Source organism: Poromitra crassiceps (assembly GCF_964638095.1).
Source record: "Poromitra crassiceps genome assembly, chromosome: 9".
Taxonomy (NCBI): Eukaryota; Metazoa; Chordata; class Actinopteri; order Beryciformes; family Melamphaidae; genus Poromitra; species Poromitra crassiceps.
The window spans coordinates 40,479,443-40,551,531 of NC_139630.1; the positions used below are offsets into that span (position 1 = coordinate 40,479,443).

Below are 72,089 nucleotides of genomic sequence, written 5' to 3' on the forward strand. Positions count from 1 at the left end.
ACACCTAAAGCCCGCCTGTAGCTGCCTCATTGGATGCTGATTGGTGTGAACCACTGGTGGTTCAGATTCAAACCAATAGATTGGCGCGATGGCAAGATGTGATCATGATCTCATGATCTCGCGTGAATCCAGCTGCCTCGCAAAGTTATGAAGTAGTATGAGGCTCACAAATCCATCTCTCACCTGTGAATAGTTACAACCTTCTATGTATTCTGTGTCCCTCTCTGAGCTTGTCTGCTGTCTATCTAGTGTACATACAGTATAGTGACAAAATGAGTAGCATTTATTATCTACAGTGTTATTCTTTATTGCATATTCTTTTCAATTTCTCTTAATTTATGACAACAATCAACAAACCTTCCAGCTAAAATTTGCTGCAGAACTTCTCCCCCCCCCCCCCCTCTCTCTCTCTCTGTCTCTCTCTGTCTCTCTCTCTCTCTCTCTCTCTCTCTCTCTCTCTCTCTCTCTCTCTCTCTCATCAACGGCAGTTCCATGGAAAGAAGCCCCCCATATATTCTCTCACTTGCTTATCTGCCCTCTCCTTCCTTCTATGCAGCAGTTATTCTAAAATGCCAGCCAGGATTACATAATCGAATGAGACAAAGAGAAGGCCATTACTCTCATTAAACCCACTCTGTTCCAGCAGCTCTATGGGTCTTACGGCCACCCACCCCATTCTGTCATGTGGCGGATATTTGTGTGGGTGGTTTGTATTGTTCTCCTTCCCTAGGATTAGCTGAAGTAGCCTAATTGGTTTAGCCATCAAGTGAAAATCAGTATGGACTGAAGTGCAGAAGAGAGCGGGGAGAGTGACACCCTTCTGCTTGTTATGCCAGGAAAACATATCCTCTCTTGGGCTGCAGAGAATATTGACAACTTGAGGATATTCTATTCATTCTGCTGTGGCATACTAAGCTTGTTCCTACACACCGCTTCAACTGTAACGCCTTCTGGATCCATTTAATGGTACATGTGTGTGTGTGTGTGTGTGTGTGTGTGTGTGTGTGTGTGTGTGTGTGTGTGTGTGTGTGTGTGTGTGTGTGTGTGTGTGTGTGTGTGTGTGTGTGTGTGTGTGTGTGTGTGTGTGTGTGTGTGTGTGTGTGTGTGTGTGTGTGTGTGTGTGTGTGAGGCCAGGGGCCAGTTAATAAACAAACAATATACATTTATCTGTAGCGGATTGTAGTTTTTTGGGGTGTCAGCCGGAGTTTAGTCTGACAATGTTGTGCACACCGGATAGTTAGTTAGGTTAAGTTAGTTGGGTTAAGTACATACATAAGTGCCTGGGTAGCGAGCAGATGGCGGTATTTGACAATTTAGCAGCTAAATCATAGATTATTGAAAGATTTTCCATATTCCAGACTGAAATGCTATAACAGAAGTGGAGTATTGGCCAGAATGACATGAACATTTGGACACTTATTCAGCAGGTATCTGCATGTTGCGTTCAGATGCACTGTAAAAAAAAAAAAAAAAAAAAAAAAAGCAATTCCATGCATGTGGCCCGCGGGCCACAAGTTGAGTATCACTGCTGTAACCCCTTAGTCTTGCAGTTACAGCTCTCTCCAGGAGGAGGTGCTGCAGCCCCCCACCCCCATTTCCAGCATCCCTGCACTGGAGGCTCCAAATAAATGGTTTTATTCTCTATGCAACGTTTTAATCACCTTTGCTTGATCACATTGCTTGAAAAAGATAGTGGTGATGGAAACATTACATAGAGAATAAAACCACTTACGTCATGCCACGGCCGCAGCCCAGTCACTGTCTATCACATTCTGTGTGAGACACGCAAAGACGTCCAGCAGCACAGTCAGACATGAGTCGACCACCTAGGATACATGACCACAGTAACCCAGAGAGAGAGAGAGAGAGAGAGAGAGAGAGAGAGAGAGAGAGAGAGAGAGAGAGAGAGAGAGAGAGAGAGAGAGAGAGAGAGAGAGAGAGAGAGAGAGAGAGAGAGAGAGAGAGAGAGAGAGAGAGAGAGAGAGAGAGAGAGAGAGAGAGAGAGAGAGAGAGAGAGAGAGCAGTGGAATTCCAGGCTTGGTCGCCCCTAGAAGCAGCGGAATGAAAAGAATGGGCCCCATTCACAAAGTTCCTCTCAAACAGCCCCTGCACTGAGAGAGACTGACATGAAGAAAGGTTCGCGTACACTGGGCCTTTGTACGGCGCACTGAGGGGCGTCATGCAGACAGTGCGCCGTAAAAAGAGACTGAATTTGATGTGCTTGTTTTTCATAAGTGGCTAACACGCTGCCTGGAATGGTGTGTGTGTGTGCGCAATTAGTGTTTGGTTGTGTGTTGTTATTGTGAGGCGAGGCTGAGGGATTGGCAGATGTGGAGAGAAAGGCAATCGCCATGTTGTGACTCCAACATTAATTAAGAATGCTCATATATGGCTCTATTCACAGCCCGAAATCCAATCCTGTCAAACACTATGGAAGCTCTGAGCAAAGTGGGCGTTTTACAATTATGTCCCATGCACCATGACTACAGGCATCAAAGGCTGTCAACACACTGCGCATGAAATATGCACACTATTTCCTCTGTATGATAGACAGGAAAATGCTGCCACTACTGCCTGAAGAAAATGTGAAATAAAACAAAACAGCAGAAATGTGCTTAATCCCACCCGCCCACAATACCCAAGTGAGAATATAAGCAATGAATAGAATTAGCATTTTAAGTATGATAAATAAGAAAAATAATAAGAGCTTTTGAAACTTGGGGCAAATCAAGAGACAAACACTAAACCAAAATCAAAATTTCCAACTGACCAGAACTTTGGAGCGGCATGTGCTGCATCTATTTAAAGCTGCAGTAAATCGTTTTAAACAACAACATCAATGGAATGTTAACCATAGCAGAGAGTAGAATGCACATGACCCCTGCTTGTGTGATGTGATTGGCTACCGGTAGTTATGTTCTAGCTGACCTGGTTGTTGGTTGTTTTTTCTCAGAACTACAACCAAAATTAGAATGAAATAATATTGCCTACTGCAGCTTTAATCATGATGTATTCCCAATTAGAGAATTTCCAGAAACTTTATGTAAATTCCCATGGAAGTTAAGCTCAGGAATTTGGTAAATGTTGACAATTTCAATTCCCAATATTTGAAGTTGGAAAATTTCCATGGGAATTGACGGGAATATATATGGGAATTAACTGGAAATTTTGGGGTGATTCATCCATCCATCCATCTTCAACCGCTTATCCGGGATTGGGTCGCGGCGGTAGTAGTTCCAGCAGGGGAGCAAATGCAATACCGCTCCTGCTGCTCTGATTCTCCCGTCTCCGATCTCCTGCTCCATTGTCCCGTCACTCGAGAACAAGACCCCGAGATACTTTAACTCCTTCACTCCAACCATTCCAACTATGTTGACATGGCAATACATTTATTGAATCTTGAATCTTGAACACTGTGGAGTCCTTTCGCTTCTTGGGTTCCATCATCAGCCAGGATCAAGAAGGCACAACAGAGGATGTACTTTCTTCAGCGGCTGAGGAAGTTCAAGGTGCCAAAAGCAGCATTGGCACTTTTCTACACCTCCACCGTCGAGTCCATCCTCCTCACCTCCTCCATCACTGTCTGGTATGCTGCTGCTGCCCTCCCCTGCTGAAAAGGTGGTCGGATGCAGCCTGCCATGATCCCTTCTGGACGTACACCGGGCCCGGCACCACGGGGGGCGTGGTAGGGCTTTGCCCCCTCAGTTAAATGTTCTGTCCACTCACTTTAAGTTTGATCAGCTCTACTGAGGAACGGTAAGATAATTTAGCTGTTGCTTTGGCTGGCATGTCAGTCAGACAGACAGACAGCATTTGGGCTGTTTGCATAGATAGGGCCTTGTGGCACTGTCCGCGGTGCTGAAATGGAGCGGAGGAGAGGTAGACACACATCACTTTGGTTCAAACAGTTTGCTTTTCGTGGTTGTGAATTGAACTTTCCCCTCTATTTCTAGACTATTTTTTTCTCCATTGTAGCAATCCACAGAATGGAAACCACAGAGAAGTGACATTTCCAGTGACGGTCAATGAGAGAGAGAGAGAGAGAGAGAGAGCTGCACCCACATATGAGCAGAAAGATAGACAACAGATAACTTATTTTTATTTATTTAATGACCCTTGCATGCCACTGTTGGCTATTATTTTGTTTAGTTTTTGTTGATTTTTGTAGTCAACTAATCGTTCATTCTATGATTTTGCATAGACCTATGTTCAGACTCACATTGCTCCAGACAGTTCCCGACATTTTGCATTGTGCAAGGACACTCAGGTTCAATACTGCCTTCATTTCAACACTGCTGTGAAATAAATCTTTTATTTGATTTTGCATGTTTCACTCTTCTCATCTCTCTCAAAAAAACGCGACTGTATATCTCATGTTTTTCTCATGTTCTATGAGTCGGTGGTGGCCAGTGCCTTCCTGTATGCTATCGTGTGCTGGGGTAGCAGGCTGAAGGCAGCGGATGCCAACAGACTCAACAAACTGATCCGTAAGGCCAGGGACACTGGGGCTGGAGCTGAGCTCTCTGACAGCAGTGTCAGAGAAGAGAACGCTGACCAGGCTACGCTCCATCATGAACAATGACTCTCACCCACTCCACGGCGTGCTGGTCAAACACAGGAGCACGTTCAGTGAGAGACTGATCCCACCCAGATGCACCACAGAGAGGCACAGGAAATCATTCCTGCCTGTGGCCATTGGACTCTTTAACGCCTCACTAAGAAGAGCACCTCGGAGACACTCAGGTTCTCTGAGACTGAGTCAGCCGATAGGTTAGCTGTGCCTTAGTTACGTCACACGTAATGTGCAATTTAATTTAATTTAATTCCAGTAAGCACCTATTTTTTTTATTCTATTTTTATTTTATTTTATTTTATTTTATTTTATTTTATTTACTGTTTTTTACGTTTAGGGAGATACTGTGTGATACTGTGTTATGCTATGTTGTGTTATATGGATATTTCATGCCTGAGTGCGAACTGCAACTTGTCCCAATTTCCCCCCGGGGTTAAAGTTTTTCTGATTCTGATTCTGATTCACAATAAAAATCCTCTGGTTAGTTTGTCACTGAAGGCCTGCCTGCCTCAGCACTCAGCAGAAATGTTTCAACCAGTTTCACCATGCTCCATACGAGTGAAAGTGATCAGCATGAAATAGCAAACATCAAACAGAAACGAAAATAAAAAAGAGAAATTAGACTAAAGCTACAAAATAGCCTACAGCCTTTTAAAAACATCTTTTCCTGGTTCACTCGCACACATGCTTGTTTTGAAGAGGAGAAGGCAGAAAGGGGGGGGGGGGGTGAAGTGAGATCCGCCCACCCCGATGTACTACAGCCGGAATACAATACGCATTCTTCTTCTTCTTCTTGGTGTTTTATGGCAGTTTGACATCCTTAATGTTGCATTACTGCCTTCTTCTGGATCCATCCATGCAGTGATGATGTCATCAGTGATGTCATCAGTGATGATGTCATGTGGTCACTCGAGTGATGTCATCAGTGAGTGATGTCATCAGTGATGTGAAGTTGAGCAAATGTGCGCTGCACAATGCCAATAGAGCAGGTGAGGCCATGCAGCACGCGAGCTGCGGGCAAGGCCACGCAGCGGGCGAGCCTAGGCATCGAGCGTGCCTAGTAATGCATAATCACCAACCCCCATTAACTGGAGTTCACACAGGCGAGGCAGCAACTGATAATTAGCCATGGAGAGAATTCATCCTCATCTATTCAGAAGATACTGCACCTCTAGAGATTGGTAGTGTGGTATTCTCTCTTTCTCTCCCTCTCTCTCACTTTTTATGTACAGTATATCTGTGTCTTTAACATGGGGTTATATGATCTTATAGTCTTATAGGAGCTTATGATCTTATAGGAAAAAGCGGGGGACCCACACTATGGTCCTTGCTATCCCTGCATGTCTTTGTAGAGTCCAGGAAGAACTTATACAACAATATTTCAAGATATGTTTGGAGAGGCAGAGGAATAGAGGGAATTCAAGCTCCGATTGCCTCCTGCGACGTTCCTGCTTGCACACACACACACACACACACACACACACACACACACAGCCGTGCAAAGAGGCGGAGCAGTGTGTGAGTCATGCTGGTGTGAAAAGGCAGTGGAGAGGTGGGAGGATGATATCACAGCACCCTGCAGAAAGAACAAGTGTCTCGGTGTTGGACACCGTTCAAACACACACCCCTCCACCCCATCACACACCGACCGCCCCCGCCACATGTGACCATGGCTCACCAAAGTCTTCCTCACCTGAAATAATGCTGGTTTGTCCTGAGGAGACACTGGAGTTGGTTTTGTTTGTGATTTTTAATGCTTGCCAGGGGAGGGAAGGGGTGGGGGGGAGGTTGGTCAAATGGTAAGTTATAATCTCGAAGATTTCAGTTTTGTTCTCTTTGGCGACACGACACCTATTGTAGATAAGATTAAAATTATCTTGAATCTTGAATCCAAACAGGGTTGCATCATCTCTGTCACCACTGCAACACTAAAAATGCAAAGCTTCCATCAGTCGGCTATATATAGTCATAGTAGGCTATATATATATATATATATATATATATATATATATATATATATATATATATATATATATATATACCGGTATATAATTTCACCTTTATTTCACCAGGCAAGTCATTAAGAACAAATTCCTATTTACAATGGCGGCCCGGAAAAACACCATTGTGCTAACTCAGTTGGCGATAGACACTTAACACACATTTGTTTACATGAAAATCTTCAGATGGGAAGTAACTAAGTACAAATACCTTGTTAATAAGTAGGATTTTCAGGTATCTGTACTTTACGGAGTATTTATTTTTCTGAACACTTTTTACTTTTACTCCCTACATTTTAACACAAATATCTGTACTTTCTCCTTACATTTTCGAACCAGGCTTTACTTTAGTTTGAATGCAAAAACGATGTAACGTTGTTTGTCTGTCTTTCTCATCTTGCGCTCTCCCTGCTTTCACACATTATTTTCACCTTTTTTGTGGAAAAACCATATCACACAAATTATTAATCAAAGTATATTCTTTATCCATCTTAAAACATGTTTGGAGGGGATCTTCTAAGTTGAATAGTCTTCAAATCCTACTACTATAATTGGAGGCATCTTTGTCTGTGTCTGTCTAGAGTTGCAAGATCACTCCGATCACCTGCTGCTCCGATCACCTTCAAAACATTTGCAAAAACACTTTAAAGGGGTGTGGCATGAATCTGGTGTGGGGGGGGGGGGACAGAAAAAAAACAGGAATACTTGGCATAATTTTGTACGCCTTCACACTCACACGCGCTAAGCATATGATCTAACACGCCTGGAATTCAAATAGGGTCGCCTGAAATTTCTTATTTTTTCTTTTTTACACCACAGACCACACATAATTTGTGATTTTCCCACCCCCAATAGTGTATAATAATAATAATAAAAGCAATTCTCTGGCGGACCACAGTTTGGGAACCAATGACCTACATTATACATCTCTCCTTGATTTGTAAGGTTAATGTTCTTTGTACATTGTCCCATTGTAAAAAATTAAGAAATTAATTCATGCATCATAAGGCCCAATGTGCTGTTTGTACTCATTACACATTCCCAACTGCTGTAACCATCCTGTGCAGCATGCATGAACAGACTGCTATATGGATATCCATATATTTTCTGTTGTGCGTTGCACTACCAGTTGATGTCATATTCTCCTTGTACCAGACATTAAGTAGGCTACTTATAATTTTTGTAAATTGTTCATAAAACAGTGTCACAAAGACACATTCCTGTAGATTTATTGTACAGGGCAAATAGTGATTTGTCTTCTTTTCCTGCCTGATAATACCTCTGTTTCTAACAAGAAGACTAATTGGCACAGTCTTATATTATGCAAGTATTTACTCATAAACATTTTGACATCTCTTTTCCAAGAAGAACATGTTGCATTTTACATGTCGCACATAATATATTTCCACAAATACAATTCAAGTAGTCTAAAAGAAAGAAAAAGTAGTTAATTAAACAACACAGATACATTGTGTATCTAGCGCATAGTCCAGAATATCATTCAGTACAACATACTGCCATTTCACTTGCACACATAAACATTGTTTGAAGTAGCATTTAGTAATAGTACGTTTCTAAATAAATAAATAAAACAGCCAAAGTTAGTCCTATGATGTTCAAACGTCTCCAACAGGCAACCCTGGTCAAAAATGCTATTCTTGTATTACAGTCAGTTGATTATTAACTTCATTGAAGTTGCAATAAAAGACAGGAAAGAAGATTGGGATCGCATGCAAATCTCTCCCTTGCTAAGTCTGACACAGAACTCTGTAAAAACAGTGAGAAAGAACAGAAATGACCAAGAGACGTTAGGATAGTCACAGAAGGAATATTTTAGACCATCTATATCACTGTGGACACTTTTTATACTGCCCTCTAATGGTAATACATTAAATCCATGTCCTATGCTCATGAGTCTATCAACCGATGATGCCTTGAAAAAACTAGTATGTACAATGCAGTTATCAGTAGGCCTACCAACGGTAAGTAGGCTAGAATATTTTCTGCTCTCAACGAAAAGTATTCTGAGTATAAAATGAAAAATAAATATCTTCAGTTCTGCTACAGGGCAGTGCAATAGTTTTGCTCGAGGTGTTTCTCTCCAACAACTAAGAATATACTTGAATATGCTAATTATCCGATATGGATGATTAAGAGATTAAAGCTGCATAAATGCTTGTGTTGCCAAACTTTGCATGAAAATAAAATGGCTGCATATGTTTAGGATTCTGTCATTTTATCAAATATGCAGCAACTGTAATCAAAGGGGGGAGGAAGAGGAATAAGAAAAACAACAATGTACTGGCATCATTGACCAGCTCACCGGTATGTCTGCTGTTTTAGCAATGCATGTAGCACCCTCTTGTGGCACATTTTAAGACACATCTAATGCATACAATGGTATAGATGAGAACTAATACCAACACAAAGGTAATTGCAGTTTTTCCCAAACATATACACACAAAGAATGGAACTATGAACACAATTCCCCAAAATTTGAAGCTCATGTATCAACAACATGATTCCAAACTGCTAAACTCTAAGCAAAATGCCATTGTTCTCACTCAAATATCATTCTAAATCACATGTTCCATTGTTCTCACTCAAATATCATTCTACAATGTTACAATTTCACGTTTCAACGTTTGGAGAAAACTGCAAAAAGTGTGGATGAAAACCAAATGAAATATGTCACATACTAATGTGACAGATTTCATTTGCAAGTCACCCACCCTTATGATCAAAATAGTCATGAATATCAGAGACAGCGCTTGGAAAATCAATGTTGAAATACAACATAGTTTGCAAGTCAGTGGTAAACAAATCCAAATCACAGCCTATCCTTTCCTTCAAGACTATTGTAGCTACAAATTTCAGAAAGCAATACATGCATTTAAAATAATAATTGCGCTTATATGGGGCACTACGGCAATGTTTTAGATTTTAGATTTTAAATGGCCATAGCTCGCACACCATTGCTCCAATCGCCTCCAAACTTGGGGAGTGCGCTTGGGGGGACCTAACAGAGTGCCACCTACTGGCAACACAAAAAGCTGTTTATCTCGAGAACCATTCATACGATGGACTTTAAACTGGGGAGTGCGCTGCCGGGAACCCGATGGAGTGCGGTGCCCAATTTAGGACACGCGGATAGGCATAGCGCCACCTACTGGCAACACAAAAAGCGGTTTATCTTGAGAACCATTCATCCGATTGACTTGAAACTTGGGAAGTTCGCTGCTGGGGACCCGACAGAGTGCAGTGCAGAATTTTGGCATGAGTTGGTCACACCCAGAGTCTCCACCCTAGAAATTAGTATTTCTAGTCTTTATCTATAGCTGTCCTATAACTAAGCTATAGCCTTGTATTGGTCTTTTCAGGTGTAAGTGCACTGCTGACTGCTAGTGAATAGAGATTGGATTTGTTCACACCACAGAGAGTTTGAATTGAGCAGGAGTTCGTGCTTTAGCCATTGAACATTTTGTCCCACAGGAAGAAACCTTGACAGTTTGACCTTCAGCTGGTTTCTTTTCTTCACCAGTCACTTCGCACTTTGTTGGGAAAAGGTTTCCTTCCTTTGTCCTTGAATTGCTTTAAATTAGCATTTTTTTTGGCATTGCTCTTTGGAACTGTGGAAAATGGCTAACTGCAAGGTTGCAGCTAGGTGTACCTGTTTATTTTAATTGAAGACAAATGGAGAAAGCTTTTTCTCAGAATGTGCAAAGTCTGGTGAAGAGAACATATTCAGCTCAATTCATAATGTGAAGGCATTCCTTTAACACCAGCAGCCCTTGCTTTGGTCGGCCCCGGCACCGTCGCAGATCCCCTCCTCTTCTTCCAGGGCGGCGAGATCAAGCTCATCATCCATGGACATCCGGAGAAGATCCAGGTCCTTCCTATTGGCTGCAAGCACCTGCTCAGCCAATCGCGTGAAACTCTGAGAGGGACACATGGCAGGCACAGTGGTATGGGAGGAAGAGGAGGACAAGGAGAGAGACAAGATGCACGCGGTCATTTCCTGCTGTGATATCATTATGACTGCATGCATTGCTTTGATCTTGTTACCACACATGGCCATTGTCATAAGACCCCTCCGAGTCAGGTCCCCTCACCTCTGTTATATTATGGTTGGTGAAGGCACTTGTCTCAAAGAAGTCCATTCCGTAAGCCTTGGCCAGCTGGAAGATATAATGATGACACCAACGGTTACTGAAAAACACTTAACACATTCACTGCCAGCCATTTTTTTTTTTACTGTAGGTAGGTTCTGCCAGAGGGTTTTTTTGAGGATTCTGGCTCATCTTTCAAGACCCGAGGATTCTTTTCTGCTAAGATTTTGTGAACACACAATATCTCAAAAGAACTAATAGAATGTGTGCTTTCTCTGTCTAAAAGAGTTAGTTTGTAGAGTTAGTAGTTAAGTAAGCATTAGCAGTTGAATACAGCATGGTTTCAGCGTTAGAAAATTTATTCTGAGATAAACGGCTTTTTGTGAAATTCGATAGAACAGTCACTTTAACCATTCATTTTTGGCATCAGTAAGACCTAAACAATAGTTTTGAACAGTAATTTCCTCCATAACAGCAGGAAACACCCCTCTGCTTCCAACTCCTCCCTCCGTGGGCGTTCTTCTTGGCTGCAGCGGCCGTGTCACAAGCTTGTCACCAGTCTCACTGCTTTGCTGCTGCTGTGCGGCTGTGCCTGTCTGCGCGGCCGCTCTTTGAGGAAGTCTGGATGGACTCGCTCGCATCTTGGAGTTTTGGTTGAGAGCTTTGATGAAGCTTTTGCGATTCTGGTCATATTTATGCTGCGTGTTTCAAAGTGTGTTCCACCCGTAATCTATTGTGCAAATTTGCAATCCCGCACTGCCAGCAATCAGCGCGAAAACGAAAGCGTTTTCGCCAATCCATTTTCACGAGAATGGCTTCGTCACACTGCTTTTTGCTTGCCTTCCTCTAGTCAGGAAAGAACTGTCGCCACTTAGTGGGTCGGTGGAATGGGTTGTACACGTTGTACACGTCCAATACTTATATAAGAGATGTAAAAGGGTTAGATGCACATCCCACGGTAAAAAAAAAAAATCATTTTTTTGGCGTAAAAACACGTCATTGGCAGTGAACGGTTGGATTTAGTTTGACGTAAAAACACGTCATTGGCAGTCAACGTGTTAAGAGCTCAGTTAAAGGAAGAGTTGACAGAAAAATGAAAACCATCATGCCAAATGAAACACGTGTGAAGTAAGTGTTAGTCCACATAGCCTAACACATCACAGGAGGTTGTGTTAGTCCACATAGCCTAACACATCACAGGAGGTTGCCAGCACCAGCAAACTTGTAGCAGCCTTCTCCAAAACAACTGAAGTCAATGGGGACCAGTTCTATGACGGCTAAGTATGTTGTTGTTTGATATCGTGTTTTCCAATCAAAAATACTTGTGGGAAAAAGGTCTGCCATTAATGTCAAGCTAGTGTGAAATAGTGACAACAGACAGACAGTCCCTGACCCACCTTGTTACCCTGCTCTGTGGCCACCTGCCTCTTGTCCACCTCATCTGACTTGTTCCCCACTAGGATCTTCTGCACCTTGTCAGGAGCATACTGCGGCAGGTTGTAATGGGAGAATGAGACAGACAGACAGCGAGAGAGAGAGAGAGAGAGAGACACACAGACAGAGAGAGAGAGAGAGAGAGAGAGAGAGAGAGAGAGAGACACAGACAGAGAGAGAGAGACACACAGACAGAGAGAGAGAGACACACACACACACAGGAGATTTACAAATGTCAAGAGAATGCAGAGAGGAGAGAAAACAGGAGAGGCACTGTTCAGGAAATGAGACAGAGATTAAAAATAAGTGGGAAGCATGCCGAGATAGCCGGTACAGTATACTCAGACAGACAGACAGACAGGCAGGCAGACAGACAGGTACAGTACACTCACACAGACAGGTACAGTACACTCACACAGACAGGCAGACAGACAGGTACAGTACACTCACACACAGGCAGACAGACAGACAGGTACAGTACACTCACACAGACAGGTACATTATACTCAGACAGACAGACAGACATACAGACAGGTACAGTATACTACTCACACAGACAGGTACAGTACACTCACACAGACAGGTACAGTACACTCACACAGACAGGTACAGTATACTCACACAGACAGACAGACAGGTACAGTATACTCACACAGACAGACAGACAGACAGGTACAGCACACTCACACAGACAGGTACAGTATACTCACACAGACAGGCAGACAGACAGGTACAGTACACTCACACAGACAGACAGACAGGTGCAGTACACTCACACAGACAGGCAGACAGACAGGTACAGTACACTCACAGACAGGCAGACAGACAGACAGGTACAGTACACTCACACAGACAGACAGACAGGTACAGTACACTCACACAGACGGGTACAGTACACTCACACAGACCCATCTAGGAAATTATGCCTATGCCATAATGACTCAATTACTAGAAGAGAATCATGTGGGAAATGACTAGGAGAAGCAGGGCAGCAGGCAGACGAGTGTTTTATGAAGACCCAGAAGGCCAGTAGGGGAAAAAAACATTGCCAGAGGAAAATGTGTTCTTCTAAATACTATACTAATAGATTTTTTTATATAATATGACCTGTATTGTGAAAATGAAGATGGAACGGTCATTCTTTCATAAGCACAGCAAGAGCGATAACCATCAGGTTTGACATCATTTGGTTTATATAATACCACATCGTCAACCTTGGGCCTTAGCACAATAAGTTGTTTTGACAGCTGTAAGGAGGGGGAGGCGGAATTGTAGGTGATCATTTATGACATCATCCAGCTCTTAAAGGCCTGATAAGTGAACTCACCTCGTCCACATCACTGGCCCACTTCATGATGTGCTGGAAGGAGCGCTCACTGGTGATGTCATAAACCAGGAAGATGCCCTAAGGAGGAGTGAACAATCAGCACATGTGTCACCAATAACTGACTTTTTGCTGCTTCTTTTTTTCTTTTTTAGCATTTTGAACAATCTAGTTTAAAAACGTTCTCCTATTTCTTTAAACTCTTAGAAGTAGCTCCATGTAGCATTTTAATATCAATCAGCCAGCGTCAATAAACAACCCAACTAAGCCGTGGTCAAGTGCGTAATAACAGCAATAGCAGCGCCCGCCAGACGAGATACGCCGTTATCGATCGATTATAAATCGATTAAAGGTAACGGCAGTCTGCTTTGACGGTATTTATTCAAAGGGGAGATTTTATTTTTATTTTTATTTATTTTTTGCATTCTCCCGACTGGATTAACAACATTCCACAATGTGCTATTCGGATTTCAAAGTAATTTGTACTTTTAATCAATTTAAAACAGCCTCAATAACAGGCAACGGCATTGTTGTTATTGACGTTACTCCTCCTCGTTACTCCTTTTTCCAATATTTTATTTTCAACTCCTCGGCACAGTCTTGACAGCAGTCTTGACAATGGCTTGGGCTGTTTATTGACGCTGATTGGCCAATCGTTAGTCGATAGGCTTGCATATGATGATGCCAAACTCAACTCTGTGGAGTGGGCGGAGTCAAAGGTCTGGACGCAAGCAGGGAAATGGAGAATAACGAGTTGACAATTCAGTCTGATATCAGGCTAGTAGCATGTAGCAAGGAAGAACCCATGACATTAAAAGTCCCACTAGTACAAGTTTTTTTTGTTACCCAGGAAAGCAGCAGGGGGTAGCAGCAGCAGCATCGCCTTTTAAACTTTTATATCGCGCACTCAACCCTGTAAGTTTCAGCACATCTGCGGGGCTGTCTGTTCCCCCGCCCTTATCCCTTCTCAGACGGCTGCATAGGGCCAGCGTCAGGCCAGCCAAAACAAAATGGAAACTTCCAGGTAAAAATTTAAAACTAATGTCATTTAAACAAGTAAATAGCCTCACTGATGCACGTTGGAGGAGAAAAAAGGTGTTTCAACAAACGAAGCAGCAAAGATTGTATCAAAATACTTGTGTGGGATTACATAATAGTGAAACTGGCTGTAAAGCACAATACTCAAAATTTTAATTAATTGTTAATGTTACAAGGGTTTTATTTTGAAAGAGATAAACATTCTCCAACAACTGCCAGCATTGTTGTTGGCAGTTGTTGGAGAATGTTTGATTGGTGTGCCATGAGCTAAACACAGGTTTGAACAGGTGGAATCTGACCAAACATCTCCAAACAAGGACAGACAGCCATGGCACCAAACAAACATATGTGTTTGTTAGAGAATGTTTGATTGGTGTGCCCTGCAGCTTTAGCCGTTGTAAAATCACTGTAAACCATGGCCTCTTGCGGCTTATTGCTATATAATTAATATAATTTTATAAAAAAAAATCCTGTTAGCTATTGTATTTGGAAACACTGTAACAGGAAGTTAAATAGGGGCAATTTAGAATGTTTATGTTGTCAAGTTGAAACCGTCTATAGTAATCAGATTACAATCATGTGTGCCAAACCACAGTTTAGCTCAACTACCTGTGCTCGTCTGTAGTACTGCTTAGTGATGGTCTGATACCTTTCCTGGCCTGCAGTATCCCTAGAGAGAACACACACACACGCGCACGCACACACACACACACACACACACACACACACACACACACACACACACACACACACACACACACACACACACACACACACACAGATTTAATTAATGAGATATCACAGCCATAAGATATGATGACAGTTGTCTTTGACAACCCTTCCCTGTCAGAACTAGTCTTGTGTAATATTTGAAGTCAGCGATGTAATCAGAACATTATGGATATAGTGTGTACAGTATCATATATCTGATTCTGATGCAACAAGCCTCCCAACATGGTGTTTTGTGTCGCCATCTTACCATATCTGTATCCGTACTTTGATACCATCTATTACTAGCGTCTTCATTTTGAAATCAACTCCTGTAAAGAGAGAAAAGATAGAAGCTTGAGAAATCCTACTATACATTACATTCACAGAAGAGCTCCACTTTTAGTTGATACATTTTCTCCAAACCTGTGAGAACTGTGGTCAAGCTATATGTTTTATGAAATTATTCTCAGCTTTGTGCACACTTGCCATGTAACTTAAAGCTGCATTCTTTCGAATGGCCAGCAGGGGCGACTCCACTGGCTGCAACAAGAAGTCCGGTTACATGGAAGTGAATGGGAAAATGACCCTACTTCTCACTTGATTTATGACCTCAGTAAACACTTTCATAATGAGTTCATGGTCTTGATCTGTCAGTATTGCAACAACAAGCATGAGGTAGAACCCAGACTCTGGGTTCTACCTCATGCTTGTTTTTGCTGGGCCAGAGACCAGAGGGTCGCTGTGGAGTGCTGTGACGGCTGGGCGCATCTGGCACAAATGCTACCCTTGGCATCGCGCACCACTCAAATTTGCCACCATGCGCTGCACTCAAAGTTCAAATTATTTAAACTTTGACCACTGGCCTTCCTCTGCTCTACCTCGCAGTGAGAGAAGAGAAGATCATCGCTTATCATGTGAAGGCAGCTTAACTCCAACTTCTATCTCTTTTGCATAATGGTCTCCGCCTGAGACGAATGCTGTGAAGTGGATCAAAAGCACACACACCGGGCGCTGTACACTGCCAGGTCATCCCAATGACCCTCACCCTCAACATCCAGCAGACACCGCCAGCGTAGGGGTTACCTGAGTCCAACCGATTCCCAGACCTGGAAGAACTGCTGGGAGAGGTTTTTATCGGTGCCTTGCATTTCTGCTGGGTCACTATTCCAAGACGAGGAAACAGATGACAGATGTGCTACAGCTAGGCTGGCTGATTTTAGGCTGTGTTTGACAGATGTGCTACAGCTAGGCCGGCTGATTTTAGACTGTTTGCGAAGAACAAGCAGGAGTTCGACTAGCACCGGGAAGTCAGCGGGAGCGGTGCAGTTCGCTCACTCGACAGCGGAGGCCTGGTTTATGCAGTGGAGCGGCTTCCGGGCCACTGCCTTTGACTGGGGAGCATTCAAAGGTTAGCAGAAGAATCACTGGCTTGCCTTGCTTGGGGCATGGGGAGAGAGAGGAGGGGCATGGGGAGAGAGAGGAGGGGCATGGGGAAAGAGAGGAGGGGCATGGGGAGAGAGAGGAGGGGCATGCGGAGAGAGAGGAGGGGCTTGGGGAGAGAGAGGAGGGGCATGGGGAGAGAGAGGAGGGGCATCGGGAGAGATAGGAGGGGGATGAAACTGTCCAGCAGTGGTAGTGGGCTTGCTTTGTAAAGCTGCAGTGAAAAGTCACCCATCCAAACAGCTGTGATTTAAATGTAAACTGCAGCTACAACTAAGGTAATGGATTTTCCAGCTCTAGAATGGGTGTCTATAGATAAAGTACAGGCACTTTGAAGTAGTTACATTTGAACTACAAAGGTGGCTACATGGGCAAGTCATATTAGGTTGAATGCAAATTAGCAGTATGAAGCTTGCATGCAAAATGAGACTGCTTATAGCCTACTGCCTGCTCATTGGACCTGCTGTTATTTGGTTTTCTTGTGCTGTTTAGAGGCTGCTGAGGAAATTATACATATGGATTTCATAATTGTACATTGAACAGGAGAAACCGTTTCTTGCCTTATGTGATCTCATCTTTTCTTACTGTATATTTCTTGTATTTCTACTTTATATTTTGTTTTTTGCTTTTTGTATTTCAATGATTGCTGGTCTGGGACACCTGTCAGACTATTATCCTGATCATGTGATTGACTCATTTTGCCTGCCTGTGATTATATAGGTGAGGCCACCTGTCTAGTCTGCATTTTTTTTAGCCCTGATGAAGACCTGATGGTCGAAACATGTTGCCATGTTTGTAATCTATGAGCCACTAGAATAAAGGCTTTTTAATTGATAGTCCTTCCTCGGTTTGATTAAAGGCTTTTCAATTGATAGTCCTTCCTTGATATGATTTTTCCTTTTGGAGTGCCAGGATTGTCCTCCTGCTTCCAGTTTGTGTTCCTGTTTTCCAGGAGCACCCAACACTTCTTTTGGACCTCCTTTTTAGAGCTACCAGTGGTTTTTCTCTTCTTCTGAATCTGACAGTTGTGTAATGGCCAGATGCATCCTCATGTGCAAACACTGTTCCTTCGTAATGTTCCCATATTCCAAGATGATGATGCCCTCTTACTGCTGACATAATGCCCTCTTACTGCTGACATAATGCCATCTTACTGCTGAACAAATCCAAAAGGGCTTTCAAACTCCTCCATGGCCCCACTCAGCAGATGTAGACATCATTGAAAGCAATGTCCAATCTCCCACTACACTAGCTTGGTATCCAGCCACCTGTGAATAGCAGGTTTCAGCACAATTATTTGAATTTGCAAGGCGATTCATAAAGCAATTAATTATCAATCGCCATGCAAATTCAAAGTGCTGACAACATAGAGGCTGGATACCAGGCTACCACTACACACACACACACACACACACACACACACACACACACACACACACACACACACACACACACACAGTTCAGGAAGCAATATGACAGCAAAGTGGATGAAGCGGCTCTGCAAGCAAGGAATACTGCAAACCAAACTCCATGTGCTGATTGATTTAACCAAACTCCATGTGCTGATTGATTTAACCAAACTCCATGTGCTGATTGATTTTGTAAGTTTCAAGAGGAACAATTCACCTTTTACAGCACGTACAAATAAATATGAGCGTTCACCTTTTACAGCACGTACAAATAAATATGAGCGTTCAAATCCTGGAGGCTAACTGAGAAGAAATCACCCACCAGCCTCCTCCTTCCCTTCACAGGGAGCCATGACAGTAGAGACCCACCAGCCTCCGTCCTTCCCTTCACAGGGAGCCATGACAGTAGAGACCCACCAGCCTCCGTCCTTCCCTTCACAGGGAGCCATGACAGTAGAGACCCACCAGCCTCTGTCCTTCCCTTCACAGGGAGCCATGACAGTAGAGACCCACCAGCCTCCTCCTTCCCTTCACAGGGAGCCATGACAGTAGAGACCCACCAGCCTCCGTCCTTCCCTTCACAGGGAGCCATGACAGTAGAGACCCACCAGCCTCCATCCTTCCCTTCACAGGGAGCCATGACAGTAGAGACCCACCAGCCTCCGTCCTTCCCTTCACAGGGAGCCATGACAGTAGAGACCGACCAGCCTCCGTCCTTCCCTTCACAGGGAGCCATGACAGTAGAGACCCACCAGCCTCCGTCCTTCCCTTCACAGGGAGCCATGACAGTAGAGACCCACCAGCCTCCGTCCTTCCCTTCACAGGGAGCCATGACAGTAGAGACGCGCACACACAACGTCCCAGAGAGATAGCAGTTCATTTGACATGGCAGCATTTCCCAATCAACAGTGACTGAAAGCCATGTAAAAAGTAATGGCGACACACAGCCCAAACTGAGCTGACTAAAGACTGTGCGAGGCGGACGTGGGACCAAGGCGTGACAGAGTGTGCTGTAGGTGATGGTGACAGGCTGTAACAAGAATGGATGGATGGCTGGCACAAAGTCACAGGGGAGTGAGCCTGTCATCCACAGCATTACTAACAGAGTACAGCTCTCGGCGTCAACAGCTGTTGTCTTTAGCGCGCATCAGGACAAACAACAAGATGTTTCCATTGGCAACGTGTCATCACAGTCTGTGTCCCGAACGATGAACCTATATTAGCCTAAATGAAACAACAGTATAGTACTGTAGCTCCCACCCAGTGCTTCTTGCTTTGACACAGCTTATTTGAAGTCAGACCGGTGTGATACAGCGTTCGTTCATATTTAGACCATTATTGGTATGAGAGCTGTAGGAGAACACCTTACCAGGGCTAAAGTGGAAAAATGTGGATCTAGCTGTCAAGAAGTAAGTTGGAGTGTTCATCTTCCGTATATACAATCTTTTTGTGCAACACGCAACCATGCACGTGACATAGGAGAACGCCAGGATTGGAGGGGGGGTTCTGTTTTCCCCCGTCTTGGGCGTGGCTTCTGAATGATGACGCGTTACGCAGTGTCTCTATGTCCTGCCAGTGAAACTCCTCGCTGTTATGTGAAAAGAAGTGGCTGGTGCCTGCACATGTTTGGGAGAAAGCATGTGCTACTCTACTCTCTCCCCAGAGGGGGTGGAACCCCCCCCCCGACGGGGGATCTGAAAAAAGAAATGATAAAAAGATGAACAGATGAACAGAGATGTGCTGAAGATGTATCTGCAGGAGCTCTGTACTATCAGCATCCAATTAATCAATGCATAGGATTAATTGACTACCCTCAATGCATAGGAGTTTAAGGACCATCACAGACACAGGTTTCTCCAGGTGCGACTGCTTCAATTGTTTGTAGTGCTCAGGAGAAAATAAAGCAAACATTTTTCACATTTGTAGATAGGCAAGAAAACACTGAGTCCACATCCAACAGTAGCCACCAAGACAAGTCCGAGACATCAAAAAGAAGAGACTGAAACAGCCCTAATTGCCGTACTTGGCTTTGATATGATCACATTGTACCTATGGGGGAATGCTGACTATCTCAGCTGGGTCGGCATCATTGATTTCCTGGATAAGTGCCTGGATAAGAGCTCGGAAGGAGGGGCGGCTGGTACCTCCTTTAGGCTAATGAGCTCCTCGAGCTGCGGCGGCGAGTCGGTGACCGGACCGTGCCCATAACATGTTGAGATCAGCACCGCGAGGCGAGGACAGCTGCTGAATTGAGCTGTGATCTAGGGCAGGCCTGCACCATGCTTCACAGGCCGCTGTGTCAGCCAGGAGCTCCCGAGCACTCCGGAGAGTGAGAGCCTGCACCATGCTTCACAGGCCGCTGTGACAGCCAGGGGCTCCCGAGCACTCCGGAGAGTGAGACTCACCATGCTTCACAGGCCGCTGTGGCAGCCAGGAGCTCCCGAGCACTCCGGAGAGTGAGAGCCTGCACCATGCTTCACAGGCCGCTGTGACAGCCAGGGGCTCCCGAGCACTCCGGAGAGTGAGACTCCTCGCTGAAGGGAAGATTAAACTCTCTGAATTCCATTACTAAATCATCTCTACTGCCCCCTGTCTGAGAAATGGCCACTATCAGGACCATGAAGGTCTTATTATGAGGAGAGTGACCTGCTGAAATATAAAAAGTAACAATATAATTCATCTTCCTGTTCCTATGACTTTGGAGTCGGCGGAGGACCGGGGTCAGGAGTCAAACCACAGTGTCCTGGACCTCTTTGCTCAACCTGCTCAGAGCACAAGAAGAGGGGGTGCAAGATGGGTGTGGCTGACTAGAGCTCGCAGTTGGAGCCCTTCTACAGGCGAAGATTGATCTTCGCAGCCCCACTCAGGCGAGGCGTACAGGCTGGGGGGCGAAACGCTGGTGACCCTGAGATACATTACATTACATTACATTACGTCATTTGGCAGACGCTTTTATCCAAAGCGACTTACAATAACACATTTTTGTCAGCAATAGAGCAATCAACTATGCAGCACAGTCTATGACAACAAATGAACTCGACCTTTAATATAGATACAGTAGAGACACCCCAACTTCCAGTCACTTCCTGTATCTGTGCCTCTATGCCATGTGTGTGTGTGTGTATGTATATGTATATATATATATATATATATATATATATACATATATGCTAAAAAGGGGTGATGACATATGGCTCAGTGGAATGCTATGTCATACGCCATGTCATGACTGATAATAATATATAATACTGATATAAATAGCTAGCATTAGCTTCTGGTGTTAGCTAGCCGTTAGCTGTTAGCTACTACTATATTCGCCAGGCTCAAAACGCCACTGAATGACGAATTCAATATAACTGTTAATCAGTTTGTGTCACCTCTTTCCATATTAAGCCCATCAGCTTGGTATCCGTTGGCTGGTTTGTTGATAATATAGCAATATTGTGGCTTCTAAATTAATTTTTTATGTAGGTACAGGGCGGCCATACTGTTTCCGGCCACTTCTGCTGTTAGCGCAGACAAAGAGTATATTGAAGGCAAGAGACTAAGCTGTTCTGCTTTTTTTGGTGCTGCCTGTAGCCATGGTGTTGCAGTGGAACAAACGATTAGCCTTCGGTTCTATCAATGTAAGTTCTTTGGCGCAAATCAGATGAGGTACAAATTTTACAAATAATATATATTATAATGTTTTCATAGAACACCCAACGGGGTTATACAGGTAGGAAAGCTGACTGGAGGGGTTTCTAACCTCCTTCAAAACCGACTGTTGTTTTCCTTGTGAGAACAGGCTGGGACTTCAATGAGACCTGATGAATAATGAAACCAGGGGGCCATGGGAGAGGAGTTATGTCTCTCTGAAGGTTGGGACATTATTAATAGCTTCTGTGTGGGAGTGCAGTGATGTTGATCTTTCTCTCTCTCTGGACCTTCTCTCTTGGGCTTGTTGAATTATCACTGGCTCATGAAAGGACACCCACCGTGGCTTATAGACACCTATGTTGTCGCAGGCCATCATTCACTCAGTCCAATAGAAACATCCTAGCTGAGGCTGCCTGCCTCTAAACAAGAGTCTGGTTTCTAATGCGTCCAGCTGTGGTCAGGAACATTCAGTCGAGAACGTTCGTCCAAGATCAAGATTCATTGAGTTTTCTTCCCCAAAGAGCACTGAAGGATCCCGCTTGTCATACATACATACGCTCTCCCATGAGATCGTGTTGGACTGGAATACTGATGCAACGTGTTTTCTTGTGGAAGAAGAAGCACACTTACAAATGACTTGCAGTGTAGGAATATGAGAATGCCTCTCCAGGAAGTAAGTCTCCTGCAGGGCGCTGTAGGTGTGTGACTTAAAATAGCACCGCTGTCTCCGTAAGCACGCGAGGGTGAATTATTACTGACTGGAGCAAAGTGATTAACATAACAAGGTTCAGTCAGTGTCATGATAAATAGAATGCGAGGGTGAATTATTACTGACTGGAGCAAAGTGTTTAAGGTTCAGTGTCATGATAAACAGGAGACTGGCAGGATGGTCACAAGGGATGGGACGATAAATTAAATATATCGCAATTAAAAAATATACCTATCGTGGGGCAGAAAAATTAATCCTGATATTAAAGCAGCTACGAGCAACTTTTTCGATTGTTATTAAACAGTATAAATTTAATATCAATGCATCACATCTTACCTCTAATAGTCGACAAGACCAACGCAGAGTAGTCTCGCTTGAACCCCGAGTGAATCGGCCAGTGTTAGTCTGTCTGTGGCCAGGGGAGATCAGGAAGTGAAATGAAACGGTTTGCAGCAGCCACTTCAGCCATAACCACAAAATAACTTCCAAAAAACCTGTTAGAATATAACGAGAGATGTTCCCGAGAGTATGCGTGGCGTTCACATTGTTTATGTTATGTTGCTAGGCAGCGCAAACGGCGTAGGCAGGCAGCTGCGTTTCACTTCCGGGTTTCACTTCCGCGTTTCACTTCCGGGTGTAGCCGGGCCGGCAGTAGGAGAGAGAGAGAGAGAGCCCCCTGTTGACGCGAGTTTAGACAGACACAGACTTAATAATCACCTAAGGGCCTGTGTCCACCTGGCGTCTTTTTCCGACGTTAAACGCTGGGAGTGCGCTGGGGAACGCTCATCCCAGCGCCTCCCAGCGTACAATTAAAAAAAACGCTGGGCGCAGTTTTTCAGGGTTGTAAAGCTGATAAAAAACCAGTAGATGGCGGTATGCAACATTATGGATGCAAACCGCCATAAACCCCAACAGAAGAAGACATTTTCAGGAGGCACATGCGCACAACGCACACAGGTCAGAGTTCATCTCTCTAACCATCAAAACTTCCGCTGTTGAAGCTAGTCTGCTAGCTAGTCTCACGTAGTCAGACCCACCGTTGACCTCCTTTGTTTATTACAGTACGTAGCCTATTTTTATCGTTTGTTTGTTTATTTTATTTTTATTTTGTTCGTCATGAGCACCAACCGGAGGAGGGTACTTGCCCTCCTTCTTTGTATGGACGAGCCTGCCGGACACAACGACCGGAGAACAAGGAGGATGTGGGTGCATGAAACAATCCGTCGGAGACAACAGTTCGGTGAATATCATCGCCTCGTCCAAGAGCTAATGTTGGATGGAGTCCGGTTCCAGGCCTATTTTCGGCTAACCAAGGGCCAATTTGAACAACTTCTCCAGATGATTGGCGGTACCATCTCCAGATCACAGACTGCCTTCAGAGAGACCATCAGCCCCGCAGAGCGTCTCTGTATCTGTCTACGGTGAGTTGTGTTGTCCTTCAGCTAACGGTGGGGTTAGTTTATTGCCACAAACGTTATTAATCTTTGACCAATACCACACCTCCAGGACAAATTTGATTCGATTTGAGCCTGAAGAATAATTAATTAAATGCATGTTGCTATAAAATGCCACATCCCTAGCCCCTTTCGGAACTGCTAACCTAGCTAACGCTACGCTGCGTAGCTAGGTTAGCAGTTCCGAAAGGGGCTACCACATCCCATATCCCAATCCATACCATGTCTGTTTAGAGAGAAAGAGATCCGCTGTCTACAGAGAAGTAAATGATGTGTCTGTCTGTCTGTCTGTCTGTTCCAACCTACAGAGAAGTAAATGATGTGTCTGTCTGTCTGTCTGTCTGTCTGTCTGTTCCAACCTACAGAGAAGTAAATGATGTGTCTGTCTGTCTGTTCCAACCTACAGAGAAGTAAATGATTTGTCTGTCTGTCTGTCTGTCTGTCTGTTCCAACCTACAGAGAAGTAAATGATGTGTCTGTCTGTCTGTCTGTTCCAACCTACAGAGAAGTAAATGATTTGTCTGTCTGTCTGTCTGTTCCAACCTACAGAGAAGTAAATGATGTGTCTGTCTGTCTGTCTGTCTGTCTGTTCCAACCTACAGAGAAGTAAATGATTTTTCCATCATGACAAAGTAAACGGCTAGAATTTGGTATTCTTGTGTGAATTCATCAACTGTTCTTTTTTGAAGGGGGGATAGGTGCTGAAACACATACTGATAACAATGATTAATTACAATAACATTTTGTCTCTCATATAGGTTCCTTGCAACCGGCGACTCCTACAGAACAATAGCGTTCAGCTATCGGGTGGGGAATTGCACAGTGGCACGTATTGTCAAAGATGTCTGCATGGCAATATGGAGCTGTCTTGTAGAGGACTACATGCCTGTGCCCAAGAAGGAAGACTGGAGGAAGATTGCACAAGATTTCCATACCCTCTGGGCCTTTCCAAATTGCTTAGGTGCAATAGATGGGAAGCATGTAGTGATCCAGGCCCCACCTTGCAGCGGTTCCCTGTTTTATAACTACAAGGGAGCCTTCTCCATTGTTCTCCTCGCCGTGGTCGATGCCCACTACCGCTTCCGAATGGTCGACGTGGGTGCATATGGGAGAAACAGTGACGGAGGAACGCTGTCTGCCTCAGCTTTCGGCAGTGCTCTACGCCAAGGTACACTGGACCTACCTGAAGACACCCCTCTTCCTGGCGCAGATGAACTGGGCCCCGTCCCCCATGTCTTTGTGGCAGATGAGGCCTTCCCTCTCAGAAGAGACATGATGAGGCCCTACGCTGGGAGAACAGAGGGAGAGAAGCGAGTGTTCAACTTCAGGCTTTCCCACGCCAGGAGAATGGTTGAGTGCTCCTTCGGCATCCTGACCGCTCAGTGGAGGCTGTATCGGAGGGCGCTTTCTGTGTCTCCAGAGAGTGCAGAGGAGATTGTGAAAGCCACTTGTATGCTGCATAATTTCATGAGGTGGGAAGATGGTGGGTCATCTGTGCCGGTGCCTGCAGTGCCAGCAGAGCCACTCCTTGGTGCCCAGGACATCAGACGGGTTGGAAGCAACAACGCCACCAGAGAGGCCATTGCTGTCAGAGAAACATTTGCTGGCTACTTCTCATCCACAGCAGGACAGGTGCCATGGCAGAACAGAGTCCTCTGAGGATCTCCCACCCCTCTAATCCATCAACAAACTCTAAACTGCCCAGAATCAGTCTCTCTCTTTTACACTCTTCTCTCTGTGTTAATGGTCTGACGGTCTCTCTGGAGATAGTCTCTGATCTGTATATGGTACTGCCTATCTTCTGGAGGAGTTTTTTTCCACCATTGGTTAGCACGAAAAGAGGCCTGGAACCAGGCTCTATCCTACATTTAGCCCTTGGACGAGGCGATGATAGTCACTGTATTGTTGTCTCTGAATGATTGTTTCATGCACCCACTGTGAATATTATTCTGAATAAATGTTTATTTTTCTTCATATCTTCATGTTTATGCATCTTATTTGTTTCAACTAACAACTCAGAACTTATGAGCTATTAACAGAAAAAGTTTCAACAAATGACTTGACCCAAGGAATGAATAATGTTTAACAAATGTAACCTTTTTTTAATTAACTCATTATGAATTTGATTTGTTACATATTCACAGAATATAACTGGTAGATTTTTAAGCACTTAAATGGATTCAACTGATTATTGAAACTGCTATATTGACAGAATACAACAGGTAAATTTTTAAGCAATTGAACCGAGTACTTAGCCTACAGAACACTACAGCAGGTTTTTAAACAATTGAACTGATCATTAATTTGATTTGTGTTATATAGTTACAGATCACAATATGGCACAGGTACATTTTAGGAATTTAACTGATTATTGAAACTGCTATTGACAGGATACAACAGGTGCATTTTTAAGCAATTGAACAGATTATAAAAAGGACTAATAATAATAAATATAATTAGCCTACAGTATACTACAGCAGGTTTTTAAACAATTGAACTGATCATTAAGTGTAAACAAAACTGAAAATTAATCGGAAAACTCTATATCATATAAAAGCTGTTGGATTTTGATACGGGCAAGGGCTTTCTTTCTAGCATCCATTCTTTTAAGGACTGGCACCAGACTCAACAAAAAAAGTTCCTCCTCGCCAGCTTCTTTGTTGAGGTGTTGCAGGACTTCTTGTTGGAACACAGAGGGAGCCGCTGGTTGTGGTGTAGCCCTCCCACGCTTTGCTCCCCGTACGACCTCCCTGGAGGGGCCAGGCCGACCAGTGACCTCCCTCTGTGGTGCAGAAGCAGAGCGGGGTGGGTCCCTCTGTGACGCAGCAGGTGGCGCAGAGCAGGGCGGGTCCCTCTGTGACGCAGCAGGTGGAGCAGAGCGGGGTAGGTCCCTCTGTGACATAGCAGGTGGAGTAGGTAGCAGTGCAGATGGGGATGTGACACGAACAAGGGGGGGGACACGAACAAGGGGGGGACTGTGGTTGACTTCTGCGCTGAAGTCAAGCAGTTCCTCCTCACTGCTCCAGCCTTGGTTTTCAGTCATCTGGTTGACAGAATATTTCAGTTGGGAGATAAATTAGCATAATAATAAATTACATTTCCACAAGTGCCACGCAGTTAGCTATATAACATTACTGTATATCATGACAGTTTGTCACTATGTAAAACAAAAAATTTCAGACAGTTTCTCATTAATGTAAACAAATCACATCACCAGTGGTATCTCACCGACATTTTTGAGAATGCTTGGCAATAAAAACCTGTCTCATCTCCTATAGCCTACTCCCTGCTTACACTGAAGTGATTGTAACCTATTATAAATCATTACCTGTGACACAGTAAATGATGGAGACATGGGGTTAAGCAGGGACTCTACAGTATGTAGCTGCTGTCTCTCCTCCCTGAAATTTGAACTGGTGTCCCTGTCCTGAATATGAGGCTCTAGAAAAGCCAGGATATGCATGAACTTCCATCTTTTCTTTCTCTCTCCGCCTTCTCCCCCACTCTTCTTCTCCTTCTCAGCCCTTCTGTCTCTCTTGTACTTGTCCCGCAAGTACTTCCATTTTTTGTAGCATTGGTCACCTATAATCAGAAAGTAACAATATGCAAGAAGCTAACGTTAACGTTAGCCCAGTAGCTAGCGAGAGCTAGCTTGATGCATGTTAACGTACAGAGCTGGCAGCTAGCACGCTAACAACAAAGGGAGGCTACGTTAATAAAAGCAGTAAGCGCAACACTCACCAGAAATATTAAGTGTCCGGCCAATCTGTTCCCACAATTGTGCCTTTCTGTCTTTGTTGTGATAGTTTCTGTTTGACATGTCATACAATTCCGGATATATTGACACGGAAAGGACAAGCTTCTCCTCCATTTTCAAGCCGTCCCGGGCGACCAGCACAACTCACTGTGATTGGTTGCCTGGAAAGGAGCGCTCGTGACGCTCGTGACGACACCAGCGTCTTTCTGCAAAGTTCAGATTTTTTAAGCTGGAAACGCTGGGAGCCAGCGCACAAAAACGCCAGAACGCTCTGAAAAAAGACGCTGGGCGCTGTGTACTTTCTCTAGACGTCCGTGTGCGCTCGCATACGCCCTCCCCCCATTGGAAACAATTGAAAATAGACGCCGGAGCTGATGAAAAGAAGCTAGGTGGACACAGGCCCTAAGGGAGCAATCTCCGATTGACACGGCTTTGGTCTCAGCTACTATTATAGGTAAGATGTGATGCATCAATATTGTAATTATACTGTTTAATAACAATCGAAAAAGTTGCTCGTAGCTGCTTTAACTCCATATTATTCTGCTTTAATCACAAATGAGACGCTTGACATCACAGCTTCACAAGCTCTGCATCCAAATCATATATTTGCACTTTTTAAATTGTTGTTTACAAACCAATGTCATTGCTAGAAAGATCTGTTATTCAGAAATAAACATAATTCTGAGAACTTGTATTTGTTAAATTGTATCGTGGGTGTATTGAATCGTATCATGAGATAAGCGGCATATCATCCCAATAAACATTCATCTTTCTTTAAGGCTCATAGTGCTCGTGTGCAACACCAATAGAAACAAACCACTGCTCCAAAATAGGTGAACATGCAATGTTATGGTGAATAAAAATATTAAAATTAGCAATTCACTCCGCAATGCTATTCTCACTCCCATGATAGACATTTTCGAGGATCATCTGTCTCCAAGCTTATCACAACCAATAGGAACATTTCCTGCCTTCCAATTCAGCCGGAGGGCCACAGACGCCCTGCATCTTGTCTTGGCCCTTAATACGGCCAATTACTGTGAATAATGTGGCATAATAGCTGCTTCCTCAACAATAGCAGCTTCCTGGGCACAGTGAGGGCTGAAATGACTCTTAAATGACTTAACGAGCAGAGGCACAGAGAAGACATGTCAGCACCACAGAGGAGATAAGAGACCCCGCAGCCTGCAAACACTTCTTAACATCCTTATTTCCCTTGGCCTCAATGTGAACGCAGGATTTGGCCTCCGTACTGTTTACGGTCAGATGTGGGCCCTGAACTCTGAATTTTTGAGATTTTCAAGTGGGCCATGAGTGGGAAAAGGTTGGGAACCGCTGGACTCTATAGGGTTTAGCTCTGCTGAGTTAACAGGGACGGGGATGGGGATAATCCATGACCAAGGGTGGGGAGCAGGTAGAACTACTTTATGGTGGGGACCTTCAGGTTCAAGGAAGAAGAGGCTGTAGCATTAATCAATCAACATTAACGCCACTTGCTGCCAAATAAAGAATGCTATAGTAATAATAATAATAATAATAATAATGCCATAGCTTTTTTAAATTCTAGATTGCATGATTCTGTCTGTGATTCTGTTTTGACAGAAACTATAGGGCCCCCGTCACAAAATACACTTGCCACTGGGCCCCACAACTTTTGGAAAAACCCTGTAGACAAGGTCAGGGTCCTCCATAAACTACCGGCCAACAGGGGGCATGGTCACAGGTGGGATGGCGAAGCCTACATAAACCAGCCATATGACACATCACAGCAACATCACGGTGACGTCTCTGAAGAAGATTGCAGGAAGCTCAGCAGTCGAAAAGGTATTGATAAAATATAACCCACTAGTTTTGCCATATGAACAATTAATTAGTTTACATAGGCTACACATTACAGTACAGATTTTGTCCTTAGTTGTTAGATATGACTTTATATGCAGCAGTTATTCCTTCAGAACCGTATACTATAAGTGGGGTGATAGATAGCCACAGTGGGGTACAGTGTATCAACTGATCCCGAACAGGCATCCTTACTCACTGTACTGACTTCAAATAATAATGAATAATGAAATAACAAAATAAAATCTTGCCCCATTTAAATTTCCAGGACCCTGCTGGAAACCCTCAAGGTCCCCTGGAGGTCCCGGGCCCCAGTTTGGGAACCTCTGAGTCTGCACTATACAGGCCTAATGCAAACGGTAGCCTATGCTTGCATATTATCCAAACAATGGCTATTGTGCTGTAGTTGTATTGCGTTAACACAGTCAGTCAGTGATCAGTGCCAAGGACCTGAAGTGATAGCGGTTGCACGGTTCACTCATCTGCACGGTTGCCAAGTGTTGGATCTTTCGCCTCAAGGGTTTCAAGATTCAAGATTAATTTAACAACCATTTTCAACCAATTCAATTCTCCTTTATTCCTCGTGAATTCACTGCGATAAATCCAATCAGAAAGATTTCACGGCCCTGATGAAATGTGTTTTGATGAATTCAGAGTGCAAATTCAATGGGTAGGCTTCGGTTTGATGAGCGTGTGTTTTGATGCGCATATGACATCAATAGGAGCTGACTGAGGAAAACGTCGAAATAGCATTCATACGGATGCATGGGGGGGTGAATGAATCATGAAAAGAAAACAGTGTAGTCACAGTGGATGCAGTCTTACCGATGGTGGAGATGTGAGACGGGTGGAATTCGTTGTCCGTGAATCTGCACAACAAACATGTTTTCCCAACCCCAGAATCTCCGAGGAGCAGGAGTCGGAAGAGCACATCGTACTGTTTAGCCATATCGTTAGTGTTCGATTTTAAAGAGATAAATTAAGCCCAGGCAGCTAAACCCTCCCCGGCCCGCACGCACCCATGTCTGCTCAGGTGATAGCTTTGTTTTGGTCACTGCTTAAAGCTGCCTGCCTGTATGGGTGGTGGGTAACAAAGCGAGGATGCTCTGCTTTCCCAGGCAGCCCATCAGCTTCCAATGGGTGCGGTGGACCAGTGTCAAATCAGACAGAATAAGAAATAATACTTCCGGTCGTCGTTTTCAAAATAAAGGAATTACTAACAGATTTCGCACTTGGTTCAGACAACGTCAGCTCAGCAGCTTATCAAGCAGGAGAGAAGCCACGATATGGAGACAGATAAACAATGTTACATCGTTTTTGTCTCTCGTGTAAATGTAGGGGTAAAAGTAAAATGTTGACAGAAAAATAAATACTCCGTAAAGTACAGATACCTGAAAATCCCATTTAGGTAGGCTATAGTCTCTTAGAACAGACGAGTTGGCTTCCGCAATTTTCAAATGCTTCCGCCATACCGTCTGTACTTCGTAGGGGAGAATCATGCACCAACCGGAATGGGAAGTAGAAAGGCGGGTCTTCCGCTCATTAGTCCAATCAGAATCCAATATGCCGCATTTTTCGTGGACCCACGTGTCGTGATTGGTCGGATTCCTGTCGAACTTCTTTCCTGTCTGAAGGCAAAGCCGTCTTACTTCCTTTCATATTCTGCTTATGTGTCGCAACTTGACGCAGCTGATAGCGAGGATGCGCGAGGTAGCGCGCACCCCCCCCCCCCCCCCCCCCCCCCACACACACACACACAGGTCCCTAAATGGTTGATGTTAATGGCGTTCTTTAAAAAGTGCGTTGCGTGTGTGTGTAGGTTTTTCCACTCGACCCCCCCCCCCTCAAAAGGACATTGTTAACATTTTTATTCTTTGAATATGTATATAGCCTACAGGTCCATCACAATAGGAAAGTTGACCTAGCCCTAGGCCTATAGACCAAATCAGCGGGATGTTTACATTTACTTCCGGGTACCCCTGAGGTCCACACATTATAATGGCGGTGGACGGCACAAACTGACGTGTTGAAGACAAAAACAGACAAAGAAGACAAAAATGGTTCGTCCGTGTTGTGTTGTTGTTTAATATCATTCATAACAACACTTTCACTAGTGGAGACCAGACTAGCTAATTTACCTGTTGGACCAGACCTAGTCTGGGCACCTTCCACCCCGCTTTTTGTCATGGGGGCGTAAACCCCGGACCCAGAATTAACACCGGATGGCAATGCGCCTAACAACGTCTTTGTTGCCGTTAGCTTGACGCGGTGATGTTACCTAAACTAGAGTCTGATCAAAACAAAGCTAGCGTTACATAAAACAAAACGTTTATGCAATATGGCATCTCCGCCACCACCGCCTGACACACCGGTCAAAACGGTGAAAGAGGATTCTGATACTTGGGTCAAATTGTCAAGTTAACGTGAAAGTTGACGAGCTAGAAACGCTGCCATCCGGTCTAGGGCGGGCTCTAGGCGGGAACCAGTAGGGTGACAAAATCAATTGTGGGCGGGAGCCAGGCTCTTTCTCGCCGAGAAGAGCCTGGTGACGCGAGGTAGACCAGACCAGAGTAGACTTGACGCTAAATTAAATTAACTGGCGTCAGTAGCTCTGTTTGTAACGTTAACGTAACCTCGCGTCACCAGGCTCTTCTATGTTAACGAGTCTGCAAAACAGCGAGTTTGACAGACAAACAAACGTTATTAGCTAGCTAACTACGGTGGCCCTGAAGTGCAAAACAACAACATTAACCAAAACACAACCACATTAACCAAAACACAACACATTAACCAAAGCACAACCACATTAACCACAACACAACACATTAACCACAACACAACACATTAACCACAACACAACACATTAACCACAACACAACACATTAACCACAACACAACACATTAACCACAACACAACACATTAACCAAAACACAACACATTAACCAAAGCACAACCACATTAACCACAACACAACACATTAACCACAACACAACACATTAACCACAACACAACACATTAACCACAACACAACACATTAACCACAACACAACACATTAACCAAAACACAACCACATTAACCAAAACACAACCACATTAACCAAACCACGACATTAACCAAACTTTTTTTTTTTTTTTTTAACCAAACTTTTTTTTTACCCAACTTTTTTTTTTTTTTTTTTTTTACCATTTTTCTTTTTTTTTTAACCAAACTTTTTTTTTTTTACTTTTTTTTTTACTTTTTTTTTTTTTTTTTTTACAATTTATTTAGACTGTTCATTTACAACTGTAAGGCAATCATCACAAGTGTATACAACTTCGACAAGCATGAACAGACACATGGCAGCACATTCACACATAATACAGGACAGACAGGGGGAAACACAAAAATAAAAAAATTAAAATACAATTTAAAATAAAAAAAACATAAGATGGCTAGAGACTTATTAAAGATAAATAGAGGTCTTTGGCAAAATTCGATTTAATTAATTTCAGGGACTTCATGTAGAGTTGGGTTTCATTAAAGTAGCAGGTAAAGATGGGTGGAGTTTTGATAAATTTGGCCTTATGAATAAAGAATTTAGCTAAGATTAGTAACACATTGATCATTAGGTCCAATTTTTTGTCTTCTAATATTACACCAAAAACAATACTATTGTAATAAACCTGGTTTGTTAAGTTTGTAAAGATAGCGTAATGCTGCCACCACCTTTTTTTTCCCGGTCTGGTCCGGTGTCAGATGAAGAGAATGCAACTGGAAACAGATAACGGTACAATCATATAGATTTTATTAAGACACTAATTCATTAAAACACCCCAGCAAAAGTCCCCACCCAGAGGTCAACTCCCAGTAAGCCCAGCGGCCCCCCTTCCTCCCAATAGCCAGTACTGCACGTGGATCAGGATGGCACAGCCTATCAGAACACTGCACACAGTAAAAAGCACGGCAACCCACTGCACACTATAGAACAGTATAAAAATGTAGGGCCATCAACAAGGAGCACAGCAAACCACTGCACACAATTTAAACAGGACCACTCCAAACTATGGGCCGGCACTAACCCACGTTCACTAATAATGGGAGCCAGAGAGCCCCTCTAGCTACCAGCGTTGCCTCTAAATGAGCTCCTGCTAGGACGACATGAGCAGTAGGAAACAAATAGGCAAATAAACAAGACAAAAAATTGGACCTAATGATCAATGTGTTACTACTCTTACTAAATTCTTTATTCATAAGGCCAAATTTATCAAAACTCCACCCATCTTTACCTGCTACTTTAATGAAACCCAACTCTACATGAAGTCCCTGAAATTAATTAAATTGAATTTTGCCAAAGACCTCTATTTATCTTTAATAAGTCTCTAGCCATCTTATGGTTTTTTTATTTTAAATTGTATTTTAATTTTTTTATTTTTGTGTTTCCCCCTGTCTGTCCTGTATTGTGTGAATGTGCTGCCATGTGTCTGTTCATGCTTGTCGAAGTTGTATACACTTGTGATGATTGCCTTACAGTTTTAAATGAAAAGTCTAAATCGATTGTAAAAAAAAAAAAAAAAAAGTAAAAAAAAAAAGTTAAAAAAAAAGTTTGGTTAAAAAAAAAAAAACAATTGGTAAAAAAAAAAAAAAAAAAAAAAGTTGGGTTAAAAAAAAAAAAGTTTGGTAAAAAAAAAAAAAAAAAAAATTGGTTTAAGAAAAAAATAAAAAGTTTGGTTAATGTCGTTGTGGTTTGGTTAATGTCGTTGTGTTTTGGTTAATGTGGTTGTGTTTTGGTTAATGTGGTTGTGTTTTGGTTAATGTGTTGTGTTGTGGTTAATGTGTTGTGTTGTGGTTAATGTGTTGTGTTGTGGTTAATGTGTTGTGTTGTGGTTAATGTGTTGTGTTGTGGTTAATGTGTTGTGTTGTGGTTAATGTGTTGTGTTGTGGTTAATGTGGTTGTGCTTTGGTTAATGTGTTGTGTTTTGGTTAATGTGTTGTGTTGTGGTTAATGTGTTGTGTTGTGTTGTGGTTAATGTGTTGTGTTGTGGTTAATGTGTTGTGTTGTGGTTAATGTGGTTGTGCTTTGGTTAATGTGTTGTGTTTTGGTTAATGTGGTTGTGTTTTGGTTAATGTCGTTGTTTTGCACTTCAGGGCCACCGTAGCTAACACTACATAAAACAAACACAGAAGAAAGGCTAGATACGTCGGACAAGCATGTTTACCAACCGTTTAACCATTTAAATTGAAAGTAGTCGGCCGAAAACAACGAGAGGGTTTGACAGCATTTATTTGACAACACGCACATTTAAACCTGCCGCCTTCCCCAAGTGGTACCCGGAAGTAAATTTGTTTACGTGACGTCACCATGTAAACAAATTTACTTCCGGGTACCACTTGGGGAAGGCGGCAGGTTTAAATCGGTTTAAATGTGCGTGTTGTCAAATAAATGCTGTCAAACCCTCTCGTTGTTTTCGGCCGACTACTTTCAATTTAAATGGTTAAACGGTTGGTAAACATGCTTGTCCGACGTATCTAGCCTTTCTTCTGTGTTTGTTTTATGTAGTGTTAGCTAGCTAATAACGTGTGTTTGTCTGTCAAACTCGCTGTTTTTTTGCAGACTCATTAACGTTACAGACAGAGCTACCGATGCCACGTTAATTTAATTTAGCGTCAAGTCTACTCTGGTCTGGTCCAACAGGTAAATTAGCTAGTCTGGTCTCCACTAACGTTAGTGAAAGTGTTGTTATGAATGATATTAAACAACAACACAACACGGACGAACCATTTTTGTCTTCTTTGTCTGTTTTTGTCTTCAACACGTCAGTTTGTGCCGTTCACCGCCATTATAATGTGTGGACCCAGGGGTACCCGGAAGTAAATGTAAACATCCCGCTGATTTGGAGATTCTTCAGAATCAGAATCAGAACAGCTTTATTGGCCAATGTGCACATACAAGGAAATTGGCTCCGGTTCGCATTAGCTCTCAATGTACTCGCACACAAAAGAACAGTGAATGGTCAGTCTGAGACAGTCTTTATAAGAGCCCTTAAAGTCATGCAAAATAAAACTGCAATGAAACTTTTAAGTAGCGTATAAGAGTGGGCTATGCTTTACAAAAAAGCCCTAGCCCAGGATTTTCAAAGCCATGCTGTTGTACCTGTACCACTGGTTTGTACACAATGGAAATTAAGCGGGGGATTCCTTCCCAGTCGCCGTAGTCTCCGCCCACTCTACCACCAGACAGCAGGAAGTGGGCAGAGTCAGGTGAAAGTGAGCTGAAATCTCAGCCACAGCATCACAACAAAGAGCAGGACCTGTCTGCATGATGGAGATTGTTCCGCCTCTTCGGTGCTTCAGGGAAAATCACTCCGCAGAACGCTTCACAGACGACGGCTTGGAAACGGTGACTTCAGTGGAGCAGGTGAGCCGAGGCAGAGATTAGCCGAGGCAGAGATGAGCTTCGTTAGCCAATGTGGCTAATGCTAATGTTGCTAATACTGTAGCTGCGATAGACTGGCAGCTCTGACGCGTCTGGACATGTGTGAAACAACAAACCCAACTGTCACAATGATATGAATTTAGCAAATACAATGTCAGCCAACCTGGATATTAGTAAGAAGAGCAATGAATTGGCGTTAGCTCGCAGTGCGTTAGCCAGCCTAGCAAGCTTGAGCTTTGGCTATGTACCGTAATAAGATTACGTTTGAATTGGCTAAGGAGCCTCCTTACGAGATCCATCATCAGCGATCCTGAGAGATCGTAAACAATAACGTTAGCCTCCAGGTTTTCACAATAGTGCTAACGTTAACAGTAATCGTCTAGTGAGATATGTATGATTCCATTCATTTTGCGAAATGTTGCCACCTGAAACTTCTTCATTTCATATATATATATGTACATACACACACACACACACACACACACACACACACACACACACACACACACACACACAATATATTATACTGTATATCATCTAAAAGAGCAAAGGTCTTAAAACATGACTAAACACAGCTAAAGTGAACCTTGTACGTTGATATCCATGATCTAAGCATAATAAAAACAAACAGGCTCGCTCAGATTCCATAAAGTGTGCACTCTGTCATAAATTAGCATGGCATTCTACTGATAATGACTAGTTCGTCAAAGGCTGTTGTTTGTAGTGTTTGCTGACATGTTATTAGCCCACCACTGTCCTGTCTTTGTCTGATATGGCCTTTCCGTTTACTCCTCTCTTTCCTGTCATTCTTTTCAACTAGAAAAAAGTTGAACGCACCATTAAAGAAGTCTGCAGTGTTTACAAGCAAATACACAGCGTTCCACAGTAAGTATCCGCTGTTCAGAATGCTCTAGATATGTTTGTGCTGCAGCTCATGAAGATTTTTTTAGGCCACACAAGTCCCAGAAAAAGCAAACGAGAAGATGACACAGACACTGGTTACCTTCAGCCTCAAGTCCACTGTGGTCAACTTTGGCTCTGGTTCCCCTACCTAGCATAGGCTAATGCTATGTGTAGTTAGGTTTTAAAATGGTAAAATGACAGCGTCCACAGAACCAGACAATCCTATAAGACTATATGCAGCGGAGCCTTCGATGAATAGAGATTTTCTTCTTTGTATAAAGGAGAAAGAAAATCAACTTGCTGTGTGTGTGTGTGTGTGTATATGTGTGTATATATATATATATATCACACAGCATACAAAATTTCAGTCCAGAAAATATGCACTTGCAAAGCCAAGGCGACAGATCGGTCGAGTATTCGGTTATTGTTCTATCTTAATAATGGCCATCTCTTCGTAGTATTCTCACAACGCTACACACATTTCCCACCATTATTGCCCATTTCCATGAACCCCACTCATTGTCAGCGGCTGTTATTTCATCATAAACGCCCGCTGTTTGCCCGTGGAGATGGCTGCAGCCAGCGGCCATGTGTGACGGGCTGTTAAACTGCGCGTGTCGGTACACACACTTTGCCCCTGCCATCAGTTGTCATCAGTCTTCCGTTAATGGGTTGACTTGACTCGTCCATTTCCACAGCAATGGCTCAGACCTGAACGTCAGTGGACATAACTTGTGGTGAATTTATGAAGCAATTGCGGAAATTGCATTCTCTCGAATGGCCAGGCAGGGGGGCGCCACGTGATGGTCCGGAAGTGACGTCATGCCCTTTGGTCTCTATGAAAAAATGAGCCGACTTCTCTCTCGGTCTGTGTCTTAAATAAACACTTTCCAAATGAGTTTATGGTCTGAATCAACAATTCAAATCTTTTTCATGCTCTCATGGGCTCTGTTTTCTAAATTATGGCACCATTTTGAGTAAAAGAGGTGATAAATAAGACTAACTTTTGGGGCGTGGCTTCCTTGATTGACACAAGCAGGAAACCAGGGAAACTGATCACAACAGCACACTACAGCCAGGGCAGGCTAGCCCTAGCCTAGCAACATAGCCGTAGATTAATAGTAAACTACCAGAAACAGCGTTATGAGATAGGTTTTGTTGTCTTGCACACTAGTCTGTAGTCTGTCCTCACCAAGTTGAATCCCTGCCTCATAAGCACAACAGAGGTGGATGGACCGTCCTGTCCTGCCCTCTGGTGGTTAACACTAGAAGGGCCAGAATAAGAGAAGAGAAAGAATGGGTGGTAATTTTGATCTAGATTCCAAACTCATGGAGCTCTCATGAATGATAAATACCCAATTGAGAGATTAATGCATTTATTGTGTTAAGACATCTTTTAAAAAGACAAAACAACAGCAAAATGTGAAAAGATAGACTAAAAATAGGTCTAGTAGACCAAAAAGTAGACAAAATGACCGCCTATTGCTATTCTAGGTTAAAAAAAAAAAGAAATAAAGAAGATCATATTCTCTTTGCCTTTTTGTAGTTAACATAAAAACGATTTTAAATTAAAATACAAACACAACACAAGTCAGGTACCACCAGCATTGTATTTTTTTAATTCAACAGTTATTGCACATATACATTTCAAAAAGATCAAAATGATCGCAGTGGCTGTTCTAGTCTTTTAACACATTCAGTGCCAGCGACGCCATATGGCGTCATTAGAAATTTACCGTACAGTGCCAGCGACGCCAAATGGCGTCATAACTCGATTTTTTTTTTTGACGGGGGGGTGTCGATCTATGCCTCTTACATCGCCTCTTACAATATTCAGAGGTATTGAATGTGTCTAACCTATTTTACAGAACCCTTAGGTGGCGACAGCGCTCTCCAGATGAGAGAACGTGGAGTGAAACACACAGAAGAAGTCATTGGGGGGAAGGAAATCGCATCGCATCCGTCCGTATGCAGCGGCTTCATTGAAGCAACGTTTAGCTGTGCCCCTGCAGCAGCCAATCTGCTATCACAATTGGGCACCTCGATGTCCGCTGCAACAGCCTCCGTGTCCGCTGCAACACATGATCAGCCGTGGATTTGTTATTATTCTCAACTCGAAGCATGGGAGCTGGTACACGCGGCTGTAAAAAAGCAGGATCTAGCTGACTTTTTCAGTGCTGAGCACAGGCAGAGAAAACGAGAAAACAGCAGAGCAGAGAGACACTCCGCCCACAACGGGGGGGGGGGGGGGGGGGGGGAGGAGGAGGGGGGGAGGTGGGCACGCAGAGCCAAGTACACAACACAGACCCAGACAGCAGGACAGGGTTGGCAAACGCAAGCCAGAATATCCGATGCCCACCAGCAGCAAAAGATCAGCAAGAAGCTGCAACCAGCAGCGCATGCAGGCGCCAGCGCTGCTGGTTTCAGCTAAAAATATTATTCTTCCAAACAAAATTCCCTTGCCTTCACTGTTTTATTGAAGGAAATTATTTTTGAGGTGTGACTACATCAGAAAATTAGCTTCAGAGTCAGTGATGTGCTTGAAATGTTTAATTTCACAAAAGGCTCATTATCTCAGCTCGTAGAAAAAAAGCTCTGTTTTTCGTTCGATCAAGCTATCTTCTCCGGCTCATAACTAAAGAACGGAAAATGGGATCAATAAACTTTTTTTTGCAGGTGATAGAAGAGAGTCTCATCGTTATTTGTGCGTGTTCAGTGTTTACATAGTAATTATTAAAGAAATTATATGACTGTTTTAAAATGCATTGCGGCCTATGTGGCACAGCAAGCAACCTTTTGCCCAAGGGCCGTGGCACTGAAAGTGTTAAAGGGATAGTTCACATTTTTTAAAGTCTAGCCCTATTTGCTACTTACCAATGATGATGTTGATTGGTAGAGTTCTTTCTCAGCACAATCCATGCTGTTCCTCATAGTAGCTCTGGAAAGCTGGGGAAAAACAAATGCAAGGTCAAAGGGGTCACGCTCCTGTATGTACAACCTGACTGAAGCTCACTGGAGTGTGACCTCATGAAGCTACTACAAAAGTGTTCTTCCATACGAGTTAAAGCCCCAATCAGTAAGATTTTTGACATTTTTTACTGTAATATAACAGCTATTTAGTCACAGGACATGGTAGATTGACTTTTAATAGGGAGACCCTCGTCTTTATTTATCCCACACCGCCCTCCATTGGCCAGCACTGGGACTAAGCAGTTTGCTGTCAGCGTCCCGTGTCAATAACATAGAAAAAAGAAAAGCATGCGCTGTACAGCGTAAGCGCTGTGTTCATGAAAACGAGGAAGTAACTCGATTCGGATTTGCTACGAAAATTATGTTTCACGGAACTATGGATTATTATTTCATCACGTGGTGAGTACCCGATGTCACAACATGTACATAGAGCTTCTGGCGCTGTGTTTTGTTGACTTTGAACGGCGATATCGTTATCGATACTAATGCACGCAGAGGGCGCAGTTGGAAATCTTACTGAATGGGGCTTTAACTTAACCTCCTATCACCTCTGTTTCACGTGTCCGTTCAAAGTATTATGTTCCCCCAAGACATTTTCTATTATATTCTAGCTGCTACCTATTTTGATTTGATCCCGGTGTCCTGTGTTTTGTCTCCCCAGGCCAACTTTGTTGCGGGAACACCACTACCAGTATCTCAAGAAGGGCTTACGTCATCTCTCAGATGCATATGAGGTACAGTGCTACATTTCCAGTAAACAATAAGCACTTACTGATAGGGCTGCAACTAACGATTATTTTCATTACCGATTAATCTGTCGATTATTTTCTCCACTAATCGAATAAGTTGTTTGCTTTATAAAATGTCACAAATTGGTGAAAAAAAATCACCTTTCCGCCAAAGCCCAAGATGACATCCTCAAATGTCTTCTTTTGTCCTGACCAACAGTCCACAAAACAGATAATCAGTTTACTGTCATAGAAGACTAAAGAAAACAGAAAATATTCACATTTAAGAAGCTGGAACAAGAGAATTTTAGTATCCCCCCCCCCCCCCCGATTATAATCGATTCTTTCGATTATAAAAAAAAAATACTTGTAGATTAAATTTCTGTCGATCAACTAAGCATTTAATCTACTAATCAATCATTGCAGCTCTACTCTGAAACATCTGTGGTGGGCGGTGACCATATGGCAACACTAATGACACACACACAATTCAGTCCTTACCTCCAGACCAGGTTTCTACCTAAATTGAGATTACACATAGTTGCATCAGATCCTTTGTAAAAAAAACAAAAGAGAGAGAGAGGGTAGGTTACTTTAAAAGAAAATACCAGTGAAATTAGTGGGGATGTGCTGCATTGCAGTGTTGCAAAGAGTTTGCAATGGAAATTGGAAGCCACATCATGATGTTATGTAACAGAAACTGCAGAAAAGTCATCACAGTATTATTATTATTGTAAAAACCAAAACACCATCATGTATCAACCGACCATCCAGAATACAGACCTAGTGTGGTGCTTTATCATGCCTGTTGTCCCCTCTCTGTCTCTCATTGACCGCTAGCAGCCTTCACACTCATATCTATAATTGGTCATCTGATGCCCATCTGATCATGTGACACACTTGTGTGTGTGTGTGTGTGTGTGTGTGTGTGTGTGTGTGTGTGTGTGTGTGTGTGTGTGTGTGTGTGTGTGTGTGTGTGTGTGTGTGTACGTGCGTGCGTGCGTGTGTGTGTGTGTGTGTGTGTGTGTGCGCGCGCAGTGTCTAGATGCCAGCAGACCATGGCTTTGCTACTGGATTCTTCACAGTCTGGAGTTACTAGAGGAGCCCATTCCTGCTGCTGTCGCCTCAGAGTGAGTCACTCACTCACTCACTCACTCAGAGATACACACACACTGACACAGATTCACAGACACACGCTACTGCTAGTTTGCTAATAGAAAGCTACCACAGAACATATGTTTTCACACGTTGGTTGGCCAAGGCGAGACGAACAAGATTCGCAGTATAAAAAAAGATAAAAAAAAAGAATTGAATTTTTCTTAATGTTTATTCAAATCGAATTGTATTCGAATCTCGAAATTCGTTCCAACAGCCCTACTGCACTGCTAAAATGTTGATAGTCTAATTGCAGCAGCTACACTGACACTGGCTTATTTCCGCAACACCTAGAAGGCTACCGGTAATTATTACTAGTCCAATGCAACAGCAACAAAATGCCAAGTAGGAAAATATATGTACAATATAATAATATGTTGCATTTTAAAAAACAATTTACCATATTTTTGCAGGCCCAATTTCAAACAGTGCTATGTTATTGCTACCAAAATGTTGCTCATTTGATTAAATGATCGTCACTGGAGAGTAATACTCTTAGCACCATAGCAAGTAGCCATGCCAGGCTGCCAACCCACTGCCAATAGCTTCTGCCTTCTCACTCATTATTACTGTGAGGCATGCCAACCCACCGGCTGGCACTGCCCAGCCCCAGCATGAGGCGCACACACACACACACACACTCACACTCAGGCTCTGTTCAAGCGTGTATAAAAATGCAGCCCTCAGTAGAGTGCTTTCTCTGTCCCTTGGAATGTGCACCGTTCTCCGATCAGTATCGGCGCCGTGGGTTGATCAGATTTAATTCCCCTTCCGACTCAACTGGCGAATGGCAGTCCTCCTCACAGACATGTGACTTCTCTCTGTGGCGGCCGGGGGTTAAAGGAGAATTACAGTATTTTTCAACCTGGGCCCTATTTTCATGTTTGTTTATGTATAATGAGTCATCTGAGCAGATTCTTTTTTAAATTGGTGCTGTATTGACCAAGATCTCTTCATTTGGCAGCCGCTTTTCCCACATGCCCCTCCTGCCTTGGCAGCCTGCACATCCGTCCAATAAACAAGCTTGTTTTTGCAACGGACACACAGGCTCAGGTTGTTGCTCAGGTTGAGAGAGAAAATGAACACTGTATTTACCTTGCAGCAGCATGTTCAGCCTCTCTCTCTCTATGCTGTCCGTCACATTGGTAGAGATGAAAGCTCCCATTGTGCCGGCTCTTCAGTTTGTAAGCCGTATAATGTTAGTCTGTTAAATAGTTATAATAATAGTTAGTTAAATAGGGGGCGGCCATCAAATTCAAATGCATCGTCCATATTCTCAAAATCAGATAAATATTCAGCCATAACTTATAAAATCATTCAGCTCCGCTATCTGTTACCCCAAACAAACATGGCAGCTCCCATGCTGCAGCTTTCCGCCCCTCCACAGCTGACTTCCGGCAAACGACGCAACTCTCATGAGACTTGGATCAAGCGTAAGGAAAATTATATCTCTATAATAATGTCATGATAATCTGATCCTGTCAGTGGTAAAAACAAGCTCATTTAGTGCAGTAGCTGCATGTGGGAAAAGCGGTTGCCAACTGAAGTGATTTAGGTCACTGTAACTGCACCAATTTCAACGATTTCTGTTCACATTAGTTATACCAAAAAAAGGGTCCAGGTTGAAAAATACAGAAATTCTCCTTTTAAGGGTACATTTGCAAAGGCTTCAAACCAGGGCAGCAGACTGAAGCATGGAGGGGAGGGCTGGAGGAGCGGCAGGAAGCTGTGGTTCAGATGGTCTGTGCTCTGTGCCACGTCAGCCCGCTGGTGCTCCACTCGCCTCACACTCTGCTGGGCTCTGACCTCAAATACTGCAAAATACTGCTCAGACACTCTGCTGGGCTCTGCCCTGAAATACTGCAAAATACTGCTCAGACACTCTGCTGGGCTCTGCCCTGAAATACTACAAAATACTGCTCTGACACTCTGCTGGGCTCTGCCCTGAAATACTACAAAATACTGATCTGACACTCTGCTGGGCTCTGCCCTGAAATACTACAAAATACTGCTCTGACACTCTGCTGGGCTCTGCCCTGAAATACTACAAAATACTGATCTGACACTCTGCTGGGCTCTGCCCTGAAATACTACAAAATACTGATCTGACACTCTGCTGGGCTCTACCCTGAAATACTACAAAATACTGATCTGACACTCTGCTGGGCTCTGACCTCAAATACTGCAAAATACTGCTCTGACACTCTGCTGGGCTCTGCCCTGAAAAACTAGCCATTTAACACTTATTTTAACACAAAAACATCGCTGAATGCAGCATTAACCATAAGCTAATGAGGCTGACAGCTATTTCACTACTGCAGCATTGTTGACAGCTAATTATCGCTAGTTTAGTCACATATTACATGGAGCTCAGAGCTCACTGCTTTTACCTTCACTTGTACCCAATAAGCTGTGTAAAGTTGTCTCCCTCTTGCTGTCTGTCCCCTCCTCAGTGTGTGTCAGTTCCTGGCACACTGCCAGAGCTCGACGGGGGGTTTCTGCGGGGGACCGGCTCAGCACGCCCACCTAGCACCCACCTACGCTGCCGTCAACGCCCTCTGTATCATTGGCACAGAGGAGGCCTATAACGTCATAGATAGGTACAGTCACACTGGCGCCATTTTACCCTGCAATATACTACACCAAATATTATCATACCTCGTGGTATGACGTCAACACATGACATCACACACCCTGTTGAAGCAGGCTACAGACAGGCAAACAGCTTGTTCTCTTTTTGATCAGGGTCTTTTTCTGTTAATTTTTCCACATTTTATCACAGGTCCAGCCACGCTAACCACTTCTTTAGTTGTGATATTAGACCTTTTAAAATTTAGACTCTGGAGATGTTCCCTCTTCTGCCTCTCCTCCTCCTGTCCCCCCACCCCTCCCCTCACTTCCGCTGTTGGCCTTCCCCAGGGAGAAGCTGTTAGACTTCCTATGGTCGGTGAAGCAGCCAGATGGGTCTTTCGTGATGCATGTAGGAGGGGAGGTGGATGTCAGGTAAGAGCCCAGGAGAGAACTCTTTTCAGTTCAATAGATGATTTATTGTCATGACAGGGGAAAACCATACATTGCCAAAGCAGGGGGTGACAATATTCATACATTTGGTATCTACAGCGTTGTTCCTTATAGTAGTGGCGCAGATTAAATGCCGCTGCGTGGCCTCGCCCGCAGCTCGGCTGCTGCGTGGCCTCGCCTGCCGTTTTGGCACGCGCAAAATGTCTCCCTCTCTCTCTCCCTCTCCTCTCTCCAGGGTCCCTGCGGAGTGGACGTCTTAAAGTATTAAAAAAGTATTAAATTTGAAGTCCTCAAAATAAGGCCTTAAAAGTATTGAATTTCGTTTACAAGGTATTGCATTTCATTTACAAAGGTCTTAATTTTTTCCTTTGAATAAATTAATACGTAACGTCATAAATAACTGTCAAATGTATAAAAAAAAAATATGGTGCGACTAGGACAGGTAACGTTGCTGTGTTACGTCAGCACATTGTGGGATGTGGTTTTAGGCAAAGATGGTGGGACAATGTGTGTTTTAGGCCTATTGCAGCCAGGCAACGACCGCCTGAGGCTCTTTGTGCCGGGGGGGGAAAGCGTTCAAGCTGGGGACGATGGGACAAATTGCGTTGCATGAAGAGCACAAAACACGTACAGTATGTGCTACAGCCCGTGAACAGCAGGCGCTGTTAGGAAGCAGGCAACGCTAGTCATCTCAAACAAGCCTTTTGATAAGGCTACATTAGCCCCATCGCTCATTTTAGCTTTGACTTAAGTTTTGACAGTCTGCTAACGGACTTATCTGCACAGTTCTCGAGGGGGTCTGGATGCACAGTCCTCCTCTGTGCTACTCAGGTCTCTGCTTTGTCTGCTCGGTCTCTCTGTGTGGATCTCCATCAGCCTGTGTCTTCTTTCACAGGAGTGCGTACTGCGCCGCATCTGTAGCATCGCTCACAAACATCCTCACACCCAAACTATTTGAGGACACACCTAGCTGGATCCTCAGGTACAGCGCCAAAAAAAGGCTCATTTTCATTGTTATTTATGCTAACTAGACAGACTATCTGTTTCTCTTTTCTCAGCTCCTCCTCTGTACAGCAGCAGAAGCCAATCAGTGCTTTTTATTATATGTTGCAATGGCTTTTCCCCTGTTTCCTCCAGGTGTCAGAACTGGGAGGGTGGTCTTGGGGGAGTGCCGGGTCTGGAGGCCCACGGCGGCTACACTTTCTGCGGCACGGCTGCCCTCGTCATCCTGGGCAAGGAACACATGCTGGATCTCAAAACCTTGCTGGTGAGCGACCCGTTCCATGACATTTTCACAGTGTTCTGATAAGAGGCACATTTCTAGGTGATTCAACAAAAAGAATGATTACGACTACCGTAAATTCCGGACTATAAGCCGCGGCTTTTTTCCCGTTTTTTGGCCTTTTTTGCCCCCTGCGGCTTATATAACGGTGCGTCTTATCTATGGATTTTTTCCAAAAAAAAAAAAAAATCTCTCTTTTTTAGCACTCTTTCTAACTATAAATCCACTTCTGTTTTAATTTCCTCTCTTGCCCTCTTTTAACAACATAACATAACATAACATAACACAACACAGGTAAGCAGAAAGAAAAAGACGAAGCAATCATGCCATGAATGAGGAAATGACTCACCTGCTGGAGGCTGGAGATACACGCTTGGGCTAAACTTTTACTCCGTGAAACACTATCGATTAAGTCCGACATCGCTCAGAGGTTTTGAGCAGCTTGAAAACAAGTTTGAAAACGTGCAGAAGTCCATCCACTCACTCACTAAAGAAACTAAGGCAACCGTGAACAGAGTTTATAAGGAAAAGCGCATCCGCGCACTGGAGGACAAAAACAACACAGTGAGTCCGAAAATGGATCAAATGCAAAATCGAAACCCTGCACACGCAGGTTGATGACTTAATCAGCAGGAGTAAAAGAAATAACATTCGCCTGATCAATGTAAAAGAGGAGCTGAGATTGGTGACATGCACGCTTTCGTGGCAAAATCCTGTGTTACATCCTGGACCTGAAGGAAGGCGAGAAACCACCAGAGGTGGACAGGGCACACCGGGCGCCTCGGCCACGTCCAGACCCCGGCCTGCCACCGAGGGCCATCTTCATCTGCCTACTCCGCTGGCCCGACCGTCAACTCATCCTCCAGGCTGCGGGGAAGAAGCCCCTCACCTGGGAGGGTACGGCAGGACCTCTCCGCGTTGGTGCAACAGAAACGCGCAACATACAACAGCATCATCGAGTCAATGGATATCGCTTTGGCGTACTGTACCCAGCGAGACTCGTCATAACCAGACCGGACTATCTTTAGCACTCTTTCTAACTATAAATCCACTTCTGTTTTAATTTCCTCTCTTGCCCTCTTTTCACCACACCGCGGACACTGTGTGCCCAGCGGCGGAACAAGAGCTCAAAGTGAAACTGCCGAATATCTTTTGAGTTGGACTGGTCAATAGTACTGTGAGTAACTAAAATAAAAAAATAAAAAACGTAATTCTCTCTTCTTTAGCACTTTTTCTAACTATAAATCCACTTCTGTTTTAATTTCCTCTCTTGCCCTCTTTTCACCACACCGCGGACACTGTGTGCACTGTAAAAAAAACAAAAAATACCACAATGTGTGATTTTGTCTGGGGATTAGTGACCTGACTTTTGTTTTGTTGAAATGTTAATAAATGGGAGCTTCCCCAAACAGCCATCTTCCCGACAATCCCCTCTGTGCACGAAGCCTTACATATGGTAATTAAACATCAAAACACCCGCGGCTTATAGACCGGTGCGGCTTATAGAAGAAAAAAATAGTCACCTTTGAAGGTGCGGCTTATAGACCGGTGCGTCTTATAGTCCGGAATTTACGGTACATAAAAGAAAACATGCCCAGAATAACCGCTGCTGCACAGTAACATCTTTGGCTTGACTCCTTACAGCTGAAGAGATGCTATCAGCAGACAGAATGGAAACCTTGTTCAAAAGCAATATCCATTTTATAGGCGGCTCCCCGCTGTGAGTGGCCAAGCAATAACCCACAGCTCTGATCAAATCACAAGGAGATGTTACAACCCAAAGCGAACTTTCATCAAGTAAAAAGATGGGTATTGTCTGGTGAAGACCCATTTTAGGTTGATATTACACAAGTCAAGCTTGGTGGGAGACTCAGTGTGTGTGACTCCATCCTTGTTTAGGTTAATTGCATGTGGTCTTGATTAAACTCTTTGTCTGCGGAAACGGTATGCCGCCATGACAGTCTCCCGCATCGCATCTCCGTAAAAAAGGTTGAACTGGTGGGAATAGCGTGATCCTCCCACATGCTACGTCCTGCCAGTGAAGCTCCCCGCTGTTGGGTGAAAAGGAGCGGCTGGCAACTGTACATGTATTGGATGAAGCATGTGTGTGTCTATGGCTCTCCCCAGATCAGCAGGGGGGGTGGGGCAGCGACCGGGGCAGCAGGGGGAATTGGCCAAGTACAATTGAGGAGAGAAAATCCTGACTGACTGAACGCTGACTTGAACTCCTCCTCATCCTGACTGACTGAACGCTGACTTGTTTAAACTCCTCCTCATCCTGACTGACTGAACCCTGACTTGAACTCCTCCTGACTGACTGACTGACTGAACGCTGACTTGAACTCCTCCTGACTGACTGACTGAATGCTGACTTGAACTCCTCCTGACTGACTGACTGAATGCTGACTTGTTTAAACTCCTCCTCATCCTGACTGACTGAACGCTGACTTGTTTATACTCCTCCTCATCCTGACTGACTGAACGCTGACTTGTTTAAACTCCTCCTCATCCTGACTGACTGAACGCTGACTTGTTTAAACTCCTTCTCATCCTGATTCCTTACTGACTGAATGCTGACTTCCTCCTGGATGAACATGTCTGAATTGAGTTAATAAGCCAGACACTGTCTGCCCTCCCATCAGACAGACCAGACTCCAGCTGCTATTAAAACCCACTTCCATAATTACTCAATCTGCTCTTCACTGACAAGGCACCAATTAGCGGTTTCCACAGTGACAATATTGCAAATTCAACGTTTTGCGAATATTATTAACTAGAAATCTTGTGCCCTATGCACGCTCCATTCCTAGGCTCGCTCGCTCTGCAGGGTCGCAGCAAATAGAAGTTGAGCCTAAAGTAAATTGTGCGGGGGCACGGTGGCGAGGTGGTGGCGTTCCTGCCTCCCACTCTCGCCTCACAGCAAGAAGGTCCTGGGTTCAATTCCAACCTCCCCTGTGCCTCAGCCAGGCAGTGATGTGTGATTAGTGAGTGGGTTGCTGGTGTTAAGCCTGTGTTCCTCCCCTGTCCCTCAGCCGATGGGTGGTCAGCAGAGAGATGTTAAGCCTGTGTTCCTCCCCTGTCCCTCAGCGATGGGTGGTCAGCAGACAGATGCGCTTTGAGGGAGGTTTCCAGGGCCGCTGTAACAAACTGGTGGATGGCTGCTACTCCTTCTGGCAGGCCGGGCTGCTGCCACTGCTGCACAGAGCCTTCTTCAAACAAGGTGTTGTGACTGTTCTGATGTGTGGTTGTCTGTGGTTAACGTTAGTGTTGTGACTGTTCTGATGTGTGGTTGTCTGTGGTTAATGTTAGTGTTGTGACTGTTCTGATGTGTGGTTGTCTGTGGTTAACGTTAGTATTGTGACTGTTCTGATGTGTGGTTGTCTGTGGTTAATGTTAGTGTTGTGACTGTTCTGATGTGTGGTTGTCTGTGGTTAATGTTAGTGTTGTGACTGTTCTGATGTGTGGTTGTCTGTGGTTAACGTTAGTGTTGTGACTGTTCTGATGTGTGGTTGTCTGTGGTTAATGTTAGTGTTGTGACTGTTCTGATGTGTGGTTGTCTGTGGTTAATGTTAGTGTTGTGACTGTTCTGATGTGTGGTTGTCTGTGGTTAACGTTAGTGTTGTGACTGTTCTGATGTGTGGTTGTCTGTGGTTAATGTTAGTGTTGTGACTGTTCTGATGTGTGGTTATCTGTGGTTAACGTTAGCGTTGTGACTGTTCTGATGTGTGGTTGTCTGTGGTTAACGTTAGCGTTGTGACTGTTCTGATGTGTGGTTGTCTGTGGTTAACGTTAGTGTTGTGACTGTTCTGATGTGTGGTTGTCTGTGGTTAACGTTAGTGGTGTGACTGTTCTGATGTGTGGTTGTCTGTAGTTAATGTTAGTGTTAGTGTTGTGACTGTTCTGATGTGTGGTTGTCTGTGGTTAACGTTAGTGTTGTGACTGTTCTGATGTGTGGTTGTCTGTGGTTAACGTTAGCGTTGTGACTGTTCTGATCTGATGTGTGGTTGTCTGTGGTTAACGTTAGTGTTGTGACTGTTCTGATGTGTGGTTGTCTGTGGTTAACGTTAGTGTTGTGACTGTTCTGATGTGTGGTTGTCTGTGGTTAACGTTAGTGTTGTGACTGTTCTGATGTGTGGTTGTCTGTGGTTAACGTTAGTGTTGTGACTGTTCTGATGTGTGGTTGTCTGTGGTTAACGTTAGTGTTGTGACTGTTCTGATGTGTGCTTGTCTGTGGTTAACGTTAGCGTTGTGACTGTTCTGATGTGTGCTTGTCTGTGGTTAACATTGGCGTTGCGACTGTTCTGATGTGTGGTTGTCTGTGGTTAACGTTAGTGTTGTGACTGTTCTGATGTGTGGTTGTCTGTGGTTAACATTAGTGTTGTGACTGTTCTGATGTGTGGTTGTCTGTGGTTAACATTAGTGTTGTGACTGTTCTGATGTGTGGTTGTCTGTGGTTAACGTTAGTGTTGTGACTGTTCTGATGTGTGGTTGTCTGTGGTTAACGTTAGTGTTGTGACTGTTCTGATGTGTGGTTGTCTGTGGTTAATGTTAGTGTTGTGACTGTTCTGATGTGTGCTTGTCTGTGATTAACGTTAGTGTTGTGACTGTTCTGATGTGTGGTTGTCTGTGGTTAATGTTAGTGTTGTGACTGTTCTGATGTGTGGTCTGTGGTTAACGTTAGTGTTGTGACTGTTCTGATGTGTGGTTGTCTGTGGTTAACGTTAGTGTTGTGACTGTTCTGATGTGTGGTTGTCTGTGGTTAACATTAGTGTTGTGACTGTTCTGATGTGTGGTTGTCTGTGGTTAACGTTAGTGTTGTGACTGTTCTGATGTGTGGTTGTCTGTGGTTAACGTTAGTGTTGTGACTGTTCTGATGTGTGGTTGTCTGTGGTTAACGTTAGTGTTGTGACTGTTCTGATGTGTGGTTGTCTGTGGTTAATGTTAGTGTTGTGACTGTTCTGATGTGTGGTTGTCTGTGGTTAATGTTAGTGTTGTGACTGTTCTGATGTGTGGTTGTCTGTGGTTAATGTTAGTGTTGTGACTGTTCTGATGTGTGGTTGTCTGTGGTTAATGTTAGTGTTGTGACTGTTCTGATGTGTGGTTGTCTGTGGTTAACGTTAGTGTTGTGACTGTTCTGATGTGTGGTTGTCTGTGGTTAATGTTAGTGTTGTGACTGTTCTGATGTGTGCTTGTCTGTGATTAACGTTAGTGTTGTGACTGTTCTGATGTGTGGTTGTCTGTGGTTAACGTTAGTGTTGTGACTGTTCTGATGTGTGGTTGTCTGTGGTTAACGTTAGTGTTGTGACTGTTCTGATGTGTGGTTGTCTGTGGTTAACGTTAGTGTTGTGACTGTTCTGATGTGTGGTTGTCTGTGGTTAACGTTAGTGTTGTGACTGTTCTGATGTGTGGTTGTCTGTGGTTAACGTTAGTGTTGTGACTGTTCTGATGTGTGCTTGTCTGTGGTTAATGTTAGTGTTGTGACTGTTCTGATGTGTGGTTGTCTGTGGTTAACGTTAGTGTTGTGACTGTTCTGATGTGTGGTTGTCTGTGGTTAACGTTAGTGTTGTGACTGTTCTGATGTGTGGTTGTCTGTGGTTAACGTTAGTGTTGTGACTGTTCTGATGTGTGGTTGTCTGTGGTTAACGTTAGTGTTGTGACTGTTCTGATGTGTGGTTGTCAGGGGAGTCGGAGCTGAGTCGGCAGAGGTGGATGTTTGAGCAGCAGGCCTTGCAGGAGTACATCCTCCTGTGCTGTCAGAACCCAGCAGGGGGCCTTCTGGATAAACCTGGCAAGTCAGTACTGCACCATCTGGACACACACGCACACACACACACACGCACACACACACACACACTCTCTCTCTCTCACTCACACACACACGCGCCATGACACACACACACATGCATGCACTCACAGTCACACACACACAGGCACCAATACCTTCTTTCACACATTGAAATTGTGATTTGTGCGGTTTTGCTAATGGTTGTAAATCGTCGGACTGTAAGCTTTACATTTGCGATGAAGCTCCAAAGAGTTTTCATTCAATGAAATACAACAACAAAAAGGCCAAATGTCGTAATATAAAGGCTAGTACAGTCTAGTGGTTCTCAAACTTTTTCACATCAAGGACCCCTAAAATGACACAAATTAGACCATGGACCACCAGTTAATACAAATTTGTTCCCCACTCCACATGTCATTTTGTTACTTATGGATGGTATTGTAGTGAAAATAAGTTACCCCCTTTTTGATGGAGGACCCCACTTTGAGAACCACTGGGCTAGTAAATACAACATCAATGGTCCGATTAAATGTTGAATGTTTAGCTCAGTGTGTCTTTAACAGATTTAGGTCAGGTCCACTACTGAAGCTGTGTTGCCTCTTCTTTTGGTCTTCCTGTGTACGGTAGATCCAGAGATTTCTACCACACTTGTTACTGCCTGAGCGGACTCTCCATAGCACAGCATTTTGGGAACATGGACCTACATCATGAGCTGATCCTCGGCAAGGAGGAGAACAGACTGGTGAGGCTCCCAGCAGGGCCGGGGAGAGAGAGAGAGAGAGAGGGAGAAAGAGGGATGGGTGGATGGAGGGAGGGAGAGAGGGCAGAGAAATGGACGAGTAGAAGTCGAGTCAAAGTTGAGACCTAGGGTGAGCACTGAGGACATCTCCAGCATGATCACTTATTTTTCTCTTACCTCGTTCATCAACAATTTCCCATCAGGGTCTGATGATGCGAGTCTTCACTGCTGATGTGTCCAGAGTAAAGCTGGTAAACGATTAGTCGATTGACAGAAAATTAATCGGCAATTATTTTTTTATAAACTGTTAATCGTGGGAAACACTCAAATGATCTTGTTCCAGCTTCTTAAATGTGAATATTTTTTGGTTTATTTAGTCTTCTATGACAGTAAACTGTTTATCTTTAGTGGAATGTTTCTCAGGACAAAAGAAGACATTTGAGGATGTCATCTTGGGCTTTGGGGGAAAAGATGATTGACATTTTCCACCATTTTTTTTTTTTTACCAAATGACTAAACAATTAATCAAGGAAATATCTGCAGGTCTTAAAGAATCAGAATATTTCCAAATTAAATTATCAAAATGTAAGGCCTTAAACGGTAATAAAAAGTATTTGAAAGGGTTATTAGTAGGGCTGGGTATTGGCAAGGATCTCACGATACGATACGTATCACGATACTTGGGTCACGATACGATTGTATCACGATATATTGCGATGCGATACATATTGCGATATATTGCGATATTCTACAGAATTTACTCAAAACTAAATAATAGAGCTAAAGATACAACACACTGTGTACCACCCAGGTAGTGTAATAATATGTACATCACTTTATACTGATAAGTTAGTGGACAAATTTAGTCAAAACTACTGAGTGTTGAGTGTTACTGAACGCATCGATATGGGAAATATCGATACAGTATTGATTAGGGGTGGGAATCACCAGATGCAGAGGCCTGGCATGGCATGGCCTGCAAAAAAAAAAAAAAAAAAATTAATATCGATACAGTATCGGGAAATAAAATATTGCGATATATTGCCGTATCAATTATATTGCCCAGCCCTAGTTATTAGTGGTTTTACTTTTATCATCATCTTATGGTTTCACCACACTGTCAGCACATTAAATTGTTTTTTATAGAACTGCCTCAGAAATAAATGGAGAGTCTTCATGGTCAGGGGGAATATAGTGTACTATTAACACATTCAGTGCCAGCGACGCCATATGGCGTCATTAGAAATTTACCGTACAGTGCCAGCGACGCCAAATGGCGTCATAACTCCAAATTGTTTTTTTGACGGGGGGGTGTCGATCTAAGCTTCTTACGTCGCCTCTAACAATATTGTAGCTATTGGAGGTCGATAACCTATTTTACAAACCCATTAGGTGGCGACAGCACTCTCCTGATCAGAGAAAAAGGAGCCAAACACACAGAAATAGTCACTGGGAAAAATGAGGAAATCGCATCGCATCCGTCCGTATGCATCGACGTGCCTCCATAAACGAGCACAACGCCAGCTGTGCCCCCAGCAGCAGCATCCGCTGTCACAACTGAGCACCTTCATGTACGCTGCAACAGCACATTCACATAATCAAACTTATTATTCCGAACTGGAAGCATGCCAGCCCGTGACAAACACACGCGGAACCAAAAAGCTGAATGTCGCGCACCATTCACTGTGTGTGCGCAGCAAACTCAACAGAGACTGAGAGCCACCAGACACATAAGACACACCCAGGAGGCGTGTGCAGTTGAGGGGGGGGGGGGGGGGGAGCACGGAGAGCAGCAGAGCAGCATACACTTCACCCAGACAGACCCAGACATCAGAAAATTAGCTTCAGAGTCAGTGATGTGCTTGAAATGTTTAATTTCACAAAAGGCTCATTATCTCAGCTCGTAGAAAAAAAGCTCTCTTTTTCGTTCAATCAAGCTATCTTCTCCGGCTCATAACTAAAGAACGGAAAATGGGATCAATAAACTTTTTTTTGCAGGTGATAGAAGAGAGTCTCATCGTTATTTGTGCGTGTTCAGTGTTTACATAGTAATTATTAAAGAAATTATATGACTGTTTTAAAATGCATTGCGGCCTATGTGGCACAGCAAGCAACCTTTTGCCCAAGGGCCGTGGCACTGAAAGTGTTAAGATAGGATTTGTCTATTGTAAGTGAAGAACCTGGGTCATTACAGCAGCGAATGTTAGTCTATGACAAAGAAAATTATTCTAAATAACAATAGAGCAAACAATTACAAGTCCGTACTATGGTCCAACGGCTGTGTTGATTCTCCTCCTCTCGTTCCCTCGTCTAGGCACCCACCCATCCGGTTTACAACATTTGCCCAGAGAAGGTAGCTCAAGCCCTGCAACACTTTCACCAGCTGCCTGTCCCCGGGGCCTCCGGACCAGCGGCCCCTGCCGACCATGAGTCCTAGGCCTCCACCGGGGATGTTGCCATGTGAGCCGGCCAACTCTGGGGACACGGGACTCTAACCGGCAACCAGCGCTCAGGTCTAGATGTTGGGGTAAAGCCCCGTACCCGGCGGGACGGTTGGACCCTCAGCAGACAGAGGGGCGGGGGCTGTAGGGGGGCGGGGTTGCCTGAATAAAGGTCAACAGTTGTGTGTAGGAAGCATTGCGTTTGTCTGAACTTTGTCAAGGTCATTCTCTGGACTAAGTAAATCAAACTAACAGGAAGCAGAATTAATACACTTTATATAGCACTTTAAAGGGATACGCCAACATTGAGTTTAGGCCATTTGCCATATTGCCGATATTAAAACATGGCTTTATTCTCAATCTGCGTGCAGTACAAACTGTGGTAGAGCCCTCACTGCTAATAGCTTAGCACTATATTGGCAGTCAATGTCTTTTACTCCAAGACAAATTTCTCCCATGGGAGACAAATAAAGTGAAATGAAAAGTAGAGTCCGCACACTGCTAAAGATGTCTCCCACAGTAGATTTATTTCGATGTTTCGGTCTCACGACCTTCTTCAGAATGAAGCAGGAAATGACAGAGCACTCATATAAATAGGTCACATCTCTCCACCAATTGGCAGAGGGAAAACAAGTCAGGTGAGTACAATCAACCAGGATAGAAATCAGTGCATCTTGCTTCACACAACTCAATCAAAGAAGTAAGACATTCCCAAGAGCAACAACACAAGACCATTGAAATAAAAAAAAACTTGATCTAAAGGGAGGGGGACTGGGAAGCATGGAGATTGCAGCAAATAACCCTGGTGAACTAGTGGAGACTGCAGCAAATAACCCTGGTGAACTAGTGGAGACTGCAGCAAATAACCCTGGTGAACTAGTGGAGACTGCAGCAAATAACCCTGGTGAGCTAGTAGCAAAGTCAAAGAGAAGGAAATAATTAAGTAAAAAAAAAGAAACATCCCTGAAAATCATTAAATATTGAAGAGCAAAGTAGAGTAAGTGCGTCAGCTACAGACTGTTACTTACAGATGAGTCCATCAGCCGGCCCAGTTACAGACTGTTACTTACAGATGAGCCGGCCCAGTTACAGACTTACTTACAGACAAGGGAGCGGGAAGGTGGGTGCTGAGGGTGCTGCAGCTCCCCCTGGTGGCAAGAGATGGGATTTTTGAAACCAACAAAATGCATTAAAAAACTGTTTCCCAGCTCTAATCTTATTTCATACACTCTCTCTTCAAAAGTGTTTGATTTTCATCATAATCTGGTTTTCCATAATAATAAGTTCAGTGTTCATGTCTGTGATGCTGTCTGTTGTAGTGTAAAACAACTAAAGGGAGAGCAGGTGCTTACATGAAAGTGAGTGAGAAAAGGAAAAGATACTGAATAATGACATCACAACAGTATAATCCTAATGTTAATTTAAAATTAAATGTTCTTCTAAATATGGATGAAAAAAAAACGTCAAATTTTCTTCGACACTGAGATTCCATTCCTTACATCACCCCCTACTTAATAATAGTTCCAGCGCGGCTGAGTGTATAAGACTACCGCATTCTTTCTCACATCTTCAGCATGTGTCACTGTTCCTAAATTTAAGTTTGGCTAATTTACTCAGAGTCCAATAGCTTCTATTTAGCAATTTATACTGAATAAGCTGAGATTGCGCTTCACGTGAACATGTATGCCAAGAGGCAACAAGCTCCCTCCATCTGCCTTCTTCAATGTTTTCACCCACATCTTTTTCCCAACACAATCTCAAACCTTCCAGTGGGGGTCATTGTGCACCTTGAATAAGCCCATAGGACATGGAGGCTCCACCCTTTTATCCCAGATTATCTGGAACAGCTCCTGAATCCCAGTTTGAGGGTCCAAATTGTCTTTCCTACTGGCCAGAATACAATGCTTTATTTGTATATATTTCCAAAAATCCTCTTTAACAAGATTGTATTCCCTCTTAATTTCATCAAATGACATTCCATTTTCCCCAAACAAGTCCCAGAGAAGATAAGATTCCAGATCTGGCCCATTTCTCCCATATAATAGTTTTCTTACCTATCAATATCTTCTTGTTATACCAGACAGAGCCTTTAGGGATGAGATACGGACTAGCTTTTATCATTTGGTCCATCCTTGTCCAAGTTTCTTGGACAAAACATAACACCGGATTCTTAAAGGGAAAGAGTGAAGAGCTTTGACAGAAATGATTTGATCATCTAAGACTCAGTGGCGCACAGAGAATGACAACTGTGTGGAAGTCTAGAGGTTGTGTGTTTGATCCACAGTCACTCAAATTTTGAAGGTACTTAACTTGACACCCAGACAAAAGACGGAAAAGCTCTGAGAAAAGCTGTCTGAAGAGGACTGACCTGGTAGCTCAAACAGTTGGTCGTGGGTTTGAGCCAGTTAGTTTTGAGGTTGTGGGTTTGAGCTTCAGTAAAAGCTTGTTCTTTGAAGAACAACTTCCCAGGTGAAGACTGAAAAGCTTTGACAGGAACAACTCACCTTTTATGACTCAGTGGTGCACAGGGAATGACAACTGTGTGAAAGTCTAGAAGTTCTGTGTTTGATCCCCAGATTTTGAAGGTTGACACCCAGATGAAAGACTGACAAGCTCTGGGAAAACCTGTTAGTAGAAGTCTGACCTGGTAGCTCAAACTTTTGGTCCTGGGTTTGAGGCATAGTCAGTTCTGAGGTTGTGGGTTCAAGCCTCAGTGAAAGCTTTTATTTTGAAGAACAACTTACTAAGTGAAGACTGAAGAGCTTTGACAGAAATTACTTGACCATGTTTGACTCAGTGGTGCGCAGAGAATGACAACTGCCTGAAAGTCTGGAGGTTCTGTGTTTGAGCCTCAGTCACTCATTGCTTTTGAAAGCAGACACCCAGTCGGAAGACTGAAAAGCTCTGAGAAAACACATCTCAAGCACTCTGACTTGGTAGCTCAGAGAGTTGGTTGTGGGTTTAAACAACAGACAGTTTTGAGGTTGTGGGTTCAAGCCTCAGTGGAAGCTAGTATTTTGAAGAACAACTTATTCCCAAGTAAGACTGAAAAGCTTTGACAGAACAGAAATTACTTGAGCTTGTATGACTCAGTGGTGCACAGAGATTGACAACTGTGTGAAAGTCTAGAGGTTGTGTGTTTGATCCCTTGTCAATCATAGATTTTGAAGGTTGACACCCAGACGAAAGACTGAAAAGCTGCCTGGCTAAGTCTGACCTGATGGCTCAAAGAGTTGGTCATGGGTTTGAGGCACAGTCTGTTTTGAGGTCGTAGGTTCGAGCCTCAGTCAGTCTTGAATGGTGACAACCAGAGCAAAAAGATAAAAGTGCCTGGAGAAGAGTTGTGAGAGTGAAGGGGAGCTGGTGGTGCGATGGATAGGTCGGCCGCACAGAGACGCTGAAGATGCGGGTGGCTGGTTCGATTCCAACCGTAACACCACTACCTGGAGCCAGGGGGGGGGGGGCTGGTGTGCCCCCTGACCCCCACAGGGACATGACCAGGGGGCCATGAGGGACAAAACCACAGCCAGCTGAGCTTTTACAATCAGGAACTTTTTGTGGTCTTATGGAAGGATGTAGTGCGGCCGCCAGGCGTAAAGTGGAAATGTGGAAACACTTCCAGACTCTGTATGGGATCACACAAGGGTACAAGGGCAAGAGAAGGTAGGTGCTGAGGGTGGCAAGAAATGCAATTGTCTAAATTGTTGTATTTGGCTGTGTTACTTTGTAACGTTCTGGTCAAAGCCTTCTGACCGTAGTCCCAGGGAATGTTGACACATCATTTCTTCATACAGCAACGAAGCTTGAAACGTTTGCATTGAGGCTGTGTTGTTTTATTACCACTCCGACAGTAACAGCATCTTTGTTTACACTCACATTATGTCTGACTCTCATTTCACGTCTTTTCCGTGTCAAGCTAGCCAGTCTTCCTGTTCTAACAGAAATTCAACGTAAAATGCCTTTGGCGTTTCTTTTAACCATATTAATTATTTTAGCTTTGGTATTATACCAAAGCTAAAATAATGAATACAGTGACATGCTAGACATGGAACAGCTGTCGTGTGTTTGTAACACCAATAAAATGCATTAAAAAACAGTTTGTGCTTCCCAGCTCCAATTTTATTTCATACGCTCGCTCTTCAAAAGTGTTTGATTTTCATCATACTCTGGTTTTCCATAATAATAATACATTCAGTGTTTATACCTGTGTTGCTGTCTGTTGTAGTGTAAAATGATCTAAAGGTGGTTAGGCTACATGAAAGTGAGTGAGAAAAGGAGAAGATACTGAATAGTGACATCACAACAGTATAATCCTAATGTGAATTTAAATATTCCTCTAAATATGGCTAAAAGTCCAAAAAACGTCAAGTTTCGCAAGGGCACCGGCGAGTCCCTTTATTGCAGCACCCCCTAGTCAATAGTAGTTCCAGCGCGCCTGCTTACAGATGAGTCCATCAGCCGGCCCAGTTAGACTGTTACAGATGAGTCCAGCCGGCCCAGTTAGACTGTTACTTACAGATGAGTCCATCAGCCGGCCCAGTTACAGACTGTTACTTACAGATGAGTCCATCAGCCGGCCCAGTTACAGACTGTTACTTACAGACGAGTCCATCAGCCGGCACAGTTACAGACTGTTACTTACAGACGAGTCCATCAGCCGGCCCAGTTACAGACTGTTACTTACAGACGAGTCCATCAGCCGGCCCAGTTACAGACTGTTACTTACAGACGAGTCCATCAGCCGGCCCAGTTACAGACTGTTACTTACAGACGAGTCCATCAGCCGGCCCAGTTACAGACTGTTACTTACAGATAAGTCCATCAGCCGGCCCAGTTACAGACTGTTACTTACAGATGAGTCCATCAGCCGGCCCAGTTACAGACTGTTACTTACAGACGAGTCCATCAGCCGGCCCAGTTACAGACTGTTACTTACAGACGAGTCCATCAGCCGGCCCAGTTACAGACTGTTACTTACAGACGAGTCCATCAGCCGGCCCAGTTACAGACTGTTACTTACAGACGAGTCCATCAGCCGGCCCAGTTACAGACTGTTACTTACAGACGAGTCCATCAGCCGGCCCAGTTACAGACTGTTACTTACAGACGAGTCCATCAGCCGGCCCAGTTACAGACTCTTACTTACAGATAAGTCCATCAGCCGGCCCAGTTACAGACTGTTACTTACAGATGAGTCCATCAGCCGGCCCAGTTACAGACTTACTTACAGACGAGTCCATCAGCCGGCCCAGTTACAGACTGTTACTTACAGATGAGTCCATCAGCCGGCCCAGTTACAGACTGTTACTTACAGACGAGTCCATCAGCCGGCCCAGTTACAGACTGTTACTTACAGACGAGTCCATCAGCCGGCCCAGTTACAGACTGTTACTTACAGACGAGTCCATCAGCCGGCCCAGTTACAGACTGTTACTTACAGATGAGTCCATTGTGATGCCTATTGCCCGGCACACGGGGAGACAAACTGGACGCGGACACAACTCAATTCGTTTCGTAGTTTTACTGAACAAATAGCAGGTTGTATAACCTAAGAACAAAGACAGAGATACATACATTACTGTTAATTACCTACACACGGACAACTAATAAATTCACACAAAATCAAACACAATTTACACGTACCGTGGCATCCAGAATTGTCCGTCCAAATCACACTAAACCACACGTGCCTGGTACACTTTCTTTTATACCTTTTGACCCAATCACACCCCAGGTATCCTTACACCACGCCCATCAACTAGACCCAACAAAATCCCACTCACATTACAGAATCAGCTCAAAAAATAAATCTGACCCAATAATCTAAATATTATCCCTTATGTTTAAATATATACAGGTAAATTATCCCAATCCCGAACTGGACAGCACACCTCCCACCTGGTCCACCCTAGCTAATAGCCTAGGGAGACCACACCACACAATCCGAACTAAACTGTCCAGCCCAAACTTTCTTTGCCCGGGTAGGGACGTCCAGCCCTCCCGGACTTCCACAGTGGGTCACGCCACTGCCTCCCACCATACTTCCTCCATGGCCTCGAACTCCAAGTTGGCCCTGCGCAGCTCTTCTTTGAGCAGGGTCCCTCTGCTCTGGGCTTCGATCAGTTCGTGTTACTTCCAGCAGCTTTGCAGTCTCCTTGCCTGGCCTCCTGCTCCTCCATGGGAAGGAGAACCACTAACCTCCTAACGTCCCGGTGAAGGACAACTCCAGGCGGCTTGTGGGGGCCCCTCCTCCATCTCGCTGTGGCACCTTCGGCAGAGGCAGGGCGATTAGGAACCACCCGGACCTGGACGTCTCTGACCACCCCAGCTGGATCTGATGACGTCTGAACAACTCGACCCAGCCTGAACTGGCCTCTCAGGGCATTTTGATCAGCCAGCCAGACCAGGTCGCCCACGGCGACATTTCTCTCCTGGGTGTGCCACTTTGGGCGGGTGAATAGGTTTGGTCCCGCCAGCTGGGACCACCTCCTCCAAAACTCGTCCACAGCCCCCTGGACAGCCCGGAAACGCTCGAGGGGGTAATCCCATGTGAATCCCCCCGAGTCTCCCCTCGGCCCGGACCGCCCCAGTAGGAGGGAGTTGGGGCTCAGGTACTCAACTGTGTCCTCTTGGGCCTGGATCCTGGCCTCGATGGGCCTCTCATTTGCTAGGTTGGCCGCCAGGTACAAAAGGGTCTGGAACTCCACAAGAGTGAAAGGCCCCTTCTTGTCGATGGCCCTCAAAGCCCTCTTCACTACCCTGACGGCAGCCTCCGCAGCCCCATTCCTGTGGGGTGAGTCAGCAGGGTGGATCTTCCACGACCACTCCGTCCCGTTCCTGGCGGCCTCTTCCTCCAATCCGTTCTTGTCCACCTTGCCCAGGAAGTTATACAGGTCTTCTAGGGCTGGCTTCGCCCCGACGAAATTGGTTCCGGGGTCGGACCAGAGCCGGCGTGGGTGCCCTCGGAGGGCCGTGAAACGCATGTACGTCGTCAGGAGCCCCTCCGTTGACTGGTTTTCCACTACATCTGCGTGCACGGCCCTTGATGCCATGCAGCAGAACACGACCCCCCACACCTTCAGTGTCACTCTCCTCCTTTTTCCGTCCCTGACCTCGAAAGGACCAAAAAGGTCCAGAGATGTGTATGCGAAAGGGGCGGCTGGAGCGGTTCTTTCTGGGGGAAGGTCGCTCATGACCTGTCTGCATCTCCTCGCCCTCTCCTTCCTGCAGGGGATGCAGCCTTCTACGACCTTTTTCGCCACTCGTCTTCCCTTGACCACCCAGGCCTTCTTCCTCATACGGAGCAGCGTCCCGGCCACGCCCTCGTGGCCTTCATCATGGGCTTCACGAGCGAGAAGGGTGCTCACCCAGGTTCCGTGGGGCAGAATCGGAACCGCTGTTTCTTCTCCGTCCCAGATCCGCACTCTCCCTCTGCACATCAGGAGTCCAGTGCCCTCATCTCGGTACACAACCAACCTGTTCATCGTTGTTGTAGGGAATGTCACCCCCTTCTGGATGGCCAGGAAGAGGTCCCGGAGAGCATCTTCGCGCTCCTTTGAGGATAGCACACCGACATCAGCTTGGCTGCCCAGGCGCTCCCCACGCTTCCTTGCCTGGGTTGAGGTTTGGCCTCTCTTCTCTAGCCACTTTCGGGCGGCACGCCAAACCCAAGCAATGACCCGGCACAGTCTTGATAGCCTACTGAACCTCTCTGAGTCCACGAGGTCTGTAATGGGTGCAGTACTGAGTCCTCTTCCAGGTCTGTCCTCTGGCAGAGCTAGATCTTGTGTTCCTTTAGGAGGCTTGGGGTCCAATGTAGGCCCTTTCTGGCCACCTCTGACTTCTCCGGACTCCCTGTCGGCATCATTCTGACTCCCGTCTGGAGCCTTTCTCGCTTGGGCCCTGGTGAGCATCGCTGAGAAAGCTTTTCTCTGGAGCTTACTTACGCTCTCCCTGGCGTCAGCTGCCACCTCTGCGGCAGACTTTACAGGCCACTCTTCAAAAGGCTTCTCCAAGAACCATGGCCCTTTCTGCCACGCAGAACTCTCATCCAGGTCTTCAGGAGCCGCTCCTCTCGTTATAATGTCGGCCACATTGTACTCTCCCGGGACCCACCACCACTCGGTTACCGGCCCCGCCTTCTGGATCTCTCCAATCCTGTTTGCGAAGAAGGATTGGTAGCCGTAGCTCTCCCGCTGGATGGCTCCCAGCACCGTCCGGCTGTCTACTAGGTGAAACCAGTGCTTGACCTGCAGCCGGCCATGCTTCTCCACGTACTTTCTCAACCGAGTAGCGAAGACCGCGCCGCACACTTCGGCTCTCACTGCGTCTCCTTTCTGGTCGAGTGGCGCCAGCTTAGCCTTAGACTCCACCAGCCTGACTTCAACTCCTCGTTGAGTCTCCCATCTCAGATATAACACGGCTCCGTAGGCGCTGTCACTCCCATCTGAGAAAGTAACTCCCCATGGCTTGCCTTCCCAACCAGATGGCGTGAGGCTTCTGTGAAACCTGACTTGACCCAGTCTCACGTACTCCTCGAACAGCTTGATAGCCTCTTCACGGAGACTCGCTGAGAGTGGGTCGTCCCATGTTTCTTTAGACAGGCTCCCAACTCCTGCCTCCTGGAAAGCCTTCCTAACGAGGATGTTGCCTTTCTGTTTCGCTGGAGTGACTAAGCCGATCGGGTCGTACAGTCCGGCAATCTGGCTTAGCAACTCTCTTCTGGACAGGCCTCTAGGAGTTTCTTCTCGTACTTCCTCCTCTCTGAGATCAACGCCTGTTCTCATCTTCCCTCTTCTCCTGGAGAAGTTAATTGAAGTCATCATGTAGAGTCGGTCCTCACTTACGAGGTATCCAATTCCCAGAGCCTTGTTGTCCTCTTCTCTCAACTGATTGGGCAACACCAATGTCTTGGGCTCCGCCTCTGGTCTCTCGCGCCCACGGGCCTTGAGCTCCTCTTCGAACCTCCCACCTTGACCAGACCGGACCCATGGTTTGAGAGAGAAACCTCCGGCATCCAGGATCTCCTCAACTCCCTTGGTGATGATGTCTAGCTTCTCTGGATCGTTATGGGAAGTTAGAATATCATCAACATAACTGTCCTCTTCCAGGACACGGCGTTCCTCTTCCCTTGCAGCGAACTGGGGCAGCTTTGCCGTCTCCCTCATGGCCAGTTGTGCAATGCAGCCAGCAGGTCGGTCCCCAATGTTAACTCTGGTGATGGCATATTCCTCAATCTCCTCTTCAGGGTTGTCCCTCCAGAGAAACCTGTGGAGGTGGACCTCCCGCTCCTTCAGCCACACCGAATTATACATTTTTCGGATGTCTCCTAGGGCCGCATGTTCTCCTGTTCTGAACCTCAGTAGGACGCCTCTGATTGGATTCAGAACATCTGGGCCTTTCAGTAGGAGGTCATTCATACTCACTCCTCTGAAAGCCTGGCTGCTGTTCCAGACCAGACGGACTGGTGTCGTGACAGAGTGAGGGTTTGGTGCGACCAGGTGGCTCACATACCACACTGGTCCTTTCCAGTTGCGGGTCATCTCCGCTGTGAGCTTTACTGCCGCGCCCCTCTTCACCATCTCATGGACTTGCTCCTTGTAGGCAGCCCGCCACTCCGGCTGGTTCAAGAGTCGCTTCTCTGTTTTCAGGAAGGTAGCCTCCACACCTCTTCGGTTGTTTGGGAGTGAGGCCGGGTCTTCAGTCCACGGGTATTCAGCGTCCCAATGTGGAGAATCACAGTGGTCATCACTGCTTACATAGAAGAGGCCCTCTTTTATCCTCTCGATCTCCCTCTCTTCCGCCAGGGTCATCTCTTTCCCTCCTGGCTGGCAACCTCCACAGCGACATCCTCCACACTTGGGCTCACAGGCTGCACCGATACTGTCCCATTGCCACCACTCAAGGACTTCTCTGTTGGTCGCAGTTGTACTTCTGACCTTGGCTCCACCCTCCTGCTCCAGGCCGTTTTCAGTGGCCTCTTTGAGGCACCGGGCAGTTTCGACGATCTCTTGGTACTTGACCGCAGTTGTCCTCATTGAACGGGCGAAGTGGGTCTTGGACTCATGCATAGCCACCTCCACTTCTTCAAAAAGGTTGGGGTGAGCTCCTCCCACTGTCTTCCCTAGCGGACCCTCCCACAGGACGAGGTCTCCCACTACCCTCACGATTTGGGGAGCGAGCCTTCCTTCTCTGTGGCTGATGAGGAGTTCGATTCGTCTCGGTCGGATCAGCTCCTCTGTTTTGACCTCCGGGAAGAACCTCTTCAGTTGGTGGGGTTTGACGACCTGGTGCACTTTGGCTATTTCGTCCAGGCCGTAGCACACCAGCAGGTGGGCTCTTTCAGTTCCTTTTGGGGTTCTGACTCTCACCTTCAGCAGGTATCTTCTGGTATTTACTGTCACAGTCATTCCCCCAACTCCCTGCACGACCAAGGTGACGTTCTCACTCCTGAGTCCAAGCCTGTCTGCAGCTTCGTGGGTTATATAGTTGGTGTCAGAAGCGAGGTCTATAAGGGCTCCAATTTTTTGCCCAGCGTTAAGAGTGACCTCCAACAGCATCATAAGGACTGGATACTCCTTCGCTCCATTCTCCTCTAAGAGTTCACCTCCACTTCTCTCGGTGCGATTTGTCACTACCGTTTTGTTGGTGAAGACTCTCCTCATCATCTGTGCTGCTTCTGGGGGGAGTTTAGACAACGCCTCTTCTTGCTCTTCAGTAAACCTTCCTGCTTTTCTACTGCCGCTGCTAGGCTTCTCTCTCTCATTCTCATCTCCCTTTCTGGTCTCCCTGTTGGGACAGAGAAGGTAGTGATGATCCGAGGATGCCCCCTTCTGGCAGCCTTTCTTGTTGCAGAGAAATCTATCGCTGCATTCTCCATTGGCGCCATGCGACTCCAAACACAGCCAGCAGGCTTTTGACCTTTTCACAGCAGTCTTTCTTTCAGCCAAGTCAAGGCCTCTGAATTTCTTGCAGGAGAATAGTTTACTTCCATGCTTCTTGTCACCACAAACAACGCACTCACCCCCGGTGCCATCTCTCTCAGTGGCTCTCGTGTAAGCAAACCTCTTTTCTGGTTTCCTCTGGTCCTTCCAACCGGGTTTCTCAGACGTATCCGCGATTGTCAGTCGCTCCAACTCCTCGAGTACTCCTTCTTCCTCCTTCAGGAACTTCAGAAGAGCATCGAAGTGGTTCTCTGGCTTGACGTCGTTCTCAGGTTTCGCTTTGAAGTGGATCCAGTGGTCTTTCAAGTTGTCTGGCAGCTTACTCTCTATCGTCTCGGTCACCATTGGATTCTTGATAGCACCGACATTGTCGAGATCTATAAGATCTGCTAGAGCCTTTTCGACGGTCTGGATGAGATCGATCACTCTCCTATACTGGCGTCCCCTTACTGGGGGGATCTTTTGTAGTTCCGCTACAATTTGGCTGGTGATCGCGTTCTTATTTCCGAAGCGGTTCTCTAGTACTCTGAACACGTCTTCAGCTTTACTGTAGCTTGCCAGTCTGAGATCCTTGACGATCTTTTCCTCAAGACTATCCAAGAGCTGGAATTTCCTGACCTCTGGAGAACCAGAGGGCTCCCCCTGTCTCTGGAGGCTCTCCCAGTCTTTCTTCCAGCGGTGAAACTCCCGCATGCTGCCACCAAATTTAGGGAGACACGTTGGCTTGAGTCTCACCTTTGGAACTGCTCCCGAAGCCACGCCTCCCTGGTCCACGCTCGTTCCAGCAGCACTTCGCTGGTCCCCCACAACCTTTTGTTGGATTCTGACGAGCTCAGCGCGTGCCTCCGACTCCGCTTGCTGCGCCATGAGGAGTTTTCCTTCAGCTTCAGCACGCCAGGCACGATCTTCTTCTTCAGCCTTTAAGCGATGGGTGCGCTCCTCTTCTTCAGCTTTTGCGTGTTCTTCCTCCGCTGCCTTGCGAGCTTTGCCGAAGGCGGCTTCTCTCTGCCACTCGAGCTTATTTTTTGAAGACTTTATTCTTTGCATCTTCTCCTCTACTTCATCCACAGCAGCTACAGGAGCCCATTCTCTCCAGCCTGAAAGCTCTCCTTCCGCTTCTGTGATGAGCCTCTCCAAGAGGGCCAGGTGTCTTGCGTGGGCGCTGTGATCCATTTGGTCCAGCGAGGCTGCTGCTGTTTCCTCAATAGTTCGCGTGGCCTCTCCGAGTGCGAACATCACCTTTCTCTCTCCATATCTAGACCAGAGATTGAATTTAACGAGCTCACTGACCTCAGTGGTTTTGGCGACACATTCTTCTGTCACTTTTTCTATTTCTTTCATTAGTTGCTCTGACACATTGGCCGGGTCGCCATCCGCTTCTATGAGCAGTCCATCTTCGTAGCTACTGTTAGTTGCGAGGAGTTTTTCTGCCTCAGTGGAGAACCCCCTCCATTGGTCTTTCAACTCACTCTCCACCAAAGTAGGAGCAAGGCGTATAATGGCGTTCAATTTCTTTCTAAAACTGGCTCTAGCTGAGCCTCGCTCTTTCTTTAGTTGAGCCACAGTCTTCTCTTCAGCCATTTTAATTTTATTTGTCTTCACAGTTTAAGTCCTGTTTGTGCTGAACACTTTATTATTTATTTTTATTTTTTCGCTTTATACAGCCTTTGCCAGTCTAGAATTCTGACACAGATTTGGTCTCCAGCCAGCCCAAAACACAGCTACTGTTTCAGCACCACGGACAGCTACGTTGCATTGAGTCCAGGTACAGCTGCTGTATCAGCACCACAGACAGCAACGCTCTTTGGCTCCCTCCCACTCTTCACGTGCGTGCCGTTTCGTGCCTCTCCCGCTGCACGTCTTCACGGAAAACTGGCTTCCACCTCTTCCCTTCCACTCGGGAATACTGCAGCCCGCTCGACCTGTCGGCCTCCGCGTCGGGTCCCCGCAAGGGAGGTTTTCGTCCGGTCCCCGCAAGAGAGTGAGTGTTTTAGCTTGTTGCTTTCCCTTCAAAGAGAGGTTTTTTATCTTCCCTCCCGCGTCGGGTGGTTTAACGAGGGGTTCACGTTGGGTCCGCTGACGACCGTCAAAAAGAGAGTTTTCTCTTGCTGCTTTCCGCGTCGGGTGGTTCAAAGAGAGTTTTCTCTTCTTCCCCGGCCGTGGTTATACAACTGTGATGCCTATTGCCCGGCACACGGGGAGACAAACTGGACGCGGACACAACTCAATTCGTTTCGTAGTTTTACTGAACAAATAGCAGGTTGTATAACCTAAGAACAAAGACAGAGATACATACATTACTGTTAATTACCTACACACGGACAACTAATAAATTCACACAAAATCAAACACAATTTACACGTACCGTGGCATCCAGAATTGTCCGTCCAAATCACACTAAACCACACGTGCCTGGTACACTTTCTTTTATACCTTTTGACCCAATCACACCCCAGGTATCCTTACACCACGCCCATCAACTAGACCCAACAAAATCCCACTCACATTACAGAATCAGCTCAAAAAATAAATCTGACCCAATAATCTAAATATTATCCCTTATGTTTAAATATATACAGGTAAATTATCCCAATCCCGAACTGGACAGCACATCCATCAGCCGGCCCAGTTACAGACTGTTACAGATGAGTCCATCAGCTGGCCCAGTTACAGACTGTTACTTACAGATGAGTCCATCAGCCGGCCCAGTTACAGACTGTTACAGATGAGTCCATCAGCCGGCCCAGTTACAGACTGTTACTTAGACGAGTCCATCAGCCGGCCCAGTTACAGACTGTTACTTACAGACGAGTCCATCAGCCGGCCCAGTTACAGACTGTTACTTACAGATGAGTCCATCAGCCGGCCCAGTTACAGACTGTTACAGATGAGTCCATCAGCCGGCCCAGTTACAGACTGTTACTTACAGATGAGTCCATCAGCCGGCCCAGTTACAGACTGTTACTTACAGACGAGTCCATCAGCCGGCCCAGTTACAGACTGTTACTTACAGATGAGTCCATCAGCCGGCCCAGTTACAGACTGTTACAGATGAGTCCATCAGCGGGCCCAGTTTTTTCTCCCCAGGAAGGGGTTAAAAAAAGGATAATTGCAAGGGGAGAAATGTTACATAATCGGACATGAAAGTGCAATTTTCTGCCATGGGTCTTTATTCCAGAGGCCTACCAGCATCAATAGAAACCAGAAAAACCTGAAATTGTGCAGAGATCCAGATATGCTTCGCGACCGCATTTACTGAACATTAACCTTGACAGACAAACTTCCTAAGTGAGTAAACGTTCAGCTCAGCATAACCCTCTGCAGAGGTCAGGGGGGAGAACATACTTATCCAGACCTGGAAATGACCAACATTAAAATCCATTCTTTTCCAGGTTGTGTAGGAACCCAGTTAACGACACTACTGCTTCTTTCCAATTGGCTGACATTTTAATGCTTAGGTACAACAGAATAACTACAGGATACACTTTAAAGGATAAAATAGTTTATTTTATAGTCTCATAGTAAAGGTAGGCCTCAACTTGCAAGACAATTATTGGCAGTATGTACAACATACCTGTAATTTCCATGGAATGGAATGGGACAAAGACCTAGTACACTAATTATATCGTCCTAAATGGAAAGAAAATGGAAACGATATACTGTACATACACACACATTTCCTAGACAGGCAAAACGCCTCCTTTTTTTCCTTGGGGGACTCGGCAACATTAATTTTGTACAACACATCAACAGGGACTTTTTTTGTTTCTTTGTACTGGGAGCTACCTTTTGACATCCAATACCTATTTTCATACCCTTAAGGAAAACTACAAGTGACAAATTGGCATTTTCCCCAAGATTTGTGAGAATACTACAAAATGCATAACATACTTTTAGAGAACTTGAAAACATCCAATCAATGCTTTGTAATATATAAAACTGAGACGCCTAACGTATTCAGCCATCTAAAGTCATTCACTACTTTAAGCTAAAGGACAAAATACGATACAAGTTTAGGAATTTTCTCTTCTTTTTCAAAACATCAATTTCAACAAAGGAGTTATACGTTACTCTCCCCCCCTCTTCGGTTAAGAAACGTGTCAAAATGGAAAAACATCTACAATCCAGTGGGCCTGAGGTGGGTATCACTTTAACATTAGCTTCAGAGCGTCTTTCACATTCTTTAGTGGAAAAGTAGGCTACAAATATTGGATTTCTTTTTAAAAAGGTAAACTTCTCCAGGACAATATTTATCTAGGTGTGTGTGTGTAAATTCTAAACAGGTTCTTATCAAGAATATTCAACAAAATAAACAAAACAAAAAATATATATAGCAGTCCTCTGAGGACGACGTCTGGTGCCCCCACCCCTCGGGGGGTAAAAAAAAAGAAAAACAGGGAGAAGGGACTATATCGAGGGTATAAAAAGCATCAAGTCCTTAAGTAGCCAAGCTGCCTCATTTTGGGTTTTGGATTGTTGATGTTGCTCGGTGGTGGGGTGGGGATACCAATGAGGGAGAATCAAAAGAAAAGAACAAGGGGGAGATGGCGAGAGATAGGAGAGGAGGGGGACATCAAGAGAGAGAAAAACAAGCTCTCTACATGGATTTTAGCCGTCGTCTTCCACCTTGCTGACCTCCACCCCCCCTCTCCCTCTCCAGAGACTGGATGGAGAGAGATGTTGGTGGGGGAGAGAGGGGGGGATGAGGGATCAAGAGTCTCCAGTGCGAGCCCGCCCAGACTCAGAGATAGGAGGAGAGACGAACGGGGCAAACGCAGGAAAGGGCACCAGTGGGAGTGGGAGAGCTTTGAAGGCTGTGGTTGTCTCCCCCTCGCCTACGTGTCTGCCCCCCGCCGGCCGAAGGTTAGCCGTGCCTCTACCTACCCACACACCCCCCCCGCGCTCTCTTTAGCTGGCCTCCACGCGCAGCTTCTTCCTGGTGGGGGGCTCGTCTGCCTCGGACTCAGAGCTGGAGTCGGAGCCTCCGTCGAAGGCAGACACGGCACTGCCTTTGGGGTTGGTGTACAGGCTGCTATCAGATGATGAGTAGCTGGCCTGCAGCTGGGTGGAGCCCTTCACCTTCTCCAGGGCGCGGACTACACACACACACACACACACACACGGGAGAAACAAAACAGGTGATGAGATTCAAAGATTAACCTGGACATGACACACTTAATTGGCCTTTTTCAGAGTAGCCATTTTGTGTCTCATAGGCACAGACACAGGTGCAACCAAAACAATGAGGGTTTCCAACTTCCAATCCATTTAGGTGTTCCAGTGCTGGGGCCCTCAATGTTTTGGCTGCACCTGTGTTTAGCCTGCCTTTGAGACACAACATGGCTGATGTGAAAAAGGCCAATTGATTCACATTTTTAGGATTGTACACGACCTGAATTTCTAATGCCAAAGGCTAGTGAATGTTCAAATATTACCAGGCACTGGCAGCCACTCTATAGGTTTTTTTGGCTGGTGAATGAAGCAAATCTACCAGCCAGTAGTCTCAACACTTAGACCCATGAGATTTCTTATGCTGATACACTACCATTACTGCATGCTGCAGATCTCTCTGGGTCTGGGACACTGCCCACTCCAAACTGTAAACGGAATCTTGGCCAGTGATTGGTGAGTGGTGGATTCACTCTTCACCAATCAGTAACAACTTTGCGATCAGGGAGACCCGCCCACCCACCCTGAGACCGCCCACCTGGTTGCCTCAGGAAGCCTGGTTCCTGCAGCATTGCTCTTAAAAGAATAAATATCACGTTGATTTGCTGCTCTCCACATAACTACATAACATAAGCCTGCATTGAAACGTATATCATGCAAGTGGAAGACAATATGCCGTTTGCATTCTATCAACAAACTGAAAGCTCTCTCATTGGTGCTACGAACTGTCACTTGTTCAATTCCAAACCCCCTAGACCTGCCCTCAAACTACAGCTGTGGCTGTGAAGGGGCAGACTAATGTATGTAGTATGCAGAGTGCAGCGATTCAACGTCATATTTGAGTCTGGGCAGAGACTAACCAGCCAGTGACATATTTTACCAGCATTTGGCTCTGTGCTCATTTTGTGCCCTGCTTATAATACACAACCCCATATCCCATCCCCACCCATTCTCTTATTCTCAACTCATTAGATGTTGCCAGTCTCTTTTGCAGATTTGAGTCACTAAAACAAGTTAGAAATAATTGTGATCTTCTCAATTGGATTAGGAGGCAATAAATTAACCACTTGGTCTGATGTTGAAAGTAGTTGTGATGCTATCGT

The 72,089-nt window shown here is 45.0% G+C and overlaps 3 protein-coding genes across 4 annotated transcripts in view; 1 reads left to right on the forward strand and 2 right to left on the reverse strand.

The window, feature by feature from the left end:
* Positions 1-10,348: 10,348 nt before the first annotated feature.
* On the reverse strand, positions 10,349-30,385 carry rab15 (RAB15, member RAS oncogene family; the record flags this gene model as incomplete). Its single annotated transcript, XM_083643776.1, has 7 exons — positions 10,349-10,510; positions 10,686-10,751; positions 12,080-12,169; positions 13,444-13,521; positions 15,088-15,148; positions 15,458-15,518; positions 30,262-30,385. 7 exons carry the CDS (start codon positions 30,383-30,385, stop codon positions 10,349-10,351), a joined length of 642 nt encoding a protein of 213 aa, XP_083499902.1.
* Positions 30,386-35,676: 5,291 nt separating this feature from the next.
* Positions 35,677-54,995, forward strand: fntb (farnesyltransferase, CAAX box, subunit beta). Its single transcript, XM_083643295.1, has 12 exons — positions 35,677-35,832; positions 36,671-36,735; positions 40,385-40,457; positions 41,490-41,581; positions 44,060-44,206; positions 44,526-44,609; positions 45,523-45,609; positions 45,765-45,894; positions 48,997-49,129; positions 51,590-51,701; positions 52,322-52,436; positions 54,748-54,995. The coding sequence occupies exons 1-12, from the start codon at positions 35,734-35,736 to the stop codon at positions 54,868-54,870; spliced, it is 1,260 nt and encodes a 419-aa protein (XP_083499421.1). The 5' UTR covers positions 35,677-35,733; the 3' UTR covers positions 54,871-54,995.
* A 14,319-nt stretch (positions 54,996-69,314) lies between these two features.
* max (myc associated factor X) overlaps positions 69,315-72,089 on the reverse strand; it is a 17,730-nt gene continuing 14,955 nt past the window's right edge. For both annotated transcript variants that reach the window (XM_083643104.1, XM_083643103.1), the window contains one exon: positions 69,315-70,913. In XM_083643104.1, the coding sequence (XP_083499230.1) occupies positions 70,726-70,913 (188 nt within the window). In that variant the 3' untranslated portion in view covers positions 69,315-70,725. The remainder of the gene's footprint in view (positions 70,914-72,089) is intronic.

Coding starts and splice junctions, on each gene's coding strand:
- fntb (XM_083643295.1), top strand. CDS start 35,734: ATGATGGAGATTGTTCCGCCTCTTCGGTGCTTCAGGGAAAATCACTCC. Junction 44,207..44,525: donor GCCTATAACGTCATAGATAG/GTACAGTCACAC, acceptor GGCCTTCCCCAG/GGAGAAGCTGTTAGACTTCC. Junction 49,130..51,589: donor CAGAGCCTTCTTCAAACAAG/GTGTTGTGACTG, acceptor TGTGGTTGTCAG/GGGAGTCGGAGCTGAGTCGG.